Raw genomic sequence first — 72,089 nt, 5'->3', positions numbered from 1 at the left:
CCAAAATGATTGGTTTTGAGCACTATAACATCCCTATGGTGCATATACAACCCTAATGCTTTGGATTTATGTTTTATCATGTTATAAATGCAATTTAATTTTATCCAAAGCATGTACCCTAGCTAGCATGCAATTGAAGATATACAATATAAAAACTAGTTAGATGAATACCTCTTTGTTGTAACTTGTAATCCTTGGCCTTTCAAGAGCATAGTTCCTCAAGTGTGATACCTCTAATGTTTCACAAAACACCAAAATGAAGAGGAGGATTATTAGAGAGAAGTTAGGAGGCACCAAAATAAGTTAGGGGTTCTTCTTAGAACACTTGGAGCCAATTTTAGGAAGCTAGGGATTCAAATTATAGTATGGAATCCTTAGGGTTTCATACATAAAACCCTAAAACCTTTGGTATTCCACTGATCCATATGATAGGCCCTTTGGACTAACTCTTCATGGACATTCAAATAGATTTAGCCCATCCATAATCAACATGGATCATTAGCCCAAACTATAAATATTACTAATTTACCCAATCAGTCCCTGTAAATTTAATGAGTCTCTTCTGATCACTAAATTAATTCCAAATTAATTCTTGACCAATGCTAATTAAATAATATGATTTCTCAATCAACATATTATTGTAATAATATATTAATAAATAAAAAATAACCACTTTATCAAATGTCCATCCTATCAAATTGCTCTGGTGAACGCAACCCAACAGGATACTATTGGGTCAAGTACATACCAATTATAGTTATGGGCTTAGATACTTAATCCAATAGTCTCCCACTTGGATAAGTCTAACAACTATAATTACCAATGTACCTTGAAAATCCGATCAGCAATCGTAGCTCTCAAAATTCAATGTCGAACTCTAAACATAGCAGAACCACGTCCTTTAGATAAGGGATCATATATTTCTCTATTTTACAAGATATTGTATGGCCTGAGACATGGATTATAATAATTATCTCTACCCATATGTTGTTTCTTGATTTCCAACTTATGATGACTGACAATTAGACTACAATTGAACACACCAAGTTAGCCCAGTCTTAGCCAAGCGCTTAGGGTGTCATCACTAAATCATTGAGGGGCCCATATATATCACTTTTTTTCACTTTGAGTAAAAGGAATGTATAAAATTCGACTCATATGCTGGCTAAATTTACTCATGAAATCACACACAACAATACGTTTTATAACACCAAGTTCTTGGTGTGTTTACATATCATCAATGTGCAACCAACTTGTAAACTACAACTCATATGTCTTTGTTTAAAGAATATAAGATATTATCGTCTCACAATCACTCGTGATAAAATCCATGAAGTGATTCAGATGAGCGTGGGTTTAATCCATTACTCAAATCTTATTATATGAGTATTCATGAACACTGCAACAAACTTCTACTATGTCTAAACACTTAGACAATCTACATTCGGATTCATGATAGTCTTACCTCATTACTTACTTCCAAACTATGATTGACTGTGGATGTTTGAATATCTTATTATCCGGGAAGTAAAACATGCAAAGAGAAACACAAGAATAATCCAATCCAATATGGTCTCAACCATATTGATTACACATTATTAATTGTATAATGTTTCGAGTAATCAACTTAATACTTGAATTAAAAAGACTAGTTATCCCATGCTCCAAGAATGCACACTATGTTTGCCTATGGTCCTTACCTTGTGAAATAGATCAATTGAACATATTTCCAATGACGCACATTTCACAATTCCCTAATCCTTATTATAAGTGTAAGAATACAAAATTCTTGTTACTGTAAGAATGTTGTCAGATCCAAACTCACATGCAATTATCCTTTTGTAATGTCAAGGCACCAAAGTCATAGACACTTTGTCAATGATATTACAAAACATTCCTCTAGGGACTTGTTACAGAACAATTCCATAGATATGAAGTCTTACATTCAAAGTACATTCCTTTGAACGTCCTTCTTGCATAAAAGTTCTAACCTACACATAGGTTCTTAACATCCAGCTCCCATTATGGAAACATTTCCATATTTACAATACGATAACTCATTCTTAATAGAATCCTATATATTCATAAAAATATCAATATGATCCATTCATTTACTATAATTCCAACTGCCCACAAGTGACCAATCCTTAGAGAATCTTAGATTGTCCTTGACAGTTATTTAACTACTTTAGTCATATGCATTTCTAGTAGTTTTTCCCTCTTAATGTGCTAGGCATTAAGAAAATTCAGATCATGTGACTATTATAGCATATTCAAACGATCCTATACCCGAAGCATATATGATACGATTCATAATGTCCTACATAAAGACATAATCCCATGACTAGTCTCTTGCTATAATATTTCCATATGTAAAATTTCCAATGTTGAAACATTTAAACCTATTATTCATATACGCTCATGACTAAATCTTTTAAAATTTAAATCTAAGCTTTTAGATTCGAAATGAAGTATAATTGTGTCTCCCTTAAATCTTCTATAGCGAAACAACTTTTCAAACTTTGCAACTTTGTTTCCTATAAATAGCATTGCCAACTCGTAACACCTATCAGAATGATTATGCTCCCATTAGCATAATAATTATGTCCTTACTATCATAACACTTATGGCCTCACTAGCTTTGACATGTACCCAGAAATCAGTTGGACTTCTAGAAATTTATACTTATCGACTTTCTAACCAAAGTTCAAATTTCTGATACAAGATGCTTCGATAAGAGTTTATCTAGGCTTCTTAAACTCATACACTTTACCTTAGATAGCTCATATGTATGTCTAAACTGTTTCAGAACTTACAGGAGTAAGTCCTAAATGTTCAGAGTATTTGCCATTTCTCATAATTCGAACTATGAAGAAGGATGACGTAATCATAATCGAATTTGAGAACATAATTAACACAACTTCTAACTCTTCAAAATCTTCTTAGTTAAAGTGTTCCCTCACACTCATTTTCATGAAGTGGAAAGAAACCTTATGTTACTTAGATTTTATGGTGTATGTTGTAACATTCACGTTCAATTATCGTGTTTTGATAGCTTAAAAGTGAATACTAATATATAATAAATTATTTTGAGTGTTACGATCTAACAAGATAGTTTTTACGAGAATTGAAGTAAAACTATGTTTAGAATCATTCAGAAAGTGATGGGAAGTCTTATGAGACTCCAATCAAAAAATCAAATATTGAAATTAACAAAAATGTAAAATTTAAGTTGGAAATAAGTAAAAACAAAGTTATTGAAAGTTGTAAATTATCTCGTTAGAAATATATAGGCAAAAACCTCACTAAAATCCGAGTTATAACGAAGAAGTTATGACTTATTGAAGTTTCGTGACAGAATCGACACAACGCCGTATGACGTAAAAAGTGAGTTCTCGATAAAATACTTTTTAGGATTTATGATCTAAATGAAAGTTGTAGTATTTGTTAAACCGGGAACTTTCATAAAAAGAACATCAAAATTTGACTTCGTATGAGGAAGTTATGTTTTTTCTAAAATTCGGCATAGTAATGTACAACTCAAAATTCGAATTATAGATCGAGCAATTTTTAGCTGATACAACGTAAATGAGAATCGAAGATCTCGTCAAGAGTAGTTCAACGGTGAAAAGACAGACGAAAATAGACGTCGAATGATGAAGTTATGATATTTAACGCAATTTTCCTATCACAGCCGGTTAAAAATATAATATTAAAAATAAAGTCAAAATTACTGACGGAGTCTAAACGAAAGTTGTAGAGTATAAATTCACCTACGCGTGGATATAAAAACGTAAAAAACGAAGCTCATATGAAAAATATATACATTTTTGAAGTTTTAGTCACAAACTTTGAGGTTGGAAGAATGCCCAATGTACCAAGTGGTACGCTTAGCATACAAATTAATTGTAACAACCCGAAATTTCCGTACCATCTCTTGTAACTCTTTCGTTGTACAACTCACGCAACCAATCGTCGTTTCCAAATTTGATTTCCGATCTTCTGTTTAATTAAGTCATTAACTTATACGTACCTAAAATGACTTAATGGGTGTCTTAATACATTTAGAAATCATTTTAACGACCCATATTAGCGATCGGAATACTTCTAAAATTTACCGTATCGGGCTACAGCAACTCAATCGGGGACGACCAAAAGCCTCGCCTAACGCCGGTATCGGGTAGAATTACACCGTGTCCAAAACTTAGACACTATATAATGTGTTTTAAGCCTCCATTTGAAGCCTTTGGCCATTTTCTCATAAACACTCCAACCTCTCTCCTTATCCATAATCAAAGGTCCAAAAACAAAGATTTAAGGCTCCAAATCAAAGAGGTAACATCCCTAACTTGTTATCTAACCTCTTTATCCTTCAATTTGATGTTTAAATTAGGTTTTGGGACCAAGAACATGAGTTTATGGCCAAGGATCAAGCTTGGGCCATAAACTACTCAAAATGGGGTTTTAAGCCAAATTTAACCTTCCAAATCATAGTTGGGACTTAGATATGACTTTGAGGCTTGCAAATCTGGACTTGGAACACATTAAACATGAATTTTGGAGGATAAACAAGAGTTTACGGCCAAGGCATGTGCTTGGGCCGTAAACTCCTCTAAAATGGGGATTTAGTGCCTTAAAACATGTCCAAATGCCTTGAAACTCAACCAATAGCCTTGTGGTAAATCCTAGAATCATCTAAAAATGGTATGGAGACCTTAAACACATCAAATACCTTACATATTGGATTTTACAACCTAAGCACATAGCCTTTGGCCGTAAACTCATAAAGACATGCCAAAAATGCCCTTAAACCACCCCAAAAGGCTTGGATAAATTCCTAGAATCACATGTGATTGTTTTAAGCATCAAAAACTAATTTTTCTTAACCATATTGGAGTTTACGACTAGAGGGTATGCATCTGGGCCATAAACTCATATAAAGGTGTTAATTGAAGCCAAAAATTGATACCAAGCCTTAGAAAATTTGTTAGAATCACATGTAATTGTCCTTTGTAGCTCAAATTAATCATTCTTGACCATGGGTGAGTTTACAGCTGTAAACTCCAAGTGTGTGGCCGTAAACTCCCTTGTAAGTGGTATAAATTCATTTAGTCCATTCCAAGGCATTTTAGAAATCCATTCCAACAATCCCCAAGTCCAATCAAGCCATTAAACACTCAAAATCACACCAACATGAGTTTACGGCCGTAAACTCATGTATGTGTGCGTTTTATGGCTGTAAACTCACTTAAATGTTTACTCATGGGGAGTAAACTCAAGTCCCAAGTCCCTAGTACCAATACACATCCATAGATGTCACCCGGATCACTCCAAACGCGTGTTTTTGAGGTGTTTTACCTTGTCGGAGTGTAATGTTCCATATAATTAGTGAATGTATCCCTAATTGAATATATATGGACATTATTTCATTTTACATAGGGACATCGCAAGTAATCAAACCCCGAACCAACGTTTAGTGTCCGAAATCGTCGCATTCCCAAGTCTGGTGAGTTCATACCCCTACCCTTTTTCACTGTTTTCAGGGGGGGGGGGGGGGGACACAAGCAAAGTATAAGGGAATTCTTATACTCAAAACATGTTTTCAAATGTGTGTTTCATATTCCATATGCTTTTAATACTGATTACTACAATTGATAACCATTTGAACATGCAGATCATGTAACATATATTTGTGAAATGGGTCTTTAAACTATTATGTTTTACATATATTTCACAAATGGCTTTCCACATTTTATCAGTTAAAAGCATTACATTAGACATATGAATATAATACCTATACACTGTTTTGTCCTCGGTAACACTCCACATATATACGCGAGTGGAGGACTATTATATTATTACTAGTAAATTTGTTAATCCTATATGATTGGAGACACGTCCTCGGCGAACACTCCACAGAGATACGCGAGTGAAGGACTGCACCCGTAACCAGATTCTCTGGGATTTAGAGAGCGTGACTTAAGTGTATAGATCTATACGGGGCTGGCTAACCCACGCCTGGATGCTAGCTACAGCCGAACCGAAATGGTTCAAGGGTGACCAAAGTCATAAGTATGTGGACTACTTATTGCCACAGGTTTAGTCCATCGTATGGTTATGGAACTCGCAATTAGGATGATAGAGATTTACTTATAGTAATAATGAACCACTTTATACATCTTTTACATCTTTCACATACAGTAACTAACATTCCAGAAAGTATGGGACTTTCCTGGGGAAAACATGGAATCTAACCACGTTTATATCCTTTACATCTTTTACATCGTTCACATTGAAAACCAACAAGCAGGAAAGCATGGGGCTTTCCTGGGTAACTCTTACATAACTAGAAAGAGTAACAAACTGGATAACATTATATCTTTCACAATTGGTAAAACAATCAGGAAAGTATGGGACTTTCCTGGGAATACATTGGTACATAAACAAAACAATATATCAATCCAGATAACCTAACTATACATCTTTGTAAGAGAAAACATGTTCTTCACTGTACATCATTACATTACATGTTGACAAACGATAACCAATCTTTATAAAGAAAATATGGGATTTTCTTGGTGTGCGTAACGTTTCAGAAACAGAAAGGAAACTTGAACATTTTCACAAACAAAAACCGCTTATGAACTCACCAGCGTTATGCTGATTTTTAAACCGCTTGTGTTCTCAGGTTAGTGTTAGAACAGGTACTAGAAGATCCCTTTTTGGTCAGAAGATGGAGTACACGAAGACCCGTTTCATTTTGTTCATATATATACTATGTATCACAACTGTACAAACTTTACTTTTGAAACAACTGTAAAACTTTTCTTATGTAATGTATTGGTTGTTTTACTTTACTTACTATGTGCATTGGATTTGATACCCAACATGGAGTCAACCCGGAAATGTTTCCGCCTTCGGTTTTCGGGGTGTGACAGAGTGGTATCAGAGCCCTTGTTTATAGTGAATGAAGTATACCAAACCTTACATGGTATAAAACTATAAACACTAAAGGGCCTAAGTGCTCTGAATTAAAAGTATCATCAAACTACAAGTATTTTCAAAAGTATACAAGTATATCGAACCATCATCATCTGTAACCACAAGTAGAACAGAACATAAGTAATTGGGTGTTGTGTACTATGGTTAAACCTGGGCAGTTATGTAGTCGTGTCTAGGGTCAATATAGCCTGGCCAACTATATTCATTCGAGACATGGCCAACATGTGCTTGGGAGTGACTATGGTATGTGGCATGCCTAAAACTTACCCTAATATCCCAAACATCGAACCATTGTCGTAATCAATTCATGAAGTAGTATGGGAGTATTTCTCGAGCCAATCCTCTATAGAAATCCTTATACGAGTGGCTTTCTGTGATTATTTTTAGCGATAAATTATCTGTTTCGATAACTCTTTCCTGCTTTATCTCTTATTCAGATCATATAACTGCCATATCTATCGATTCAATGTAGAGGACTTACCATCCTCTCTTTCTTGATCTTATTAGATCAAGATGCCTCCCCGAAAGAGACACAGATCAAAGAACAACAACAATCCTTCTTCGCCGCCACCTCCTCCCCAATTTGACCTAGCATCACTCCAGACGGTCCTGACTGTTGCAATGGTGGCAGCTATGTCACAAATGAACCCTGGTGGTTCAGGAGGTGGTCCCCAATCCCAGAACCCCGAAGTTAGTCAGGGAAACCAAAAAGGGGGTTCCTATAAGGATTTCATGAACGCGAAACCAACATCCTTCAATGGCGCTGGAGGTGTCATTTTTTTATCCTGATGGTTCGAGAAAATCGAATCCATTTTCGAAATCTGTGCTTGCGTGGAATCTGATAAGGTCAAGTTCGTGGCTTGTACCTTTGTTGATAAATCCTTGACTTGGTGGAATAGCTGAGTCAAATCTCTGACCTTACCCGTAGCCAATGCCATGGGCTGGGAAGCCATGAAAGAACTCCTCATTGCTAAGTACTGCCCCCGTGGTGAAATGCAGAAACTAGAGCACGAGCTCTGGAACCTGAAGATGAAAGGTTTCGACATTGCTGCATACACTTCCCGATTCGATGATCTCGTACTTCTCTACCCGGGATTAGTCACTCCTAAAAACAAAAAGATCGAAAGATTCATTTGGGGGTTATCCCAACCAACAAAGAGTCATGTTTTGGCGGCCAGTCCGGATACCTATGATAGTGCCAAGACTTTAGCTCAAACTCTGATTGATCACAACGATGACGTTAAGGAAATCACTACCGCTTCTAAGCCGACTCAAAGGAGTGGCGAAAAGAGAAAATTCTGGAAGAAGAAGAAGGGTCAATCATCTCAAGGATCTTCCAAGAAACAGCAGACTGTAGCAGTCCATGCTGCTACTACCCCTGTTGTTGCTGCTGCTTCTGTTGTGGGATCCACAGCTCCAACTCCTACCAGTAGATATGCTGGTAATCTTCCTCTGTGTGACAAGTGCAAATACCATCATAATCCTGGTCCCTGCCGAGAACTATCCTGTACCAACTGTGGTAAGAAAGGGCACACAGTTCGATTCTGCAAAACTCCTACCCAATCAGCCAACCAATCATCTGGAATAGGTGTTAGTCAAGCCTGCTACAACTGTGGAGAAGTTGGGCACTTTAAAAGGAACTGTCCCAAGAAGTCAACTGCTGATAACAACGGAAGGGTCTAACCATGGGACGGGAGGAAGAAGTCGTCGATCCCACTGTTGTTTCGGGTACGTTCCTTCTCGACAACTCATATGCTAGTATTCTTTTCGATTCGGGTGCTGAAAGGAGTTTTGTTAGTCATGCATTCAAACATAATCTAAAACGTAATCCCCAACCACTAATTGAAACGTTTACCGTCGAGATGGCTAATGGTGAGATAGAAAGCGCTAGCGACGTATTCATAGGTTGTCCGCTTACCCTGAATGATCACTCATTTCCTATAATCTTATGCCCGTTTCCATTAAGAGCTTTGATGTTATCATTGGCATGGATTGGTTGAGTTCCAATCATGCTGATATCCTTTGTTACGAAAAATCAATCCGTCTCAACCTTCCCTCGGACCAAACTCTCGTAATCTATGGAGATAAACCCAGTTCCAATCTTCATATCATTTACTGCATCAAAGCTCGAAAGCTCCTACGAAACGAGTGCATTGCATTCTTAGCCCACGTGATCATCGAGTAACAAGAAGTTAGAGACCTCGCGAGCATCCCCGAAGTCTATAGCTTTCCAGATGTATTTCCCGAAGAGCTTCCAGGAATTCCTCCCGAGCGTCAGGTCGAGTTCCATATTGACCTAATTCCTGGAGCTACCCCCGTAGCAAAGTCTCCATATCCATTAGCTCCAACAGAAATGCAGGAGTTATCCAGTCAACTCAATGAGTTGTTTAGTAAAGGATTCATTAGACCGAGTTCCTCACCCTGGGGAGCTTCGGTACTGTTTGTCAAGAAGAAATATGGATCCTTTCGGATGTGTATTGACTACCGTGAGCTGAACAAGTTGACCGTTAGGAACCGATATCCACTTTCGCGAATAGATGGCCTCTTCGATCAACTCCAGGGAGCCAGCTACTTCTCAAAGATAGACGTACGATCAGGGTACCATGAGTTACGAGTTCAGGAGAATGATGTTTCCAAAACAGCTTTTAGGACTCGGTATGGGCACTACGAGTTCGTAGTGATGCCCTTCGGTCTAACCAATGCACCAGCTGTGTTCATGGACCTGATGAACCGGATGTGCCGTCCCTTCTTAGACAAGTTCGTCATCGTGTTCATTGACGACATCCTCATCTACTCCCGAAGCGAAGAAGACCACAAGCAACAGTTGAGGTTAGTGTTGGAGACCCTTAGATCCGAAAAGCTATACGCGAAATTTTCCAAGTGTGAATTCGGGATACGGAAGGTAACCTTCCTGGGTCATGTGGTAAGTGAGGAGGGTATTCACGTAGATCCTTCCAAGATTAAAGCGATAGAGAATTGGTCGGCACCGAAGACACCCACAGAAATTCGTCAATTCTTGGGTCTCGCCGGCTACTATTGGAGATTCATTCAAAATTTTTCCAAAATCGCCAAACCTTTAACCACTCTAACACAGAAAGGTGTACCCTTTTGTTGGAGTGATAAACAAGAAACTGCATTCCAAACGTTGAAGAGAGCCTTATGCAGTACGCTTGTTCTGTCTCTGCCCGAAGGGACAGAGGACTTCGTTGTCTACTGCGATGCGTCTAATCAAGGTTTAGGTTGTGTGCTTATGCAAAGAGGAAAGGTGATTGCCTATGCCTCAAGACAGATGAAAGCACACAAGGTCAACTATACCACACATGATTTGGAACTAGGAGCCGTAGTCTTTGCATTGAAGATTTTGAGATATTATCTCTACGGAACCAAGTGCACGATCTTCACTGATCACAAGAGCCTGCATCATATCTTTGATCAAAAAGACTTGAACATCAGGCAACGGCGATGCGTAGAATTACTCAGTGATTATGAGTACGAAATCCGTTACCACCCCGGCAAGGCCAATGTGGTAGCAGATGCCCTTAGCCGAAAGGATAGTGCAAGCTACAAAGTGAAGAACCAGACGATGATTATCCATTCCAACTTACCCATACAAATCCGAGAAGCCCAGTTAGAAACACTCAAACCTGAGAACGTGTTGCTCGAAACCTTAAGAGGAATGGAAAAGAAACTTGAGATCAGAAGTGACGGAGTCTATTGTTTCATGGATCGAATCTGGATTCCAAAATCCGGAGGATTCAGGGAGATTGTCATGGAGGAGGAAAATAAAACCAAATGCTCTGTTCATCCAGTTTCGGACAAGATGTACCTGGATCTCAAGAAGCAATACTGGTGGGCAAACATGAAAGCTGAGATAGCTACATTTGTGGGCAAGTGTCTGACTTGCGCCAAAGTCAAAGTTGAACGTCAGAAACCCTCGGGTTTGCTCCAACAGCCCGAGATCCCCGAATGGAAATGGGAGATGATTACCATGGACTTCATCACCAAACTGCCCAAGTGTTCTAGTGGGTACGATATCATTTGGGTAATTGTCGATCGTTTAACAAAATCCGCTCACTTCATTCCGATCAAAGAATCATACAAGATGGAAAGACTCGCGCGAATCTACATCCAGGAGGTAGTACGTCTACACGGTGTACCTGTATCGATTATCTCTGATCGAGATAGCAGGTTTACCTCCAGATTCTGGCAGTCCCTTCAGAAAGCCCTTGGAACCAAGCTAGATATGAGCACAGCGTATCATCCTCAGACCGATGGACAGAGTGAGAGAACAATCCAAACCGTAGAGGACATGCTTAGGGCATGTGTCATTGACTTTGGAAAGTCGTGGGACACACATCTATCCTTGATCGAATTCTCATACAACAACAGTTACCACACCAACATTAGGGCTGCTCCGTTTGAAGCCCTATACGGTCGTAAGTGCAGATCCCCTCTGTGCTGGGCCGAGGTGGGGGATACACAGTGCTCTCACTGGTCCTGAAATCATCCGCGAAACCACCAAAACGATCATTCAAATCCGTAACCGACAGAAAGACTCACGAGATCGCCAAAAGAGTTACGCTGATAACCGTCGGAAAACACTAGAATTCCAGGTTGGAGACCGTGTCCTGTTAAAAGTCTCGCCCTGGAACGGCACTGTACGCTTTGGTAAGCGTGGGAAACTTAATCCAAGGTACATTGGACCCTTCGAGATCCTCTCCAGGATCGGTCCAGTTGCCTATAAACTTCACTTACCTCAAGAACTCAGTAACATTCATCCTGTCTTCCATGTCTCAAATCTCAAAAAGTGCCTATCCGATGAAACCCTAGTGATTCCCATAGACGAGATCGAGATCAATGAAAACCTCAACTTTATGGAGGAACCGATCGAAATCATGGATCGAGAAGTCAAACGTACAAAGCAAAGTCGCATCCCGTTAGTGAAGGTTCGCTGGAATGCCAAGCAGGGACCGAAATTCACTTGGGAACAGGAAGATTCAATGAAACAGAAGTATCCACAACTCTTTCCAGATCCATGATTTGTATCTTGTCTTGTGTTTTAAACTTTGAATTTCGGGATGAAATTTCCTTTAATGGGGGGATAATGTAACAACCCGAAATTTCCATACCATCTCTTGTAACTCTTTCGTAGTACAATTCACGCAACCAATCGTCGTTTCCAAATTCGAGTTCCGATCTTGTGTTTAATTAAGTCATTAACTTATACGTATCTAAAATGACTTAATGGGTGTCTTAATACATTTAGAAATCATTTTAACGACCCATTTTAGCGATCAGAATATTTCTAAAATTTACCGTATCGGGTTACGGCAACTCAATCGGGTACGACCAAAAGCCTCGCCTAACGCCGGTATCGGGTAGAATTACACCGTGTCCAAAACTTAGATACTATATAAAATGTTTTAAGCCTCCATTTGAAGCCTTTGGCCATTTTCTCATAAACACTTCCAACCTCTCTCCTCATCCATAATCAAAGGTCCAAAAACAAAGATTTAAGGCTCGAAATCAAAGAGGTAACATCCCTAACTTGTTATCTAACTTGTTTAGCCTTCAAATTGATGTTTAAATTAAGTTTTGGGACCAAGAACATGAGTTTACGGCCAAGGATCAAGCTTGGGCCGTAAACTCCTCAAAATGGGGTTTTTAAGCCAAATTTACCCTTCCAAATCATAATTGGGACTTAGATATGACTTTGAGGCTTGCAAATCTGGACTTGGAACACATTAAACATTAATTTTGGGGGACAAACAATAGTTTACGGCCAAGGCATGTGCTTGGGCCGTAAAATCCTCTAAAATGGGGATTTAGTGCCTTAAAACGTGTCCAAATGCCTTGAAACTCAACCAATAGCCTTGTGGTAAATCCTAGAATCATCTAAAAATGGTATGGAGACCTTAAACACATCAAATACCTTACATATTGGAGTTTATGGCCAAAGCACATAGCCTTTGGCCGTAAACTCATAAAGACATGCCAAAAATGCCCTTAAACCACCCCAAAAGGCTTGGATAAATTCCTAGAATCACATGTGATTGTTTTAAGCATCAAAAACTAATTTTTCTTAACCATATTGGAGTTTACGGCTAGAGGGTATGCATCTGGTCCGTAAACTCATATAAAGGTGTTAATTGAAGCCAAAAATTGATACCAAGCCTTAGAAAATTTGTTAGAATCACATGTAATTGTCCTTTGTAGCTCAAATTAATCATTCTTGACCATGGGTGAGTTTACAGCTGTAAACTCCAAGTGTGTGGCCGTAAACTCCCTTGTAAGTGGTATAAATTCATTTAGTCCATTCCAAGGCATTTTAGAAATCCATTCCAACAATCCCCAAGTCCAATCAAGCCATTAAACACTCAAAATCACACCAACATGAGTTTACGGCCGTAAACTCATGTATGTGTGCGTTTTATGGCTGTAAACTCACTTAAATGTTTACTCATGGGGAGTAAACTCAAGTCCCAAGTCCCTAGTACCAATACACATCCATAGATGTCACCCGGATCACTCCAAACGCGTGTTTTTGAGGTGTTTTACCTCGTCGGAGTGTAATGTTCCATATAAGTAGTGAATGTATCCCTAATTGAATATATATGGACATTATTTCATTTTACATAGGGACATCACAAGTAATCAAACCCCAAACCAACGTTTAGTGTCCGAAATCGTCGCATTCCCAAGTCTGGTGAGTTCATACCCCTACCCTTTTTCACTGTTTTCAGGGGGGGGGGGGGACACAAGCAAAGTACAAGGGAATTCTTGTACTCAAAACATGTTTTCAAATGTGTGTTTCATATTCCATATGCTTTTAATACTGATTACTACAATTGATAACCATTTGAACATGCAGATCACGTAACATATATTTGTGAAATGGGTCTTTAAACTATTATGTTTTACATATATTTCACAAATGGCTTTCCACATTTTATCAGTTAAAAGCATTACATTAGACATATGAATATAATACCTGTACACTGTTTTGTCCTCGGTAACACTCCCCATATATACGCGAGTGGAGGACTATTATATTATTACTAGTAAATTTGTTAATCCTATATGATTGGAGACACGTCCTCGGCGAACACTCCACAGAGATACGCGAGTGAAGGACTGCACCCGTAACCAGAATCTCTGGGATTTAGAGAGCGTGACTTGAGTGTATAGATCTATACGGGGCTGACTAACCCACGCCTGGATGCTAGCTACAGCCGAACCGAAATGGTTCAAGGGTCACGAAAGTCAAAAGTATGTGGACTACTTATTGCCACAGGTTTAGTCCATCGTATGGTTATGGAACTCGCAATTAGGATGAAAGAGATTTACTTATAGTAATAATGAACCACTTTATACATCTTTTACATCTTTTACATCTTTCACATACAGTAACCAACATTCCGGAAAGTATGGGACTTTCCTGGGGAAAACATGGAATCTAACCACGTTTACATCTTTTACATCTTTTACATCGTTTACATTGAAAACCAACAAGCAGGAAAGCATGGGGCTTTCCTGGGTAACTCTTAAATAACTAGAAAGAGTAGCAAACTGGATAACATTACATCTTTCACAATTGGTAAAACAATCAGGAAAGTATGGGACTTTCCTGGAAATACATTGGTACATAACCAAAACAGTATATCAATCCAGATAACCTAACTATACATCTTTGTAAGAGAAAACATGTTCTTCACTGTACATCATTACATTATATGTTGACAAACGATAAACAATCTTTATTAAGAAAATATGGGATTTTCGTGGTGTGCGTAACGTTTCAGAAACAAAAAGGAAACTTGAACATTTTGACAAACAAAAACCGCTTATGAACTCACCAACGTTATGCTGATTTTTAAACCGCTTGTGTTCTCAGGTCAGCGTTAGAACAGGTACTAGAAGATCCCTTTTTGGTCAGAAGATGGAGTACATGAAGACCCGTTTCATTTTTTTCATATATATACTATGTATCACAACTGTACAAACTTTACTTTTGAAACAACTGTAAAACTTTTCTTATGTAATGTATTGGTTGTTTTACTTTACTTACTATGTGCATTGGATTTGATACCCAAAGTGTAGTCAACCCCGGAAATGTTTCCGCCTTTGATTTCCGGGGTGTGATATTAATACACCCAACGTATGAGATATGTACGCCCAACATACCTTTGTGTACATGGTCTGAGATTGGCCACGTCGCCTACTCCCACCGATTGGTATTTAGACTTAAATTATTGGAAGTTCAATATATGAACAAAATCATTGTAAGAATATGGATACAAACCATAGGAAAAACTTAATTGAAGTATTGGGTATTAATAAATCCTAATATTCTAAAATACTATATTACTCCGAAATTTTAGAGCAATGGTCGAACAGTTGAGTAGCGATACACCAAATGTGGGCGGAGAACCTCATCCTAATGAAGTAAATACTCTAGTATCCCCTTGTGAGGAACGACTTTTGGATAAACTTACTGGTGTTATTCAGTAGACTCTCGAAGAACACAAGAAGAATAATGATAAAGGCAAAGAGAAATTCACCTGAGAATCTTCAAAAGTGGAGGCGAAACGTCCCTCATTCAAAACTTTCAAGAGTAATGGTTCTACAGAGTTTTAAGTTGTTCTTAATCCCATTATTGTTCTTACATGGATCTAAAACACAGAAAAAGTATTTCGCATCTCTCATGTGGTTAATGAAGACAAGGCCTATTATGCTTCTGCAATGCTCATCAGAGAAGCCTTGGTCTGGTGGGAAGCAACATTCGAAGCTCTCAACAAGTATGACCAAGACAACTTATCTTGGGAAATGTTCAAAAATCTCTTGCTATTAAAGTACTTTCCTCTTGACATGAGGAGATGATTAGAGAAAGAATTCCATGAGATAAAACAAGGAAGAATGACTGTGAATGATTATCAGACCCAATTCAATCAAAAAGCACGGTTTGCTGCAAAGTATATCCCAACTAAAGACGCTAAAATTTAATTATTCATGGAAGGACTACAGTATGAAATCTGCGATTTCATGGTTCATCGGGATGTTCTATCATTTGATAAAGCTGTTGAGTATGCCCGCAAGCATGAGCATCACATAGAAATACGTGGTGCCACTCTTTCTGTTCCGAAGCATCCACATATTGATCGAATTGTTCCCGTTTCCTCTATCCCACCAACTCAATCCATTCGATCTGAATTTAGCAAACAACTGCAATCTCATAATACCTCTCGTGGCTGCGGTAGGTCACAATCTTTTTCTCTTCAGTCACCCTCATGTCGAAATTGTAGAAAGAAGGTGCTAACGGAGCTTCCACGGTCTCAGTCAATGAAGGTGCTTGCTTTATTGGTTGGCAGCTCATCTGGGTGAATACATATTAGAAAACAGATCAGTCATCTATAATGGATGTGGAGAAATAGGCCACATGAAGTCTGTTTTCCAGATGAAGAATGTTACATGCTTTGCTTCTGGTGTTATTAGCCACAACAAGCATTTCTTCCCTACTCTTAGTAGTCAAATGGCTGGGATTCAAGCTTCCGTCCAACAACCAAAGAGTACACCAACTAAGAAGGAGGAGGTTCCAAAAGCTAAAGGTCGTGCATTCCAAATTACCACGAAGGAGGCACGTGAAGACTCGAATGTTCTGACCGGTAAATTTCTATTCAACTCTAGACCTACTCAGATCTTATTTGATTATGGTGCCTCAGATTCTTTTGTGTCTCATGAATTTGCGCATTCCTTCAAATTGCTTGCTATGCACTTGCGCAACCATTTCATGTAGATACTATAGGAAGTATATCATTGATTGCTGATAAAGTCTATAGGGGTTGTGTCATAGAAATTGAAGGTTATAATTTTCTTGCTAACCTGATTCCTATCTCCTAGTCCAACTTTGATATTATTCTCGGCATGGATTGGTTTATTAAAGAACTGTGCAGAACTCTTGTGCTATGAGAAGATAGTACGCATTCCTATTGAAGAGGAGAATCCTATTGTAATGCCCCATTCTTAAAGTATTTAATTATGAGTCCCTGAGATTTAAGAGAAAGGGTAATTTTGGTCTTTTTGCAGGAAATGGGTTTTATCCAAGAAGGTTTGGACTGGTGTGTGTGTTGATAGAAGCATAGGGCTTCTCGCCACCCTCGTGTGAATGTAAAGTTTATTGAGAGCGGGTTTAGAGTTGAGCAGTTACGGCGTTTCGAAGGTGATATCAATTATAGCTCCTTAGGGGTAATTAGAGAAAAAGGTCCCATGCATGCATGCTTGAGTTGGTTGGGTACGCCCAGCGTAAGCTGGACGTACGCCCAACATAAGCTGGACGTACGCCTAACGTAGTGAGGGAAGAAACGCGGGGGGCAAGGTTGAGTATGCCCAGCATAATAGAGGTACACCCAGCGTACTCTCAGAATCCCCAAACCCTAATTTTAAGGGCAACCACTATATAAGGAACATAATGGTTCCCTCCTAAGCCTCCATAGACACTCTTTTACCCCCAGAAACCCTAGATATCCGTATTTCCTCCATTGTTGGGTGTGTTTGGTCTTGGAAAGCTTATTTTGGCAAAAGAGAAGCTAGAAGAAGAAAGGAGAAGTTGTCAAAGAAGGAGAGGGACGATTGGAGCTTATAGATCTGGAAAGACATCATCCTTTGGAGTCTATTTGAGGTATAAAGATCCTTGCTTGACATACATATTGTGTAGATCTATGTATTGTGAAGCTTTGGCATCATTCTTGTCCCAAAAGTCCTCATCTTGTTGCATGTTTCGAGTTGGTCAAGATTAATTGTCATTTTAGACCTTAGGAGAGGCCTTGAGTGAGAAAAATGAGGTCCCAAGGGCTGTGGTTGTTCCATGTGTGAGATAAGTAGGTCTTAATGGATTAAGACCATAGATTAAGAGCTTTATGGATGTCCCAAGTGATAAAGTTTGAGACTTTATGAATTCTAATCATATTTGGCCTAAGGATCTGAAGTTTGGGTTTAAGTGCTTAAACCATGAAGTCGTTATGTGATGTTGTTGAGCAGTGAGGTTACGCCCCACGTAACCTGTGAGTACGCCCAACGTAACGAGCCAGTGCCCCGATTCCCTTTGTGAATCAATGATGTACGCCCAGCGTACCAGAGAGGGTACGCCCAGCGTACTCCCCCTGTTGGATTTTCATTTTGGGCCTTAAATTTTTGGCTGTTATTGGGCTGTTGGATTTATGGGCCATGACTGGACATTATGGATAGATTACTTTGGGCCCAATTATTATTAGAGACTTTGGATCTAGGCCCATTTGGTGAGGAGGGCCCAATTTAGTAAATTGGTTTGTAGAAGATTTGGACTTTGTGGCCCAATAAGTGGATGTATGTTTGGCCTACTGATTATTTTGTTATGATGTCTAGTTCGGGATTTTCAATGAGTCGGTAATTCAAGAATCTGCTTCTTCAGTTCAGAGTTTCGGCAATCGCGGGGTGAGTTATCCTCACTATATCAACGGGTTCTATGGCACCAAAGTCGGCCGTTTATCGGATTGTAATCCGGGTATTATTGTTATGTTGTTGCCTTGTTATGTTTGCATCCGGGTATTAGGATGGTATATGCTAGTGACCTGTTAGGTCGGTATTCTGTTTGGAGCATGTTATGATATGTGATCCGCTAGATTGGTTTGATTGAACGTGAATTGTTATATGATTGTATGTTTATGTGCACATGGTTGTTTGACTGGGGTTGGGTTGAGGTGGGACCTGCTTTGTGCTGTAGGCCAACATACCCAGGGTGGACCGGTTATTCTGAAGGCCCAGCAAGCGGTCCAGATAGGCTATAGGCCCCACGAGGGCGGACTAGACGCACCGAGGCTTGGAGAGTGGACCAAGCCGACTAAAGGCCCGATGCGGGCGGACCAGTCATACTGTAGACTCAGAGAGTGGACCAGGTGGGTTAAATGCCCGGTGCGGGCGGACCAACCACACTGCAGACTCAAGGGACATTACTAGACTCGGAGGGTAGACCAGGTGGACTGAAGGCCCGATACGGCGGACCAATCACACAGTAGATCCAATATGCATGGCTGTTCTGTGATTTGTTATGATATAACATGTTATATGTGTATGGTATATGTGGTTGGTATTTTGGGGGTATCTCACTAACGTTTTGGGCTTACAGTTGTGGTTTAAGGTTTTTCAGGTTCTTCAAGAGACTGTGGCAAGGAAAAGGTGTGATCGTACCGATCCTCGAGTTTATGTTTTATGATTATGGTTCTGGGAATACTTCGATAGTAAATGTATTGAAAACCTCTTGTAATAACATTATGAGAATGGGTTGTTTTTGAAAAGTTAAAAATTGTTGAAATTTTTTGGTCGTTACACCTATTTATGTCTACAGTGAACAAAGACTTAAGATCTTTAAAATAATATCTTTCCTTAAAGCTTGTAAATTTTTATCGAAGGGGTGTTCTACTTATCTAGCGTACACTGTTGATATCTCAAGAGAGGGGAAGAAAACTGTAAACAATATTCGCATTGTTAATAAATATCCTGATGTTTTCCCTGATGAATTGCCTGGATTACCTCCACATATGAATGTAGAATTTTGACTTGATCTTGTACCTATTGCTGCTCCAATTGCAAAGACTCCTTATCGTTTTGCGCCATTTGAGATGAAGGAAATGATGATCCAACTGCAGGAATTACTTGACAAAGGTTTTATTCAACCGAGTACCTCTCCCTCGGGTGCTCTGGTATTCTTTGTCAAGAAGAAAGATGGATCGTTGCGAATGTGTATTGATTATCGCAAGCTAAATAAGGTAACTATCCAGAAAAAGTATCCACTACCTCGCATAGATGACTTGTTTGATCAACTTCAGTGTGTTAGCTATTTCTCGAAGATTGATTTGAGGTCTGTCAATCATCAGTTGAAAGTACACGAGCGGGATGTACCGAAGACTGCTTTTCGTACTCGTTATAGGCATTATGGATTCCTAGTCATGCCATTCAGACTGACAAATGCTCCTGTTGTATTCATGAATATGACGAATCGCGTATGCCACCCAATGCCCGATAAATCTATCATCGTATTCATTAAGGATATTCTAATTTATCCAAGTTTGAAGTTGATCATGCCATTCATATTCGTGAAATATTAGAACTTCTTCGAAAGGAGAAACTATAGGCTAAATTCTACAAATGTGAATTTTGGCTTCGCCAAATTCAATTTCTCGCCCATGTGATTTTTGGTGACGGTATATTAGTAGACCCTACCAAAATTGAAGCCATTCAGAATTGGGAAGCGCCCCGTAATGCTTCTAAAATTCATAGTTACTTGGGTCTCACGGGATATTGTCGGAGATTCATTAAAGATTTTTCACGTACAGTTTTACCTCTCATGAGCCTTACACGAAACGAAGTAAAGTTTGAACGGGGTGAAGCCCAAGAAAAATCTTTCTCAACTCTAAAAGATCTTTTGACTCATGCTCCAATCTTATCACTCCTAGAAGGTGAAAATGATTTTTCCGTGTATAAAGATTCTTCAAGTTTGGGAATCTGTTGTGTTTTCAAGCAGCGTGGTAGAGTAACAACTTATGCTTCAAGACAACTAAAGAGTATGAAAAGAACTATACCACCCATGACCTCAAACTCGCTGCAATAGTGTTTGCTCTAAAACTTTGGAGGAATTATCTTTTTGGTACAAAATGACAATTGTTTACTAATCACAAAAGTTTCAAGTATATATTCAGTCACCAAACTTTGAATATAAGACAACAGCGAGCCATGGAGCTGATCAAATACAATGACTTTGACATTCTGTATCATCCTGGAAAGGCCAATGTAGTTGCCGATGCACTTAGCAGGAAGATGTATCATAATAGTGTGTGTTATGTTATTACTCACACTACAGTAAAATTAACTATTCTTGATGAACTAAAGAAATGGAAAGCATAGGCCTTAAAGCTTGAAAATGTGAAGAAGGAAGGGATGGTATAATATGTTCATATTTTACTTGATGATCCACGTGGACTGAAAGTATTTAAAAATCAGCTACGGATTCCAAAGATTGGTGGATTAAGACAGAATATTTTGGATGAAGCCCATATGTGTAAGTTGTCAATACATACTAGTACAAGTAAAAGGTACTTTGATGTACGAACTGATTATTGGTGGCCTGGATTAAAGAGAGACATTGGAAGATACATGCATAAATGCTTAGTACGCCTACAAGTCAAAATACCAGAAAGTATTAATGTCCCTATGTGGAAATAGGAAGAGCTGTCCATGGATTTTATTACCAATTTGCCGAAGACTGTGAGACTGAATGATAGCATTTGGGTAATTGTTGACTGACTGAATAAGAGTGCACATTTTCTTGCCATGCGTAAAACAGCTCCAACGGAGAAATACGCACAAGCATACTTGGATAAAATTTTTGTGAGACATGGTGTGCCACTAATGATTATTTCCGATCATGACACTCACTTCACTTCTCATTTTTTTCCTAGTATGCAATGTCAATTTTGATCTCGGATTGCTCTCAACACAACTTATCATCCCCAGATAGATGGTTAGATGGAGAGAACAATCCAAATAGTGAAATATATGCTTCGTGCATGTGTCCCGGAATTCGGTGGTAACTGGGAAAAGTACTTACATCTTCTCGAATTTTCATACAAAAACAGGTACCACACTTGAATAAAAATGCCACCATATGAAGCATTATATGGTCGTAGTGTCGTACTCCATTATGTTGGTGTGATGTAGGACCGAAAATCCTTGGAGGTCCTGAAATGATTCAAGACACCAGTGATAAGATTCAAATAGTACAACAAAGAATGAAAGTGTGACTGTAACAACCCGAAACCCAGGCATTCTTCTTTTGGCCTTGCATCTTGGTTAAGTTGTTAATTTGGGGTTTTCATGGTAGGCGAGTACGTTGGGCGTACAAGGTGTACGCTGCGCGTACTCGCGCGCCTCATTTGGACGCGTTCCCCCTCAGGTACGCTGGGCGTACCCAAGGGTACGCATGGCGTAACTTGCCCAGATCTAAAAACCCTAATCTCTTTGGAGGGCCACAAAAGGAATGTGTGGCTGGACTTTTCAGCCACCACCCCTCAGAGTGAAACCCTAAATAGTGTGTACCTTCGTTCTTAAGCCTTTGTGTGTGTATTCTAAGCTTGGTGGTCCTATTCCAAGGTTGCAAAGGAGAAGAAGAGCTCATTGGAAAGGCTGGAAGTGGTGGTCAAGTGTAGATCTGAGCTTTGCAAGGGTTAAAGCTTCATTATCAAGTAAAAAGTTCGGATCTTGTCACTTTGTTCATGTTGCATGCTTAAAGCATCATTTTCTAGGGTTTATGTCCCAAAGGTGGAGACTTTTGTGCAAATGGCCTCCATAAGCTTAGATACTTCATATTTCTGATCTATTGGAGTTGTAGACTCATAAAAATGGCATCTTGGACGTGGGTATTGCACCATGCATGAGATCTAGGTCCTTGAGTTGGAATAGAATGTTGTTATGTGATGTTGGAGCCTTTACAACCATGCCAGGGCTTAAAGGTCTCGACTTTATGAGTTTAGACACACTAAAAGAGTCGGATCTTGAAGTTGGAGTAATGGCTTAACCGATTAAGACCAGAAATGAAGTGTTTGATTATGATGGTTACGTTGGGCGTAAATTCCAGTTCGTGCAGCGTACTGGGTGGAGACCCGATCCAGGGGATTAGCGATGTACGCTCTGCGTACATCTAGCAGTACACCCCGCGTACTCTCAGGGTTGACTTTTGTTGACTTTTAGGGATTTGGTCAACATGAGGACTTTAGGTCAAGGAAGGGTAAAATGGTCTTTTACCTTCTGAGGAATGATGATAAGGGGTAAGGTTTTAGTGGTGGAAGTCTTTGTGTATTAAATGATATTTTTATGTTTAGGCGAGGTAGAGTCGTCATTGGGATTTGGTGATAGCAAGGACGCGAGATCTTAGACTTTCCACGAGGTGAGTCTTCTCACTATACTGTACCCGGAAGGGTTTGACTGTGTGACCGGAAGGTCGGAGATGATACGAAAAATATGTCTTATGTGTGATAAGTTAATCATTATATGTGCCATGTATGATATGCTTGATATGGGCCGGAAGGCATTATGTTATGGGCCGGAAGGCGTATATGTTATGAGTCGGAAGGTGTTGTGATGTGGACCGTAAGATTGACGTGGGTAGGACCGGAAGGTTTACCTAGTCGGGACGGAAGTCCCCTGAGACACATGGACCGGAAGGTCAGGGTCTGGAAAGGCTTATGTGCGTAAGTTGTATTTTGGGAAACTCACTAAGCATTTATGCTTACCGTTGTTGCGTTATGTGTTTCAGGTACTAGCGAGGACCGTGGGAAGGCACCGGCGTGATCGTACACATTATCGGGGGAAAACTATTTTATGATCTTTGGGATGTATTCTGTTGGGACAATATTGTTTACGTTTGAATTTGAAATATTAATCGATGTTTTTGATGTTTACAAAAATGAAAAATTGGTTTTAAAATTTACGTCGTTACATGTTGGTATCAAAGCCTTGGTTTGAGGGATTCGGATACACCTTCGGGCGTAACTGAACTTAAACTGGGGATTTGAGAAAAAACAAATCTTTTTATTAATAAAATTTGATAAGAGGTTTCGAAAAAACCAAGTAGAAGAAATGTGTACAGTCAGCCAGCGCCCGAACAGTATCATCCCCAAATTACTCTTACAGTATGTGTTATGAGATATGATATGATATGATACGCATGCTAGTAGACTAGGTATTCATATTAGGACTAGGGTGGCTTGATTTGTGATGCATTAGTCTAGGGAAAGCGGCTTCTATGAGGTGCTTTGAGAGCGAGTGGGTAGCTAGTGCATGGCGATAATAGAGTACTCAGGATCCGGGGTTTGGGGAGGAGGACTTGGGGTGAATGCTGATGCGGTGTGGTTGGTAGTATTGGGCCCGTACTACTGAAGACATTGGGTCAGTGGGCACCCCAAGTAAGAATCCCTAGGTAGCGAAGACTGAGTAGGGTTGTATTATCGAGTGCGGTTATGCTCGATAGAGTCTATGATATTTCTATGTTGTATTTCAGAGGCATCATGGTTGGACCACGCCACAGACCTGGTACGAGCAGTGTGAGTGATGAGGAGCTTCGTTAGATGATTCACGAGGAGGTGGCTACAGCGATCCGGGCTGAGATTCCAGAGATGTTTGGGTCTTTCAAGACCACACTGATGGAGACTTTTGATGAGCGGTACGCCGCGGTGACTGAGGCCTCAGCCGCTGCAGCTACCGCAGCTGTAGCCGCTGCTAGACCACAGGCAGGTGACTCGTTGTTGTTCCGGGAGTTCAGCAACACGAAGCCACCCAAGTTTGATGGGACGCAGGATCCGATCGCTGCGATGAGATGGATTGCTAATATCGAGGGATGCTTCTACACTTGTTCATATCCGGAGCATCTGAGGGTACGGTTCGCTTTGAACCAGCTCCGCCTAGGAGCAAAGGATTGGTGGAAGTTCGTGACGACGAACTTCACTCTGGCGGAGGTTTCAGCTGTGACTTGGGAGAGGTTTACTGCTATGTTCAGAGACGAGTATGTTCCCCCGGTGGAGAGGGAACGGTTGGTTCAAGAGTTCTTGACCCTCAAGCAGGGTAATGATTCTGTTACGGTGATCACTCGGAAGTTTCATGAGAGGGCGATGTTTTGCCCTGAGCTGGTGTCCATGGAGCAGGCTCGGATGAGTCGATATTTGGGTGTGCTGAGGAGGGATATCCGGGAGTTTGTATCGAACTCATCATACCAGAATTTTGCTGAGCTTCAAGCGAATTCCAGGAAGCATGAGATCGAGTTGGAGACCCAGGCTAGGGAGGAGTCTGAGTCTCAACGGGTGGATCGGCGACCGACTTAGTCTCAGCCGGCAGCCCAGCGGATCGAGACCGCCGATTCGAGGTCGGGAGGTCAGAAGGGCCACACTTGCGGAAAGTGTGGCAAGGGTCATAGGGGGGCATGTCGATCGAGTGCTTGCTACAAGTGTGGCATGGAGGGGCACATTGCAAGGGATTGCCCCAAGGGATTCACGGTTTACTTTCAATGCAACCAGATCGGCCATCGGAACGCCAAGTGCCCCAAGCTTCGCCAGGGGTCTGCGCCTACTGCTAGGGTTACCGAGACTCGGCCGGTGAAAGCCGTGGCTCCGAAGGCTCGTGGGAGAGCTTTTCAGTTGACTGCGGAGGAGATCCGCACGGCACCTGATGTCGTAGCTGGTATGTATTCTTTCGTGTATTTACTTTGATGATAAGATATTGTGCTTATATTATGATATGCGTAGGTACTTTCTTGTGAATTATGTATCTGCTTTGGTATTATTTGACTCAGGTGTGAGTCGGTCTTTTGTATCGTTGGCTTTTAGCCAGCACATCGGTATTGATCGGGAGGTGATGAGTCGACCCCTACGAGTTTCTATAGCGGATGAGAAAGTGGTATATGCCACTGATGTGATTCGACGATGTGTGCTTGAGATTTTTGGAGTCAAGTTCCCTATAGACTTGGTTCCTATAGCGATGGGGGATGTATGCGTCATCGTGGGCATGGACTGCTTGAGTAATTTTGGGGCAATCATTGACTGCGAGAGACAGCTGGTGACTATTCAAGACCCTAGTGGGGGAGTGCTTACGGTGTATGGCAAGGGGACCCGGTGTGGGTCGGCGTTTTGTTCGGCTGCCAGGGCGAGGCAGAGTTTGCAGCAGGGCTGTAATGGATTCATAGCCTACGTGATGGATACTCGAGTGGCCGCGGGGAGGCTCAATTCGTTTGGCGACGTACCTGTAGTATGCGAGTTTTCGGATGTGTTCCCCGAAGATTTACCACGTGTGCCTCCAGAAAAGCAAGTGGAGTTCCGTATCGATTTGGTTCCGGGAGCGGCGCCCATCGCCAAGGCGCCTTATCGTCTCGCTCCACCAGAAATACAGGAGTTATCCTCGCAGCTTCAGGAACTGCTGGGGAAGGGGTTTATACGACTGAGTAGCTCACCTTGGGGAGCACCGATTTTGTTCGTCAAGAAAAAGGATGGTTCACACCGGATGTGCATCGATTACCGGGAGTTGAACAAGTTGACGGTTAAGAATCGGAATCTGTTACCTAGAATCGACGATCTGTTCGATCAGTTGCATGGGGCATCTTGGTTCTCCAAGATAGACTTGAGGTCGGTTTATCATTAGATGAGAGTTCGGGATGAAGATATTCAGAAGCCTGCATTCAGAACTCGTTATGGACATTATGAGTTTGTGGTGATGCCTTTTGGGCTCACTAATGCCCCAGCTGCGTTCATGGATCTTATGAACCAGGTGTGCAGGCCGATGCTGGATCGGTCGGTGATCGTATTCATTGATGATATTTTGATATATTCGAGGTTCACGGAGCAGCATGAGTAACATTTGAGGGAAATTCTTGGGGTATTGAGATCGGAGAGAATGTATGCCAAATTCTCCAAGTGTGATTTCTGGTTACGAGAGGTCCAGTTCCTTGGGCACCGTGTTAATCAGAAAGGCATATTGGTCGACCCGGCCAAGATTGAGGCGGTGTTAAAATGGGAGGTGCCGAGATCACCCACTGAGATCAGGAGTTTTCTGGGATTGGCCGGCTATTATCGAAGGTTTATCAAGGATTTCTCCAAGATCGCCGTGCCACTTACTAGGATGACCCGGAAGGGTGTTAGATTTTCGTGGGGACTGGAGCAGCAGTCCTCAATCGATACCCTTCGTCAGAAATTGTGCGAGGCCCCAGTGCTTGCACTTTCGGAAGGGATGGAGGATTTTGTGGTGCACTATGATGCATCTATATCGGGTTTAGGGGCGGTGCTTATGTAGAGGGGACATGTGATAGCGTATGCTTCGAGGCAGTTGAAGCCTCATGAGTCGAGATATCCCACCCACGACCTGGAATTGGGGGCTATGGTGTTTGCCCTCAAGATCTGGTGGCATTATCTTTATGGGGTTCGGTGTACCATCTACACGGACCACAAGAGTCTGAAGTACTTGATGGATCAGCCAAATTTGAATATGTAATAGAGGAGATGGTTGGACGTGGTGAAGGATTACGATTATGAGATCCTGTACTACCCGGGCAAGGCTAATGTGGTGGCCGATGCGTTGAGCCGGAGGGCAGAAAGCGCCCCGATCCGAGATATTTGTATGATGTTGACGATGATGACCCCAATTTTGGATACCATTCGAGGAGCTCAGGCTGAGGCTGCGAAACCAGAAAACTAGAAGAGGGAGCGGGTTGTAGGTCAGGTATCAGGATTCGTTACGGATGGTCAAGGCTTATGACTTTTCAGGGTCGGATTTGGGTACCGTTTGTGGGTGGTACGCATACTATTTTGATGGAGGAAGCGCATCGATCGAAATTCTCGATTCATCCCGGGGCTACAAAAATGTATTTGGATCTAAGGAAGGAGTATTGGTGGCCCTGTATGAAGAGGGATGTTGCATGGTTTGTTGAGAGATGCCTGACTTGTTGATAGGTTAAGGCCGACCACCAGCGTCCGCACGGTAAATTGTAGCCGCTAGAGATTCCCGAATGGAAGTGGGAACAGATTACCGTGGATTTTATCACCAAATTGCCGCGGACTGCGAGGGGAGTCGACGCGATTTGGGTGATCGTGGATAGATTGAGGAAGAGCGCTCATTTTCTAGCCATCAGCGAGAGATCTTCTGCGGAGAAGTTGGCAGAATTATACGTGAGGGAGGTGGTATCGCGACATGGGGTTCCGATGTCGATTGTTTCAGATCGGGATGTGCGTTTTACTTCCAGGTTTTGGAAGAAGTTTCATGACGAGATGGGTACGAAACTGCATTTCAGTACTACATACCACCCGCAGACAGACGGACAGAGCGAGCGAACGATTCAGACGCTTGAGGATATGCTCCGAGCATGTGTTTTGGATTTTGGAGGGAACTGGGACACCTATCTACCTTTAGCAGAGTTTTCTTACAACAACAGCCATCATTCGAGCATTAGTATGCCACCCTTTGAGCTGTTGTATGGTCGGAGGTGTTGCACCCCCATCTGCTGGGGAGAGGTGGGACAGCAGGTGATGGGTAGCACGGAGATTGTACTCCAGACGACCGAGTAGATTCAGCAGGTCAGGCAGAGGTTGTTGACCACGCGGAGTCGCCAGAAGAGTTATGCGGATAGGCGGCGGTCCGAGATCGAGTTTCAGGTTGGTGACCTTGTGCTCCTAAAGGTCTCTCCTTGGAAAGGAGTGATACGATTCAGAAAGAGGGGCAAGTTGGGACCCTGGTATATTGGACCCTTCAGGGTAATTGCTAGGGTAGCCCGGGTAACCTACCGGTTGGATCTACCTGCTGAGTTGTGCCAGATCCATGATACCTTTCATGTCTTGCAGTTGAGGAAATGTATTGCTGATGAGTCGGCAGTGGTGCCATTAGATGATATTCAGGTGGATGCAGGCCTGAACTATGTGGAGAGACTAGTAGCGATCAGGGATTGGAAGGTTAAGGTTCCCAGGAACAAGGAAGTACCCCTGGTACAAGTGCAGTGGCAAGATCGGAAGGGGTCCGAGCTGACATGGGAGTCTCAGTCTAAGATGCGGGATCACTATCCAGAGTTGTTTTCGGTATGAGACTTCGGGGGCGAAGTCTGGTTCTAGTGGGGGAGAATTGTAACAGCCCGAAATCCAGGTATTCTTCTTTTGGCCTTGCATCTTGGTTAAGTTGTTAATTTTGGGCTTTCATGGTAGGCGAGTACGTTGGGCGTACAAGGTGTACACTGCGCGTACTCGCGTGCCTCATTTGGACGCGTTCCCCCTCAGGTACGTTGGGCGTACCCAAGGTTACGCATGGCGTAACTTGCCCACATCTAAAAACCCTAATCTCTTTGGAGGGCTATAAAAAGAATGTGTGGCTGGACTTCTCAGCCACCACCCCTCAGAGTGAAACCCTAAATAGTGTGTGCCTTCGTTATTAAGCCTTTGTGTGTGTATTCTAAGCTTAGTGGTGCCATTCCAAGGTTGCAAAGGAGAAGAAGAGCTTATTGGAAAGGCTAGAAGTGGTGCTCAAGTATAGATCTGAGCATTGCAAGGGTTAATGTGACAACCCCAAATATATTGCCGTTACAAACCCTATTTTCACTAACGGAATGCGTCACTATATGTTATTTCTCGGTATTGTCTGGGTCGTCAATAAACAAATATCTAGTTAATTACATGTTCCGGTATTATCATAAGTAATTATAACTTGTAAATGTTAACCCCATTTAACTAAATAGAGTTATATTACTTTTCGACCATTTCACCCGGGTAAAAAGTTTTAACCCCGTTAAACTTTAGCATCGGGTAGCTGTGTATCGGGTGCAATACCCAAGACATATAAAAACGATTGAACACTACAATTGAACTCTTTTACCACATTTCACCTCTCTCTCTCACTACTTTCTCTCTCTAGACCCGAAATCGATCCCAAATCCGCGAATTTCCGACTTCCAAACGTAAGGACTCATTCCCTATCTTAATCTAAACATACTTTACTGCATTTAGAGTCCAAAATCATAGAAAACAAGGAACAAAATGGAGTTTATGGCCTAAGAAGCCCCTTAGGCCGTAAACCCCCAAAATCATGCCAAAGACCTTGTTTTTCCTTCCTTTAAGCTTATGGACTAATTGAGGTATAAACCTAGGAGACTTTGGACACTAAAACACAAAGAATTGGAGCTTAAAAAGGAGTTTACGGCCCAAGCTTGTGCTTAGGCCGTAAACACCTCAAACACCCCAAAAACCCTTGTTTAAAGTCCCAAAAACTCATCTAGGGTGTTTGGTAAATTAGACTTCACAACAAGGAAGGCTTAAATGCATCAAACAACATCATTTGATGGCAAAAAGAGGAGTTTACGGCCAAGGCTAAGCTTGGGCCGTAAACACCCATGTTTTTGTGTCAAACAAGTCCCAAAACCCCTCAAATGCATGTAAGGAATTTAGCTAAGGCCTTTGGAGGGGTGTTGTACCATTAAACTTCCCATTTTGAGGGATTTAATGGAGTTTACAGCCCAAGAACAAGTCTTGGCTGTAAACTCCCCAAAATGTCACAAAACAAGAGTTTAATCCCTCCATATTGGTCCAAGACACATGCCATTAAAGTAAGGAAGTGAAATAAGGCCTTAAACAAGCAATTTGGAAGACCACATGAGCTTACGGCCAAGCCTAGGGGGCTTACGGCCGTAAACTCCCAAGGAGTGGCCTTTAGGCCGTAAACTCCAAGGGAGTGAGCTCATGGATCCTTCCGTAAGTCCTCTTTAGCCTTAAACCACTCCCGGGAACCCCTCCTAGGCCCTAAAACCCCGAATTGATGCTAGAATGCCTCAATACTTAAACGGAAAGCATAAAATGATTAATTTATTGTAAAACACGTATTTCCATATGACATTAGGGTCCTAAAGGTGTACAAGTCATTATTTGGAACAAAACGCTCAGCCGACACTCTTACCTGATTTACCCGATTCACCCGATTTACGCGATTTCAGGTGAGTTCATACCCCTTTAATGAACCTTTCAAATGTTTTATATGTTTTAGGGGGGAGATACAAGTTGAATATATATGTTTATGAAAAGTTATACAAGATAATTTTTCAGATTACAGAATTAATCACATGTGATTCACAACCTGTAGTTCAAATCACGTGTGATTTATCACTATGCTTTATAAATAAATCAATTGTTTTCAAAACTATCTTGGATAAACAAACAAGTTTTAAATGTTTCTTTCGTACAACACTTTTGTTTAATAAAACTCCTGATAAGAATGTAAGCATACTAATATATTTATATAAGTAAGACTTCAAGGACTTAGGACCGATAGCTCGCCTTATTTCCTGTTTCTTGTTTGATTGTGGGCTTAGGGTAGTGGTTATCTGTCCGACTGTCATTGATTTCTTAGTTATATATCTCGTATATTAGTACGGGTTATGAGTACTTCTTATTTCATTAGATGCCTAAATCACTAACCTAACTAGAACCATACACACTAATTTAACTATAATAGGTATAGTTAGGGACTCTATCCCTTGTTTTAACTACTACTCTACACTACTATAATTCTCTCTATTATGAAGCAATACACTAATAAGAAAATACAATACAAGTTATACAAAAGACTACTACACTATAATACAAGAGAATGTACTAATTATGAGATAATTCATTAATCCACTACGGGATACTTTATACGCTACACACTACGCCCGGAGTTTTCCGATAGGAAGACGACACTTTATGTATAGATCTATACGGGGCAGACGCTGTTACATCCCGAATGATAACTTCAGTCCGAGCCGCTCAGGTCTAGGGATGCCTTTACTCTACTACACTAAGCATGACAGGGAAGGTCATGGTGGTCCGCTATTACTCACACTATTGGTAACATACAAGAAAGACACTATAACCGCACTAAAATACTAAAAGAAAGATGAAGTAATATCCCGAAGTAAATAAGTATCTAATACTAAAGGATGCTGCAACACTATTATGTACTCCAAGAATAACTCACTATATTGCCTTACTTAATGGTGAGTCACTATTACACTTCTACGATAAATGGCTTTCAAAGATAGAATCAATATACTTCTTAAAGATTTTTATTTACTATACAGTTCTGGAAAATATAGGATTTTCCAGGTTTTACCACTGCTTATGACTTCAAACTCCAGTTTTCATGCTAATGATTCTAATGCTTTTTATACAAGTACTCACACTAAACTCTTATGAACTCACCAGCTTTATGCTGATATTCTTTTCAAAATAACTTCTATCTTCAGGTCAAAGATAGACAGGTACAGCTACAAAATTTTTGGAGAAGATGGAGTATGCAAGACCCATCTCTTGTTTTTGTTTACTTTTGGTATTTGTCAAACATTACAAAACACACTTGTAATTACACTTACTATGTAAATGAAATGGTTGCATGTTTCTTGTTTTTACTATTATACAAATGTGATGATACTGTACACTACGTCATCCACCCCGAAACGTATTCCGCCGTTATCGGTTTTGGGGTGTCACAGATTGGTATCAGAGCATTGTTCATAGTGAATCAAGTATATCAACCTATAAAAGATATACGAACTATAAACACTTCGGGACTAAAACACTCTGACCAAGAATATATACTATAAGTATCTGAAGGATTTAACTAAGTATATATATGTCTATACACACATCCCTATAAAACACAGAAGTCAGTATCATCCTAGAACAAAACAAAAGTATTAAGATTGTTGGATAGCACGATTGGGCTTAGAGACATATAGTCACATTTAGGGGGATGTAGCCTGATCAACTACATTTTCCTGGGAGTGACTAGCATGTGCCTAAGCTTGGTTGTGGTGTTACAACAAGTCTAAAACTTACCAACACTACCACAATAACGTTAACATTAGAATACTATAGGAGTATTCTTTACCTCTAAAAACATACATCTGTGAGAACTAAAAAGGGTCGTTACTGATAGAGCAATAGTTGCTAAATGGATACTTTCCGGTTACATGTGACTAGGGCGTTATAGACTTAGAATCTGTGATCTTTGCTTTAATTCCTGTTCCTTGTTTGGTTGTGGATTTAGAGTTAGGGTCACTTATTCGACGGACTATCCTGCCCCAGTCACATGTAATTAGTATGCATTATGCAAGTATTGGCCCAACTCGTGACGACCATCTTATAAGTAATTTAGGTTAGTGCGCCTATTAATATTCTTTTCCCCTTTTCTCGCATAGATACCATGGCTGGCTTCCACCCTCCTGGCGACCCGTACTACCCAAACCAGGGTAATGGGGGATGGCTCAGTGAAGAGTCGGACGATGATCACCCAATCCCTTTGGATGACCACCGAGGAGAAGGCTTTCCGGATAACTCCGACTCCGAGCCAGAAGTTAATAACCTACCTCCCGGAGTTCCGAACCCTAACCCCCATCCGACATTTCAGGGCCCCACTCCTATGTGGGCCACATCCTTGCGCGGATGGAGCGAAGAACAGGGTCAGCCCATGCCATACAATGGAGACCGAAGCTTCTACAACATAAACGAAGGAGGATCAGCAGATCGGGTCCTGCCCATCATAATCCGAAGGATTGCCAGGAATGTCGAGCAGGGTCAAGCTGCTATAGGTTGAGTTGTATAAGTGGATGCCAACTCAAATCTCAACACAGTTCGCATCCGCCAACTCGAAGAAGCTGTGGACAGGACAAGGAGGACCAATGAGGCTCTGCAGCACCAGCTGGCTTCATCCCGAGCCGAAGTTGGAGAACTCTGTGCACGCCAAAGGATTCATGATCAACACCTTCAAGAGGTTATGCGTCAGCTAGCAGATCTAAGGATTCGCCCAACAAGTAACCGTCGCAAGTAGAAGACGTCTAGTTACCTCAATCTTTTGTTTAATGGATTAACCTTTTCACTCTATGTTCCGTAGATCTATTATCTGTAAACATTCCTAGCTTGAAAGTACTCTAGTTAAACCTCTAACTGCCAACATTTTCCCTCTGGTATGATGTAAGACCTATTGCTAGGTCAAATTTTCATAAACTTGTGTTGCATCATTAATACCAATATATTGGCAGTTGATTTCTCTATTGCTATAACTCTCATCTTGATCTTGGATTATGTTGATTTAATCCACGAAACACTCTATTTATATTCGCAATAGGCTCTTACTATTGCTATCATTTCTATAATTCTTCCAGTAAAGGATGCCTCCACGAAAGCGTCCCACCAGAGGAAGGCCCGCAACTCAAACCCCTACTCCACCACCTCCTCCCCCGCAGATCGATCCGGTGCTATTCCAAACAGCGGTGACCGCGGCCGTGACAGCAGCCATGGCCCAAATGAATTCTGGGGATGCGACTGGTTGTCACACCCCGAAAACCAAAGGCCGAAACGTCTCTGGGATGGACTACCACGTTGTGTATCAAATCCAATGTATATAGTAATCACAGTAAACAAACATCACATTACATATATATGAAAGTTTACATTTGTTTCAAAAGTAAGGTTATACAAGATATACATATGCATCATATTAACAAAAGTTGAGACGAGTCTTCCACGCACTCCGTCTTCACCAAAAGAGATCACCGGGTACCTGTCTAACTTGGACCTGAGAATACAAGCGGTTTGAAAATCAGCATAAAGCTGGTGAGTTCATAAGCGGTTTTGGTTTATGAAAATGTATCGGTTTCCTTTAGTTTCCGAAAAAGTTGTTATCCAAGAAAATCCCATGTTTTCCTAATTATAAGATCGGTTGTATATCACAAAGTATAGTTTAACACATAAAACTATATAATGAAAATCTTGGGATTACTATCCCGAAAGACATATAAGATAGTTTGACACATCTGAAAGTGCAGGTTTAAGATCGTGGGACTATCATCCCGAACTAAACATGAGATAAGTTGATGTATATATGTAAATGTAGATTGAAACCATGGGATCACTATCCCGAATAAGATACAGATTTGGAAAACCATGGGATCACTATCCCGTATAAGATATAGATACAAAACCTTGGGATCATTATCCCGTATAAGATATAGATTTAGAAAACCATGGGATCACTATCCCATATAAGATAAAGTTAAAGACCATGGGGAAAGACATCCCGTACAAGTTATAAGCATAAAACCATGGGATCACTATCCTGAAACAGATCTAGAAACAATATCATGGGATCACAATCCCGAAAGAGATATAAAATATAGATGCAAAACCATGGGATCACTATCCCGAACGAGATATAGTTTCTGAACCCAAACTGTGAATAAGCTGGTATTAATACATATTGTGAGTCGAGTAACCATACTAATACGACAACGTGACCTCCTTGATGTTTGTCAGACGTTGAACGATATCCAGAAATTTGTCACCCTAGGCGTGCCCACCTAACTGTAGCTAGCAGTTAAGGTGTGGGATTGTCAGTCCCGAATAGATCTATTCACAAATTCCGCGCTCTCCCTCCAGGAGACTCTGGTTACACTTCCGGGGAGGATTTACTGATCATCCATAAAGGGTAGTGACTATCTCACAAACCAGTACTAAACTATTCACAGGGTTCTCATAGGATATCGACATACAGTAAGTTATGAAACATAGTACAGTAACTATTGATACATACATGAAATTATCTGACAATACATTCAAATGATACGGAGATAAACTGAAACAGACATAGTTTATCTAATAACTTGATATAGATATCAGTATACGATAGAAAGAACAGAAAAGACCCCCAAATTATTCCCATAATAATTTGATTAGTTTGATTGTTTCCTTAACTAAAATCCATTTAGTTGAAATCGAATAGTCATTCCTTATGCTCAGTATAATACATAAGGAGTAAAAGAGTTTATAAGTTTGTCAGATATTTTTTGAAACATATCAATGTTGTGATTGGAAAACAGTTATAGTTTGCTTGTATTCCCCCCCTGAAAACATTGAAAACAGTGAAAAAGCCGTAGGGGTATGAACTCACCGGACGAGATACGAGACGGTTTGGATGCTAAGAGTTGATCCGGAACTTGTAAACACACGAGGTTCCTAATTATGATGTAAAGATACACATTTGTATCTAAATAGGACTTAGTTTATTCATATGATAGGGACACTTGCTTCAAGTCGCGATAACACTCCGATACAAGTGTTTGGAGTGACCTGGGTGGCGTTTGGGGACATGAGTGACACAAGGGACTTGGGAAATGAGTTGGGACATCAAAGGAACACTCCCCTTATGGGAGTTTACGGCCTAAATACCCATCCCCATGAGTTTACGGCCGTAAACTCATGATGGGTGGTTTATGGTGCAAATTTGACTTCCAACACTTAAGGGATAATTTCTAGACTTGGTTTAAGGACTTGGAATGATTACTAAACATCAAATAGATCCCTTTTATGGTAGTTTACGGCCTAGCTTAGCTCCATGGCCGTAAAACCTTATTTTTCCAAGAGAATGATGTTAAATGGTGCTAGAACAAATCACATGTGATTGGTAGAATTAATCCAAGGCCTAACATGAGTTTGCAAGGGACTTTTGGGGTGTTTGTGGAGTTTACGGCCCATGAAACCCCCTTCATGGCCATAAACTCTAATACATGGTGCTCCAAGGTGTTTCAAGGTCTAGAACTTGCATGAAAGGACTTCTGAAATTCATCTAAGGGCCTTAGGGGTGTTTAGTTTGCATTCTAACACCAAAGATTTTGGAGTTTACGGCCCAAGAACAAGCCTTGGCCGTAAACTCTTAGAAATCCCATGAATGATGTGTTTAAGGTCCTTAAAGTATTTTTGGTTGGTCCCTTGATTTATTCCAAGGCTTTTGGTGGTGTTGGATGGCTTTCTAACACCTTAGAATTGGATTTATGCCAAGTTTTGGGGAGTTTACGGCCCAAGAACTCTCCTTGTCCGTAAACTCATCTAAATCCCCCAAAATTCATGTTTCAAGTGTCCAAATGCTAGAATCAAGGTCCTATAATTCATATCTAGGCCATAGAAGTGATTTGGAAGGGTTTAAGGGCATGAAAACCCTAATTATATGAGTTTACGGCCCAAGAATGATCCTTGGCCATAAACTCCTTCAAACATCACAATTTCATGGAAGGGTTTAAGGGCATGAAAACCCTAATTATTTTTGGTGTTTACAGCCTAAGCACCTTCTTAGGCCGTAAACTCATATATATTGTCCAATTTCATGATTAAGTGTCTAGTTTGGAAGCTAAACATGCTATAGATTAAGGCTAGGAAGGTACCTTAAGGATTTGAAGCCTTAAAAATTGAGTTTTGGACCCTTAATCTTTGGATTTTGGAGAGAGGTTAGAGAGAGAGTAGAGAGAGAAGGAAAAGCTTCAAATGAAAGCTGAAACATGTTTATATAGTTCCTAAAATTTGCACACGATGGAATTCTACCCGATACTGACGTTAAACGCGGCTTTTGGTCGCACCCGATTTAGTTTCCGTCACTCAACGGGAACATTTTTAAAACTTATGAAATAATGATTTTTGGGCTAATAACATAAGTTCCTGAGTGATTTAGACACTCATTAGAAATAAATAAACATATAATTTTATATAATTAACTCCAAAGAGAAGACGGAACGAATCCGATAACGGCGACTTTCCGGGTAGAACGGGTTTTGGCGACGAACAAATTTCGGGTTGTTACATTATCCCTCCGTTAGAGGGAATTTCGTCCCGAAATTCAAAGAATAAGATATGGATCATAAGTTTGGAATGAGACTCGAATGGATTTGCTACCTTGGATCATCACTCTCTCAAGTGGAATCGGGTCTCTGCTGGGTGTTTTTGTGAATTCTCACTATCGGGACGTGTCCTTGTTTTGTACCTTGACTCTCTCTCAATCTATGTTATCAATCGGTTTTCTCATGGAATTTCCAACCCTGGACGACTTCAGTTTCTTCAAGGAATTACTAGGGTTTCGTTGTGTAGGAGTTTCTAAGGATTCGAGACATGATGTACTGGATAGATGTTAACAAGCTCTACGAGCATCTGAACCCTGAAGATTGTAGAATCAATATCTACAAGATTTCGAAAAGTATGGCGTGGAACTAAACTTTAGACGTTCAAATGAAATTCCCAGAAACTCTTCGGGACAGACCTTTAGTAGAAAGAGCTACTAACTTCTCGTTTGCAAATGATCACAGAAACGAGGAACGTGGTAATTCGTATCAGGAAAACTCTTGGGTTTTAAAGCATGACACAATACGAAAGTTGATGCCGTAGATCATGAGAGTTAGGTCGAGGAAAAGATATAGACAGGCGACCCTCTCGAAACCAAGATAACAACATGAATGAGACTCCGTCATTCCATGTTAAACGTAGCATCAAAGTATTTTCGCGAAGGATTTCCCATTTAACCGAATAGAACAGACTAGTCCTCTGGATCGAGGATTCAATCTATAGGCGCGAAGTTAGCGTTCTCAATCTCATTGGTTAGTCATCTCGATGATGCACATCTCGATCACATACGAGGAATTGAGCTTAGAAAACGTTCGAATTGATAGATAACAGGTTTCCCTCCAAACACGGGAATTGAAAAGAGTTGCAGGTATAAGAGTTATCAAAGAGAAGTATACCTGCGGCGACAGAAGGATCAGTGGTGGTAGTTGCCTTAGGGCAATTCCTTTTGAAGTGCCCTGCTTCACCACAATTGTAGCAGGTTGGACTGATTCCTACTCCCGATGATTGGTTCGTTGACTTGACCGGTTTTCTGCAGGTTCGAGATAGATGGCCCTTCTTGCCACAGTTGTCGCAGCTCCTTTCGCGACATGGACCAGGGATGCGGTGATGGTAGTTGCACTTACCACACCAAGGAAGACTGCCAGTGTATCCACTGGTGGGAGTTTGGGCTGTAGATCCAACAGCTGAGACAGCAATAGGGTTAGTAGCAGCATGGACTGCTATCGTTTGCTGTTTCTTAGAAGACCCTCTCGTACTCTGGGCCTTTCGTTTGTTCCGAGATTTCTTTTTACTTTTACCTCCACTTGTGTAACAGCTCAAATTTTCAAATAAATTTTTCATTTAAAATAAAACATCATTATTCGACAACAGAGTTTATTCTAAGTTTATTGCAAAAGTATAAATGATAAATCTCCAAGATCTTCAACAATGGCAGTGTGTACGTGTCACGCCGGCGCCTTCCCACGGTCATCACTAGTACCTGAAAAACATAAACACAACTGGTAAGCATAAATGCTTAGTGAGTTCCCCAGTATACGACTTACCCTCATACGCCTTCCGGCCCGGACCTTTCGGTCCACATAACATTGCCTTCCGGCCCGTAACATAATCGCCTTCCGGCCCATAACATATCGCCTTCCGGCCCGTATTAAATTGCCTTCCGGCCCATAATAGTATAAAACATAACACATGTAACATAACGCACATAACACATAAGTCATACACCATACTGTTCTTTCTATCACATAAAGTCTCGCCTTCCGGCCCGTATAAGCATACATCACATTTAAGCATACATCACATATAAAGCATCTAACTCTCTAGACATAGCATAAATATAATACATACGACCTTCCGGTCTCGCAGTCAAACCCTTCCGGGTGAAGTATAGTGAGAAGACTCACCTCGTAGTATGCAAGCTATAAACCCTTCGAGCTACTCGCACTCGATCCGCTAATCCGCAGGTTCCCTATAATACCACATACCTTTATTAATGATCTTATCAAACAAGACAACTGACCCTACTAAGTTACATACAGGTCAACGGTCAATCTTGACCGGACTCGTCGAGTGCAAAGGGCAACTCGGCGAGTATAGACACCCCGACTCCACTCGCCGAGTCTAAAGAACGACTCGACGAGTTCTAGTAGATCTTCAAGCTACTCGCCGAGTCTGAAGAAGAACTCGGTGAGTCCTAGTGAATCTTCAAGCTACTCGCCGAGTCTGAAGAACAACTCGGCGAGTCCTAGTGAATCTTCAAGCTACCCGCCGAGTCTGATCATTGGACTCGACGAGTCCTCGCCATGCAGTCAATCCGCTGCCTCCTGTATTTCGCATGATTTCGAAGTATATAGATATGGGGCTTCCTGGACTTTCACATATACTATTACAGGGGTTTTTAAACACTTGTAACAACACTATAATCTAACAATTCCTTAAATGGGTTTCCTAAACCCTAAATTCGCATACAACGTAAAAGCTACAGATTATGATCCGAAGATTACCTGGAAACGTGTTCCCTGTGTCCCCAACCTCCAGTACTCGACTCCTTGGACTTCCTTTGATCACCACCTTGCCTCTCCTTGTCTAACAATCTCTTCAAGCTTCCTCTAGCCCTCACTCTTGCTCCAGATGCCCACAAACTCCCAAGGTATCTTCAATCGGCCAAAAGACGCGACATGACGGCCATAAGATCATTATATACGATTCAGAATCGAAACGTCTAGGGTTCAGCTGAACAGCGTCGACTCGCCGAGTCCCTATTGGACTCGTCGAGTCCAGTCGCGTATCTACGACCAAGACCATGGCCCTACTCGGCGAGTCATGCACCAACTCGCCGAGTCCCCTCCTAAATGTGCCCCAAAAATAATTTAAAGAAATACCTGAAATTCCGGGCTGTTACAACTCTCCCCCACTAGAACTAGACTTCGCCCTCGAAGTCTCATTCTGCGAATAACTCTGGATGTTGCTCCCGCATTTCTCTTTCCGGCTCCCAAGTCATCTCCGATCCCTTCCGATGTTGCCACTGAACCAACACCAGAGGTATCTCCTTGTTCCGTAGAACCTTGATCTTCCGATCCCTGATAGCTACTGGTCTCTCGGCGTAATTCAGACTCGCATCCACCTGAATATCTTCTAACGGAACCACTGCTACCTCATCGGCTATACACTTCCTCAGCTATGATACGTGGAAGGTATTGTGAATCTGACTCAGCTCCACTGGCAACTCCAACCGATAAGCTACCCGACCTACCCTTGCAATTACCCGGAATGGGCCTATGAACCGGGGCCCCAATTTGCCCCTCTTCCTGAACCGGATCACCCCTTTCCAAGGAGAAACCTTTAGGAGAACGAAGTCGCCGACCTGGAATTCGAGCTCGGACCGGCGTCTGTCCGCATAACTCTTCTGTCGGCTCTGGGCGGTCAATAACCTCTGCCTCACTCGTTGAATCTGTTCGGTCGTTTGAAGTACGATCTCTATACTGCCCATCACTCTCTGTCCCACTTCTCCCCAGCAAATGGGAGTCCGACACCTCCTACCATACAACAACTCAAAAGGTGGCATACCAATGCTCGAATGATGGCTGTTGTTGTAGGAAAACTCAGCCAGCGGCAGATGCGCATCCCAGCTACCCCCGAAGTCTAACACACACGCTCTAAGCATGTCTTCCAATGTCTGGATCGTCCGCTCGCTCTGACCGTCGGTCTGGGGATGGTATGCGGTACTAAAATGCAGTTTAGTACCCAACTCCTCATGGAATTTCTTCCAGAACCTGGAAGTGAAACGTACATCGCGGTCCGAAACAGTCGAGGTCGGCACTCCATGCCGAGATACTATCTCTCTCACGTATAACTCTGCCAACTTCTCTGCTGATGAACTTTCGCTAATGGCAAGGAAGTGTGCACTCTTTGTTAGCCTATCCACAATCACCCAAATTGCATCGACTCCCCTGGCAGTTTTCGGCAATTTGGTGATGAAATCCATCGTGATCTGATCCCACTTCCACTCAGGAATCTCCAAGGGTTTCAACTTACCGTGCGGTCTCTGGTGCTCGGCCTTAACCCTACGGCAGGTCAAACACCTCTCAACGAACCAGGCAACGTCTCTCTTCATGCAAGGCCACCAGTACTCCTTTTTCAAATCCAAATACATTTTCGTAGCACCGGGATGGATCGAGAATTTCGATCTGTGTGCCTCCTCCATCAAAGTAACACGCGTACCGCCCATGAATGGTACCCAGATCCGACCCTGAAATGTCAGAAGTCCCCGCCCATCCGTAACGAACTCTGAAATCAACCCGACGACCCGCTCCTGTTTCTGCATCCCAAACTTCACGACCTCGGCCTGTGCCCCACGAATAGCATCTAATACCGGAGTCATCACCGTCAATCTCAAACACACGTCCCGCAATGGAGTACTCTCCGCCCTACGACTCAATGCATCAGCTACCACATTATCCTTGCCTGGGTGGTATAGGATCTCACAATCATAATCCTTAACCACGTCTAACCATCTCCTCTGACGCATGTTTAGGTTGGGTTGATCCATCAAATACTTCAAACTCTTATGGTCCGTGTATATGGTACAACGAACCCCGTACAGGTAGTGACGCCAAATTTTGAGGGCGAACACTACTGCCCCCAACTCTAAGTCATGCGTGGGATATCTCGCTTCGTGAGGCTTCAGCTGCCTCGATGCATAGGCTATCACATGGCCCCTCTGCATCAACACTGCACCCAGTCCTGAAATCGATGCGTCGCAATATACGACAAAGTCCTCCATCCCCTCCGGGAGAGCTAATACTGGTGCTTCGCACAGTCTCTGACGAAGTGTCTCGAAGGAAGTCTGCTGCTCGGATCCCCATGAAAATGTAACACCCTTTCGGGTCAATTTGGTAAGCGGCACCGCGATCTTGGAGAAGTCCCTAATGAACCTTCGATAGTACCCCGCCAACCCAAGGAAACTCCTGATCTCCGAAGGTGACTTCGGTGCCTCCCAACTCATCACCGCTTCCACCTTGGCCGGATCGACCAATATCCCTGCCTGATTTACAACGTGCCCCAGAAATTGAACCTCCCGTAACCAGAAGTCACATTTGGAGAATTTTGCATATAGCTTCTCCGACCTCAGTACCTCAAGGACCTCCCTCAAATGTCCCTCATGCTGCTCCCTAGACCGCGAATACACCAGAATGTCGTCGATGAATACAATCACATACCGATCCAGCATCGGCCTGCATACCCTGTTCATGAGATCCATGAACACTGCTGGGGCATTGGTGAGCCCAAAAGGCATCACCACGAACTCGTAATGCCCATACCGCGTCCTAAAGGCTGTCTTCTGGACGTCCTTATCCCACACTCTTACCTGATGGTACCCTGATCTCAAATCAATCTTGGAAAACCAAGATGCCCCTTGCAACTGATCGAATAGATCATCGATCCTCGGTAACGGATAGTGGTTCTTGACTGTCACCTTGTTCAGCTCCCGGTAATCGATACACATCCGGTGTGAACCATCCTTCTTCTTGACGAACAGAATCGGTGCTCCCCACGGCGAGCTACTCGGCCGAATAAATCCCTTCCCCAATAACTCTTGAAGTTGCGAGGAGAATTCTTGCATCTCTGGAGGTGCAAGACGATAAGGCACCTTCGCAATAGGCGCAGCCCCTGGAACTAGATCGATACCAAACTCCACTTGCCTCGCAGGAGGTATTCCTGGCAAATCCTCGGGAAAAACATCTGGAAACTCGCGCACCACTGGAACCTCCTTCAATGTCTTCGGTCTCTCAGAACTCTCCCACTTATCCATCACATACGCCACAAAACCGTTACATCCCCGCTGTAGGCATTGCCTCGCCCTAGCGGCCGAACAAAAAGCCGATCTCGAACGGGTACCCTCGCCGTATACCGTAAGAACTCCCCCACTAGGGTCTCGTATAGTCACCAGCTGACGCTCGCAGTCGATGACAGCGCTGAATCGGCTCAACCAGTCCATGCCTACGATGACACAGACATCCCCCATCGCAATAGGAATTAGGTCAATCAGAAACGCGACCCCGAAGATCTCTAGTACACATCCCCGAAGAACCTCCGTAGCACAAATCACCCTCTCAGCCGCAATAGAAACGCTCAAAGGCCGACTTAACGGCTCACGACTAATGCCGATGTGCTGACTAAAAGCTAACGATACAAACGATCTACTCGCACCCGAATCAAATAACACTAGAGCAGGCATAGAGTTCACAAGAAAAGTACCTACACATACATTAACATAAGCATAGCATTTCGAACTTTAAGTAAATACGTGAATGATAACATACCTGCCACAACATCGGGCGCAGCGCGGACCTCCTCCGCAGTCAGCTGAAAGGCTCTCCCGCGAGCCCTCGGGGCCTCGACCTTCGCCGGTCGGGTCTCAGTAATCCGGGTAGTAGGTGTAGCTCCCTGACGAAGTTGCGGACGCTCGGCCTTCCGATGGCCTGTCTGGTTGCAGTGAAAGCAAACCATAAACCCCTTAGGGCAATCCCTGGCAATATGTCCCTCCTTGCCACACTTGTAGCAACCACCAGCTCGACACACCCCCTCGTGACTCTTTCCGCACTTCGCGCAAGTGCGACCCTTCGGACCTCCCATCCTCGAATCAGCGAACTTAGTCCGCTTGGCTGCCGGCTGAGACTGGGCCGGCCGTCGATCCACCTGCCGAGACTCAGCCTCCTCCCTCGCTTGAGTCTCCAACTCGATCTCGCGCTTCCTGGCGTTCGCCTGAAGCTCAGTGAAAGTACGATAGGTGGAGTTTGACACAAACTCCCGGATCTCCCTCTTCAAAACACCCAAATACCGGCTCATCCGCGACTGTTCCGTAGATACCAGCTCAGGGCAGAACATTGCCCTCTCATGAAACTTCCGTGTAATCACTGCCACAGAATCAGTACCCTGCTTAAGGGTCAAGAACTCCTGAATCAATCGCTCCCTCTCCACCGGGGGAACGTACTCATCCCTGAACATCTCCGTAAACCTCTCCCATGTCACCGCCGTAATCTCTGCCTGAGTGAAGTTCGCCGTCACGAACTTCCACCAATCCTTCGCTCCCAGACGGAGCTGGTTCAAGGCGAACCGTACCCTCAAGTGCTCCGGGCATGAGCAAGTATAGAAGCACCCCTCGATGTCGGCGATCCACCTCATAGCTGCAATCGGATCCTGCGTCCCATCAAATTCAGGGGGTTTCGTGTTGCTGAATTCCCTGAATAGTAATGAATCAACCCCTTGCGGCCTAGCAGCAGCCACAGCTGTGGTAGCGGCAGCAACTGCAGCTTCAGTAAGTGCGGCGTACCGCTCCTCAAACTCCTCCATCAATGTGGTCTTAATAGACCCAAACATCTCTGGGATCTCAGCCCGGACCGCCGCAGCTACCTCTTCCTGACTAATCTGACGAATCTCCTCGTCACTCGCACCGCTCGAACTCGCCCCATTGCGTGTGATGACCATGATGTCTCTGAAATACAACATAAAATCATCAGAGACCCCACCAAGTATAATGGTACTCGATACGCACCCTACTCAGTCTCCGATTTCCAGGGATTCTTACTTGGGTCTTCCACTGATCCGGTGTCTTTGGTAGTACGGGCCCAATACTACCGACCACACCGTATCAGTATTCGTCCCAAGTCTTCCTCCCCAAATCCCGAATAATGAGTACTCTACCTCTAGTATGCACTATCAACTTGTATGCTGCCAAACATCCCATATAAGCAATCTCCCTAGACTAAGGCATCACAAAACAGGCAATTCTAGTCCTATCATGTATACCTAGTCTTCTAGCATGCATAACAATTCATAATTCAGTGCATAACATAACATCGTAAGGTATTCTGGGGATCTTTACCGTTCAGACGCTGGCTGCTCGTACACACTGTTCCATCCTTGTTTTACCGCCTTACCATTTATAAAATGTTGTGTCCTTATTATTTAAAAAGGTTTTTCCTCAAATCCCCGGTCTGAGTTCAGTTGCACCCAAAAGTACACCCGAATCCCTCAAACCAAGGCTCTGATACCAATTGAGAAGACTCACCTCGTAGTATGCAAGCTATAAACCCTTCGAGCTACTCGCACTCGATCTGCTAATCCGCAGGTTCCCTATAATACCACATACCTTTATTAATGATCTTATCAAACAAGACAACTTACCCTACTAAGTTACATACAGGTCAACGGTCAATCTTGACCGGACTCGTCGAGTGCAAAGGGCAACTCGGCGAGTATAGACACCCCGACTCCACTCGCCGAGTCTAAAGAACGACTCGACGAGTTCTAGTAGATCTTCAAGCTACTCGCCGAGTCTGAAGAACAACTCGGCGAGTCCTAGTGAATCTTCAAGCTACTCGCCGAGTCTGAAGAACAACTCGGCGAGTCCTAGTGAATCCTCAAGCTACCCGCCGAGTCTAATCATTGGACTCGGCGAGTCCTCGCCATGCAGTCAATCCGCTGCCTCCTGTATTTCGCATGATTTCGAAGTATATAGATATGGGGCTTCCTGGACTTTCACATATACTATTACAGGAGTTTTTAAACACTTGTAACAACACTATAATCTAACAATTCCTTAAATGGGTTTCCTAAACCCTAAATTCGCATACAACGTAAAAGCTACAGATTATGATCCGAAGATTACCTGGAAACGTATTCCCTGTGTCCCCAACCTCCAGTACTCGACTCCTTGGACTTCCTTTGATCACCACCTTGCCTCTCCTTGTCTAACAATCTCTTCAAGCTTCCTCTAGCCCTCACTCTTGCTCCAGATGCCCACAAACTCCCAAGGTATCTTCAATCGGCCAAAAGACGCGACATGACGGCCATAAGATCATTATATACGATTCAGAATCGAAACGGCTAGGGTTCAGCTGAACAGCGTCGACTCGCCGAGTCCCTATTGGACTCGTCGAGTCCAGTCGCGTATCTGCGACCAAGACCATGGCCCTACTCGGCGAGTCATGCACCAACTCGCCGAGTCCCCTCCTAAATGTGCCCCAAAAATAATTTAAAGAAATACCTGAAATTTCGGGCTGTTACAACTTGTGTCCGACTCAGGAGTGGTAGTTTCCTCATCATAGTTGTCTTCATGATCGATCAAGATTTTCGCAAGGCATTTAGCGCTGTCGTACGTGTCTGGCTTCGCAGCCAAGAGATTCCCATTAGTTGGCTGGGTTAATCCCCAGATGAATCTCTCGATCTTTTTACTCTCCGGGGTAACCATTCCCGGACAGAGTAAGGCCAGGTCATCGAATCTGGAAGTATAAGCTGCTATGTTGGAACCCTTCATCTTAAGGTTCCAGAGTTCGTGTTCTAGTTTCTGAATTTCGCCCCGAGGGCAGTACTCTGCAAGCAGAAGCTCCTTCATAGCTTCCCAACCCATGGCATTCGCTACAGGTAAGGTTAAGGATTTGACTCGGCCGTTCCACCAAGTCAGGGCTTTATCAAGGAAGGTGCAGGCGGCAAACTTGACTTTGTCAGACTCCGAACAGGTACATATTTCGAAGATTGACTCGATTTTCTCGAACCATCGAGTCAGGGAAATGACACCTCCAGTGCCATCAAAGGTTGTGGGTTTCGCGTTCATGAAGTCATTGTAGGAACCCCCTCTTCGGTGTTCCTGGTTGCCTTCTGGGTTTTGTGGTTGGGGACCACCTCCGGAGCCACCGGGATTCATTTGAGACATAGCTGCCACCATTGCAGCAGTCAGAACAGTTTGAAGTGATGCGATATCAAATTGAGGAGAAGATGGTGGCGGAGGAGGATTATCGTTGTTCTTCGAGCTAGGTCTCTTTCTTGGAGGCATCTTGATCTAAAAGATCAGGAAAGAGAGGATTATAAGTCCTCTGAATTGAATCAAGAGATATGGAACAAGGGATATCTCATCAAGACAGATATAGCATCATACTAAGCGATAAAGTAGGAATGAGTTATCAAGACAGAACATTTTATCGCTAGCGGAATGATCAAGTAACATCGCGTATACGAGGATTTTCTATGAAGGATTTGCTCGAGAAATACTCCCATAGTATTTCATGGTTCGCTGCAGCAACGATTTGTTGTTTGAGATATTAGGTAAGTTTTAGGCATGCTGCGTACCACAGTCACTCCCAAGCACATGTTGGCCATGTCTCGAATGACTATAGTTGGTCAGGCTATATTGACCCTAGACACGACTACATAACTGCCCAGGTTTAACCGCAGTGTACAACACCCATTTACTTATGTTTTGTTCTACTTGAAGTTACGGATTTCGACGATTCGGTATACTTGTATACTTTTGAAAATACTTATAGTTTTGAAGATACTTTTAATTCAGAGCACTGAGACCCTTTAGTGTTTATAGTTTTATACCATGTAAGGTTTGGTATACTCTGTTCACTATAAACAAGGGTTCTGATACCAATCTGTCACACCCCGAAAACCAAAGGCGGAAACGTCTCCGGGATGGACTACCACGTTGTGTATCAAATCCAATGTACATAGTAATCACAGTAAACAAACATCACATTACATATATATGAAAGTTTACATTTGTTTCAAAAGTAAAGTTATACAAGATATGCATATGCATCATATTAACAAAAGTTGAGACGAGTCTTCCACGCACTCCGTCTTCACCAAAAGAGATCATCGGGTACCTGTCTAACTTGGACCTGAGAATACAAGCGGTTTGAAAATCAGCATAAAGCTGGTGAGTTCATAAGCGGTTTTGGTTTATGAAAATGTATCGGTTTCCTTTAGTTTCCGAAAAAGTTGTTATCCAAGAAAATCCCATATTTTCCTAATTATAAGATCGGTTGTATATCACAAAGTATAGTTTAACACATAAAACTATATAATGAAAATCTTGGGATTACTATCCCGAAAGACATATAAGATAGTTTGACACATCTGAAAGTGCAGGTTTAAGATCGTGGGTCTATCATCCCGAACTAAACACGAGATAAGTTGATGTATATATGTAAATGTAGATTGAAACCATGGGATCACTATCCCGAATAAGATACAGATTTGGAAAACCATGGGATCACTATCCCGTATAAGATATAGATACAAAACCTTGGGATCATTATCTCGTATAAGATATAGATTTAGAAAACCATGGGATCACTATCCCGTATAAGATATAGTTAAAGACCATGGGGAAAGACATCCCGTACAAGTTATAAGCATAAAACCATGGGATCACTATCCCGAAAGAGATCTAGAAACAATATCATGGGATCACAATCCCGAAAGAGATATAAAATATAGATGCAAAACCATGGGATCACTATCCCAAACGAGATATAGTTTCTGAACCCAAACTGTGAATAAGCTGGTATTAATACATATTGTGAGTCGGGTAACCATACTAATACGACAACGTGACCTCCTTGACGTTTGTCAGACGTCGAACGATATCCAGAAATTTGTCACCCTAGGCGTGCCCGCCTAACTGTAGCTAGCAGTTAAGGTGTGGGATTGTTAGTCCCGAATAGATCTATTCACAAATTCCGCGCTCTCCCTCCAGGAGACTCTGGTTACACTTCCGGGGAGGATTTACTGATCATCCATAAAGGGTAGTGACTATCTCACAAACCAGTACTAAACTATTCACAGGGTTCTCATAGGATATCGACATACAATAAGTTATGAAACATAGTACAGTAACTATTGATACATACATGAAATTATCTGACAATACATTCAAATGATACGGAGATAAACTGAAACATACATAGTTTATCTAATAACTTGATATAGATATCAGTATACGATAGAAAGAACAGAAAAGACCCCCAAATTATTCCCATAATAATTTGATTAGTTTGATTGTTTCCTTAACTAAAATCCATTTAGTTGAAATCGAATAGTCATTCCTTATGCTCAGTATAATACATAAGGAGTAAAAGAGTTTATAAGTTTGTCAGATATTGTTTGAAACATATCAATGTTGTGATTGGAAAACAGTTATAGTTTGCTTGTATTCCCCCCCTGAAAACATTGAAAACAGTGAAAAAGCCGTAGGGGTATGAACTCACCGGACGAGATACGAGACGGTTTGGATGCTAAGAGTTGATCCGGAACTTGAAAACACACGAGGTTCCTAATTATGATGTAAAGATACACATTTGTATCTAATTAGGACTTAGTTTATTCATATGATAGGGACACTTGCTTCAAGTCGCGATAACACTCCGATACAAGTGTTTGGAGTGACCCGGGTGGCGTTTAGGGACATGAGTGACACAAGGGACTTGGGAAATGAGTTGGGACATCAAAGGAACACTCCCCTTATGGGAGTTTACGGGCTAAACACCCATCCCCATGAGTTTACGGCCGTAAACTCATGATGGGTGGTTTATGGAGCAAATTTTACTTCCAGCACTTAAGGGATAATTTCTAGACTTGGTCTAAGGACTTGGAATGATTACTAAACATCAAATAGATCCCTTTTATGGGATTTTACGGCCTAGCTTAGCTCCATGGCCGTAAACCCCTATTTTTCCAAGAAAATGATGTTAAATGGCCGTAAACTCTAATACATGGTGCTCCAAGGTGTTTCAATGTCTAGAACTTGCATGAAAGGATTTCTAAAATTCATCTAAGGGCCTTAGGGGTGTTTAGTTTGCATTCTAACAACAAAGATTTTGGAGTTTACAGCCCAAGAACAAGCCTTGGCCGTAAACTCTTAGAAATCCCATGAATGATGTGTTTAAGGTCCTTAAAGTATTTTGGGTTGGTCCCTTGATTTATTCCAAGGCTTTTGGTGGTGTTGGATGGCTTTCTAACACCTTAGAATTGGATTTATGCCAAGTTTTGGGGAGTTTACGGCCCAAGAACTCTCCTTGGCCATAAACTCATCTAAATCCCCCAAAATTCATGTTTCAAGTGTCCAAATGCTAGAATCAAGGTCCTATAATTCATATCTAGGCCATAGAAGTGATTTGGAAGGGTTTAAGGGCATGAAAACCCTAATTATATGAGTTTACGGCCCAAGAATGATCCTTGGCCGTAAACTCCTTCAAACATCACAAAAATTATGTTTTACGTGTTTAGAGTCCATATCTTGAAGTCCCATAGCCATATCTAAAGTCCAAACTAGTCAAGGAGGGGTTTAAGGGCTCAAAACCCATCATTTTTGGTGTTTACGGCCTAAGCACCTTCTTAGGCCGTAAACTCATATATATTGTCCAATTTCATGATTAAGTGTCTAGTTTGGAAGCTAAACATGCTATAGATTAAGGCTAGGAAGGTACCTTAAGGATTTGAAGCCTTAAAAATCGAGTTTTGGACCCTTAATCTTTGGATTTTGGAGAGAGGTTAGAGAGAGAGTAGAGAGAGAAGGAAAAGCTTCAAATGAAAGCTGAAACATGTTTATATAGTTCCTAAAATTTGCACACAGTGGAATTCTACCCGATACCGATGTTAAACGAGGCTTTTGGTCGCACCCGATTTAGTTTCCGTCACTCAACGGGAACATTTTTAAAACTTATGAAATAATGATTTTTGGGCTAATAACATAAGTTCCTGAGTGATTTAGACACTCATTAGAAATAAATAAACATATAAGTTTATATAATTAACTCCAAAGAGAAGATGGAACGAATCCGATAACGGCGACTTTCCGGTTAGAACGGGTTTTGGCGATGAACAAATTTCGGGTTGTTACAGTGGTGGTAACTCCAGGTTCGGTGAAGTCCATCATAGGGTGAAGGGATGCACTTATAAGGATGTCATGAACTGTAAACCTACCTTCTTCGACGGTACCGGAGGAATTCTGGCATTATCCCAATGGTTCGAAAGAACCGAAGCGGTGTTCGAGATGTGCTCTTGTCCCGAGGAGAGCAAAATCAAGTTCGCTACTGCTACCCTCACCAACAGGGCCTTGACATGGTGGAACGGCCATGTTATTTCACTTTCCTTGGTCACAGCCAATGTTGTGGGCTGGGACACTCTGAAGGACCTCATGAGAGGAGAGTACTGCCCTAGGGGCGAAGTTCAGAAACTTGAGGAAGAACTCTGGAACCTCAAGATGAAGGGGACTGATATAACGGCTTATACGGCCAGGTTCTACGACTTGGCAGCTATGAGCCCCAATATGATCCCCTCGGAAAGCAAGAAGATTGAACGGTACATCTGGGGTTTAGTGCCTCCGTATCGAGGGAATGTTCTAGCTTCACGCCCTAGAACTTTTGACAGCGCCAAGGAATTGGCCCAGAGACTGATCAACCACGAAATCTCCTCCACTCTAGCAACAGTAACCACAACAACCACTGCACCACCCGCTTCATCTGACAGAAAGAGGAAGCGATGGGATAAGAAGAAGGGCAAGAAAACTCAAACTTCCTCAAAGGACCAACAAATTGTGGCGGTCCATGCTACCACCACCCCGACTACTCCAGCTGCTCCAGCCCCGCCGAAAGCTTACAGTGGGAACTTGCCCAAGTGTCCCAAGTGCCCTTTCCACCACAAGGGCCCCTGCCGTGAACTGCAGTGTTCCAACTGCGGTCGAAAGGGCCATACTGTCTGATTTTGTAAGGCCCCTCCCAAACCTATCACGCAGGTTCCTGGTACGGGAGTGGCCCCAACTTGTTATGGTTGTGGAGAGGCGGGTCATTTTAAGAGAAACTGTCCAAAGACCACAAATGCTGGAGGAACTGGAAGGCTACTCGCTATCGGTCACAATGAAGCGGTAGCAGATCCCACGGTAGTCACGGGTACGTTTCTTCTCAACAACTCCTATGCCTGTGTCTTATTTGATAGTGGTGCAGAAAGAAGCTTCGTGAATCATAACTTTAAATACTTACTCAAACAAACCCCTCAACCACTAAAAGAAACATTCGTCGTAGAAATGGCTAATGGGAAAACGAAAAGCTCTAGCGAAATCTACATAGGTTGCACTCTCATGTTAGACGATCACTCATTTCCAATCGATCTTATGCCAGTCTCAATCAAAAATTTCGATGTCATTGTTGGTATGGATTGGTTGAGTCTCGATCACGCCGATATCCTATGTTCCGACAAAGCCATTCGTCTGATCCTTCCGAATCACGAAACCCTCTTGATATATGGAGATAAGCCGAGTACGAGCCTTCGTATCATCTCCAGTGTTCAAGCTCAGAAATACTTACGCAAGGAATATCGCGCCTTTCTGGCCCACGTCGTCGACACTAACCAGAAATCGAAAGATCCAAAAGACATTCCCGTAGTATGCGATTTCCCTGATATCTTTCCGGAGGATCTTCCCGGCCTACCTCCCAAACGTCAGATTGAGTTCAGAATCAACCTAATTCCAGGAGCTACCCCCGTAGCTAAGTCGCCTTACCGTCTAGCGCCCGCCGAAATGCAAGAACTATCTGGTCAACTCAACGAACTGCTCAGCAAGGGCTTTATAAGACCGAGTTTCTCACCTTGGGGAGCTCCGGTCCTGTTCGTGAAGAAGAAAGACGGATCGTTCCGGATGTGCATCGATTATAGAGAACTCAATAAACTCACGGTTAAAAATCGCTACCCTCTCCCTCGTATCGACGATCTGTTTGATCAACTACAAGGAGTAAGTTACTTCTCCAAGATTGACCTTAGATCTGGGTATCATCAGTTACAGGTACTTGAAGAAGATGTTCCGAAGACAGCTTTCCGAACCCGCTACGGACATTTTGAGTTCGTAGTGATGCCCTTTGGACTGACTAACGCCCCCTCAGTATTCATGGACTTGATGAATAGAGTGTGCCGTCCATACCTGGATCAGTTCGTCATCATCTTCATTGATGATATCCTCGTTTACTCTCGGAACGAGGAAGAACACAGAGATTACTTACGACGAGTCTTGGAAACGCTGCCATCTGAAAAGTTATATGCGAAGTTCTCTAAGTGCGAGTTCTGGATCCGAAGAGTTGAATTCTTAGGTCACATGGTTAGTGAAGAAGGAATTCATGTGGATCCCTCCAAGATTAAAGCTATTGAGAACTGGTCAGCGCCGAAGACGCCTACAGAGATTCGTCAATTTCTAGGCCTCGCTGGCTACTACCGTAGATTCATTCAAAACTTTTTTCGGATTGCGAAGCCTCTCACTATGCTAACACAAAAAGGGGTACCGTTCGACTGGGAAGAAAGAAAAGAGAAGGCATTTCAAACCCTGAAGCGAGCCCTATGCACCGCACCAGTATTATCCCTTCCCGAAGGGACAGAAGATTTTGTTGTATACTGTGATGCATCCAATCAGGGGCTCGGTTGTGTCTTGATGCAACGGGGTAAGGTTATCGCATATGCCTCGAGACATCTAAAGACCCATGAGGCGAACTACACTACTCACGACCTCGAGTTAGGAGCGGTTGTCTTTGCACTAAAAATCTGGAGACACTACTTATATGGGACGAAGAGTGTGGTGTACACTGATCATAAAATCCTTCAACACATAATGAACCAAAAAGAACTCAACATGAGGCAGCGTCGATGGGTCGAGCTACTTAACGATTACGACTGTGAAATTAGATACCACCCGGGAAAAGCCAATGTAGTAGCAGATGCACTGAGCAGGAAGGAGTATACTGGTCAAAGGACCAAATCGTTGACGATGACTATCCATTCGCATCTCTCCACACAGATCAAAGAGGCTCAGCTGGAAGCCTTAAAGCCCGAGAACATGTTGGGAGAATCTCTGCGCGGAATGGATAAAAATCTGGAGGTTAAGGGTGATGGAGCCTACTACTTCATGGACCGAATCTGGACTCCACGCCATGGAGGTTTTAGAGATTTAGTTATGAGGGAAGCGCATAACACTCGCTACTCCATCCACCCGGGTTCAGATAAGATGTATCTGGATCTCAAAAAGCTATACTGGTGGCCAAACATGAAAGCGGAGATCGCCACCTTTCTAAGTAAGTGCCTTACTTGTGCGAAGGTCAAGGTCGAATATCAAAAGCCTTCAGGACTCCTTCAACAACCTGAGACACCAGAATGGAAGTGGGAGCGGATCACAATGGACTTTATAACCAAACTTCCCAAGACAGCGGGTGGATTAGATACTATTTGGGTCATTGTTGACAGGTTGACTAAGTCCGCACACTTCCTACGCATTAAGGAAACGGACAAGATGGAGAAACTCACTAGAATATACCTTAAAGAAATAGTATGACTACATGGCATCCCAATATCTATTATCTCAGACAGAGATACTAGATTCACCTCTAGGTTCTGGCAATCGTTGCAAGAAGCACTAGGGACGAGGCTGGACATGAGTACAGCCTACCATCCGCAGACCGACGGATAGAGTGAGAGGACGATTCAAACATTAGAGGATATGCTGCGAGCTTGTGTAATTGACTTCGGTAGGTCATGGGACACACACTTACCTCTTGTGGAATTTTCTTATAATAATAGTTATCATACGAGCATCAAGGCAGCCCCATTCGAAGCTCTCTACGGCCGTAAGTGTAGATCCCCTCTGTGCTAGGCTGAGGTGGGTGACACTCAGCTAGCTAAAGGAAGAGTTCCTGATAGCTCTCTCACTAGTCTGGAGATCATTCGAGAAATGACCGAGAAGATTGTACAGATACGCGAACGACTAAAAGCCGCTAGGGATCGACAGAAAAGCTACGCCGACAAACGAAGAAAACCTTTGAAATTCCAGGTGGGAGATCGAGTCCTGTTAAAGGTCTCATCCTGGAAGGGCACGATACACTTTGGAAAGCGTGGAAAGTTGAACCCAAGGTACATAGGGCCTTTTGAGATTCTCGCCAGAATCGGTCCCGTAGCTTATAAACTCAACCTACCTCACGAACTAAACAACATACACCCTACCTTTCACGTCTCTAACTTGAAGAAATGCCTGTCAGACGAGACACTCGTAATTCCCCTTGACGAGATTGAGGTCAATGAGAGCCTCAACTTCGTGGAAGAGCCCGTGGAAATTATGGATCAAGAAGTAAAACGAACGAAGCAAAGCCGTATCCCAATTGTGAAAGTTCGGTGGAACGCCAAACGACGACCGGAATACACTTGGGAACGTGAAGACCAAATGAAACTCAAATACCCCCATCTCTTCGCGTAGTAGTATTGTAATTCTTATATGTATGAATTCTAAATTTCGGGACGAAATTCCCCTAATGGGGGGATAAGGTGACAACCCCAAATATATTGCCGTTACAAACCCCATTTTCACTAACGAAATGCGTCACTATATGTAATTTCTCGGTATTGTTTGGGTCGTCAATAAACAAATATCTAGTTAATTACATGTTCCAGTATTATCATAAGTAATTATAACTTGTAAGTGTTAACCCCGTTTAACTAAATAGAGTTATATTACTTTTCGACCATTTCACCCGGGTAAAAAGTTTTAACCCCGTTAAACTTTAGCATCGGGTAGCCGTGTATCGGGTGCAATACCCGAGACATATAAAAACGATTGAACACTACAATTGAACTCTTTTACCACATTTCACCTCTCTCTCTCACTACTTTCTCTCTCTAGACCCGAAATCGATCCCAAATCCGCGAATTTCCGACTTCCAAACGTAAGGACTCATTCCCTATCTTAATCTAAACATACTTTACTACATTTAGAGTCCAAAATCATAGAAAACAAGGAACAAAATGGAGTTTACGGCCTAAGAAGCCCCTTAGGCCGTAAACACCCAAAATCATGCCAAAGACCTTGTTTTTCCTTCCTTTAAGCTTATGGACTAATTGAGGTATAAACCTAGGAGACTTTGGACACTAAAACACAAAGAATTGGAGCTTAAAAAGGAGTTTACAGCCCAAGCTTGTGCTTAGGCCGTAAACACCTCAAACACCCCAAAAACCCTTGTTTAAAGTCCCAAAAACTCATCTAGGGTGTTTGGTAAATTAGACTTGACAACAAGGAAGGCTTAAATGCATCAAACAACATCATTTGATGGCAAAAAGAGGAGTTTACGGCCAAGGCTAAGCTTAGGCCATAAACACCCATGTTTTTGTGTCAAAAAACTCCCAAAACCCCTCAAATGCATGTAAGGAATTTAGCTAAGGCCTTTGGAGGGGTGTTGTACCATTAAACTTCCTGTTTTGAGGGATTTAATGGAGTTTACGGCCCAAGAACAAGTCTTGGCCGTAAACTCCCCAAAATGTCACAAAACAAGAGTTTAATCCCTCCATATTGGTCCAAGACACATGCCATTAAAGTAAGGAAGTGAAATAAGGCCTTAAACAAGCAATTTGGAAGACCACATGAGCTTACGGCCAAGCCTAGGGGGCTTATGGCCGTAAACTCCCAAGGAGTGGCCTTTAGGCCGTAAACTCCAAGGGAGTGAGCTCATGGATCCTTCCGTAAGTCCTCTTTAGCCTTAAACCACTCCCGGGAACCCCTCCTAGGCCCTAAAACCCCGAATTGATGCTAGAATGCCTCAATACTTAAACGGAAAGCATAAAATGATTAATTTATTGTAAAACACGTATTTCCATATGACATTAGGGTCCTAAAGGTGTACAAGTCATTATTTGGAACAAAACGCTCAGCCGACACTCTTACCTGATTTACCCGATTCACCCGATTTACGCGATTTCAGGTGAGTTCATACCCCTTTAATGAACCTTTCAAATGTTTTATATGTTTTAGGGGGGAGATACAAGTTGAATATATATGTTTATGAAAAGTTATACAAGATAATTTTTCAGATTACAGAATTAATCACATGTGATTCACAACCTGTAGTTCAAATCACGTGTGATTTATCACTATGCTTTATAAATAAATCAATTGTTTTCAAAACTATCTTGGATAAACAAACAAGTTTTAAATGTTTATTTTGTACAACACTTTTGTTTAATAAAACTCCTTATAAGAATGTAAGCATAATAATATATTATGAAGTAATACACTAATAAGAAAATACAATACAAGTTATACAAAAGACTACTACACTATAATACAAGAGAATGTACTAATTATGAGATAATTCATTAATCCACTACGGGATACTTTATACGCTACACACTATGCCCGGAGTTTTCCGATAGGAAGACGACACTTTATGTATAGATCTATACGGGGCAGACGCTATTACATCCCGACTGATAACTTCAGTCCGAGCCGCTCAGGTCTAGGGATGCCTTTACTCTACTACACTAAGCATGACAGGGAAGGTCATGGTGGTCCGCTATTACTCACACTATTGGTAACATACAAGAAAGACACTATAACCGCACTAAAATACTAAAAGAAAGATGAAGTAATATCCCGAAGTAAATAAGTATCTAATACTAAAGGATGCTGCAACACTATTATGTACTCCAAGAATAACTCTCTATATTGCCTTACTTAATGGTGAGTCACTATTACACTTCTACGATAAATGGCTTTCAAAGATAGAATCAATATACTTCTTAAAGATTTTTATTTACTATACAGTTATGGAAAATATAGGATTTTCTAGGTTTTACCACTGCTTATGACTTCAAACTCCAGTTTTCATACTAATGATTCTAATGCTTTTTATACAAGTACTCACACTAAACTCTTATGAACTCACCAGCTTTATGCTGATATTCTTTTCAAAATAACTTGTATCTTCAGGTCAAAGAGAGACAGGTACAGCTGCAGAATTTTTGGAGAAGATGGAGTATGCAAGACCCATCTCTTATTTTTGTTTACTTTTGGTATTTGTCAAACATTACAAAACATACTTGTAATTACACTTACTATGTAAATGAAATGGTTGCATGTTTCTTGTTTTTACTATTATACAAATGTGATGATACTGTACATTACGTCATCCACCCCGAAACGTATTCCGCCATTATCGGTTTTGGGGTGTGATAGTTAAAGCTTCATTATCAGGTAAAAAGTTCGGATCTTTTCACTTGGTTCATGTTTCATGCTTAAAGTATCATTTTCTAGGGTTTATGTCCCAAAGGTGGAGACTTTTGTGCAAATGGCCTCCATAAGCTTAGATACTTCATATTTCTGATCTATTGGAGTTGTAGACTCATAAAAATGGCATCTTTGACTTGGGTATTGCACCATGCATGAGATCTAAGTCCTTGAGTTGGAATAGAATGTTGTTATGTGATGTTGGAGCCTTACAGCCATGCCAAAGCTTAAAGATCTCGACTTTATGAGTTTAGACACAATAAAAGAGTCGGATCTAGAAGTTGGAGTAATGGCTTAACCGATTAAGACCAGAAATGAAGAGTGTTTGATTCTGATGGTTACGTTGGGCGTAACTTCCAGTACGCGAAGCGTACTGGGTGGAGACCCCGATCCAGGGCCCCCGCGTACATCTAGCAGTACGCCCCGCGTACTCTCAGGGTTGACTTTTGTTGACTTTTAGGGTTTTGGTCAACATGAGGACTTTAGGTCAAGGAAGGGTAAAATTATCTTTTACCCTCTGAGGAATGATGGTAAGGGGTAAAGTTTTAGTGGTGGAAGTCTTTGTGTATTAAATGATATTTTTATGTTTAGGTGAGGTAGAGTCGTCATTAGGATTCGGTGATAGCAAGGACACGAGATCTTAGACTTTCCACGAGGCGAGTCTTCTCACTATACTGTACCCGAAAGGGTTTGACTGTGATACTAGAAGGTTGGAGATGATACGAAAAATATGTCTTATGTGTGATAAGTTAATCGTTATTTGTGCCATGTATGATATGCTTGATATGGGCCGGAAGGCATTATGTTATGGGCCGGAAGGCGAATATGTTATGAGCCGGAAGGCGTTGTGATGTGGATCGTAAGGTTGACATGGGTAGGACCGGAAGGTTTACCTAGTCGGGACGGAAGTCCCCTGAGACACATGGACCAGAAGGTCAGGGCCTTGAAAGGTGTATGTGCGTAAGTTGTATTTTGGGGAACTCACTAAGCATTTATGCTTACAGTTGTTGTGTTATGTGTTTCAGGTACTAGCGAGGACCATGGGATGGCGCCGGCGTGATCGTACACATTATCGGGGGAAAAACTATTTTATGATCTTTGGGATGTATTCTATTGTGACAATATTGTTTATGTTCGAATTTGAAATATTAAACGATGTTTTTGATGTTTACAAAAATGAAAAATTGGTTTTAAAATTTACGTCGTTACAGTGACAACCCGAAGTTCGTTTCATTATTTGTAACCCATTTTCGTTAACAAAGTCGTTAAGTTCCAAAATTTTCCGTTAACTTTGTTTTAATTAAATTAATGCGACTTTTATTAATGTTATAATACATTTTAAAGACATTAAAATATTTTCTAATTCATTTAGAAAATATTTAATTTTATTTAAGTCGTAATTACAGCAAGTTTATCGGGTGCGACTAAAAGCACCGTCTAACGGTAGTATCAGGTAGAATTCCACCGTGTCCCCAACTTTCAGGATATATAAAGTTGAGAGAGCCTCATTTGAAGCTTTTTCCACTCTCTCTACTTTCTCTCTCTACTCTCTCTCTAAAATCCGATTTTGAGTCAAAAACACCCAAATCAAGCTTCAAAACATCAAGGTAATTATCCTAGCTTCTAGTTTAACATCTTTCGCCTTCAAATTCGGAATTTGTATGAGGAATGAGACCATAAACAAGTGTTTATGGTCTAGGAACCTCCTTAGGCCGTGAACACCTCATATGAGGGTTTTGAAGCCTTAAAACCCCTCCAAAACACTTCTAGGGATTAGATTCAACTTAGAAACTTGCATGCATGGACTAAGGACCCCAAAATCATGACATATGATGTATGGACATGAATTTACGGCCCAAGCATGTTCTTGGACTGTAAACCCTCATTCATGGACCATAAACTCATGTTATTGAGTCAAAATGCCTTTAAACACCTTCAAAATGCTTCCATGGGAGTGTAGAAACTCATAAACCTTCATGTGATGCACCAAAACATCCTCAAATGCATCAAACTTGAGTTTACGGCCCAAGAACATTCTTGGACCGTAAACCCACCTCCTTAGACTGTAAACACCCATCAAAGGGTGTTAAGGTGCCTTTAATCCCTTGAAAAGCTTGGTTTTGGACCTAGAATCACATGTGATTGAATTACAACCATCAAAGCCCTTAATTCATGGACAAACATGAGTTTATGGTTGTAAACTCATGAGTTTAAGGTAGTAAACTGCCCAAGAACATCTCCTTAGACCTTAAACTCATTTCCAAGACCATTTCAAGTCCCGATCACTTCCTAAGCCATAAAATCGACCCTAGAACCTTCCCGTGCGCATTGTAAGACTTTGTGGCATCCAAGAACACACCACCCATCAGTTTACGACCGTAAACTCATGGGGAAAGAGTCATTAGAACCGTAAACCCTCTTATGAGTTTACTCTTGAGGAGTAAACTCCATATCCGAGCCTTATACGTTCCTAGATGTCACCCGTATCACTCCTAACACTTGAATTTAAGTGTTTTCACGTCTTAGAGTGCATATTCATGTCTAATTAATGGTTCAAAGTCTAATTAGATGCAATTGTATATCATTTCATATTACATAGGAACCTCACACATTATCAAGCCCCGAACAGATACTTAGCATCCAATCCGACACGCTTCTCGACCGGTGAGTTCATACCCCTACCATTTTTCAAATGTTTTTCAAATGTTTTCAGGGGGGTGGCGGGGGGGGGGGGGAATACAAGCAAAAGTACAAGGAAATCTTGTACTTAAACTTATTATTTTCCATTCATATGTTTCACGTTATGTATACTTTTAATACTGAAAATCGTACTAACCATTGTTTCGAATTGCAGAGTGAATTGTCAAACTAAATGTAGATTCCCTTAATAGATGTCATAATCTAAGTTTCATATTATATTTTGAATAAGGAATCATACTAATCATAAAATAATATGAATACGAATACGAATATAACTAATAGGATAGAACGAATACGAATACGAATATAACTAAAAAGATATATGAATACCAATACGAATACGAATTCAAATAGGAATATAATAGATATACGAATACGAATACGAATACGAATAGGAATAGAATAGATATACGAATACGAATACGAATACGGATACGAATAGAACTAATAGGATAGAACGAATACGAATACGAAAACGAATACGAATACAAATATAACTAAAAAGATATACGAATACAAATACAAATATGAATATGAATAGGATTAGGAATAGGATTAGGAATATGAATACGAATACAAAATAACGCCTTTGGATGACGCCAAGACATCGAATATACCGCTTGTGTACCCCTTGAGTGTCACCAGAGCTTCGAAATTAATTTGACAGTACGCCTCTGGACATCGACTGTCGACAGAGCTTCGAATTTACGTCTAAGGTACCCTTTTCGAAATCACCAGAACTTCGAAAATACTATTAATGTACGCTTCTGAGTGAATCCAAATATTCGAAAATACCTCTAAGTATAGCAGATAATCAACAATTGAATGTAGGATAACTATGATAACAAAATACTTAATTAATACTATAAGTAAGGTAGTTACTAGTACATCGAAATCTAAACTACTAATTAAGTATCAAAAGGACAGTTAAACACTTAGGAAAATATAGGATTTTCTTGGAATAACGTAACAACTCGTAAACGAATTAAGTAATGAAATGATAACTAAACTGTTTTTACATAAGAAAATATGGGATTTTCTTGGTTAACAACTTTTTCAGAAATCAAAAAGGGATCTCATTCTTTTTCAAAACAAAACCGCTTACGAACTCACCAACATTATGCTGATTTTCAAACTTCTTGTATTCTCAGGTCAGCATTAGACAGGTACACCGCCACCTTTTGGAGAAGACGGAGCGTTAGAAGACTCGTCTTTGTTTTTGTTCATATGATATATGTATATAATACTTGTATAAATTTTCTTTCAACTGATGTAATCAATTCTATGTAATGTAATGTTTTATGTTTACTATGTTACTATGTACATTGGATTTGATACTCAACGTGGAGTTCGCCCCGAAAATGTTTCCGCCTTCGGTTTACGGGGTGTGACAGAAAGCGGCCAGGATCGACATAAGTCCTAAGCAGAAAAGAGGAGATGACCCATAGAATTCTAGGTGAGTGATTTTGTAATGCTGAAGGTATCCCCATGGAAAGGCATTATGCGATTTGGGAAGAAAGGAAAAATTAGTCCTAGATTTTTTGGACCTTTCAGAATTATCTAGAGAATTGGTAAGCAATGGAATTGCCGGAAGATTTGGCAGGCATTCATGATGTGTTTCATGTAAGTTATTTGCGTAGATTTTTAAGCATATATGATGAAATGGTCCTGTTATCCGAACTGAACTGGATAATAAATTAAGATATGTAGTAGAGCCTAAAGAGATCGTAAATGAAAGAACGACTAAATTACGTAATAAAGAAGTGAAGTTGATGCTTGTCAAATGGAAACACCAATGAGGCCCAAATTATACTTAGGAAAATAAGAATGAGATAAGAGTGAAATATCCCTATTTGTTTAAATTGTTGTAATTTCGAGGACGAAATCCTCAAATGGAGGAGATATTTGTTGATGGGTTTTGAGCATTCTAACACTTCTTAAGTGTACATGCAACCCTAATGACCTTGGATCTATGTTTGTCTAATAATCGTGCAAACTTGAATTCCAAGATTATATTCCTATCTAGCATACATGGGGAACAATTTTTAGCTTGAATGAGAGACAGAATAACATACCTTGTTGTTGCTTATGATCCTTGAAATCTTGTGAGCCTAGCACCACAAGTGTGATGCCTGAAATGCTTCACACAACACCAAATGCTTTTGGAATGACTTTATAGAGAATACACACTTCTAAACTCCGCCTAGCCCTCTTGTTTCTTATGTGTAGCCGATTTTGGTGGAGAATATGCTCCTTATATAGTTTTGGCTCATCTAGGGTTACACCATGTAAACCCTAATGTGTCACGACTCTTCATTTCCATGACCCATGGGTTTGTAAGTCCCATGGAGCATCATATGGGTGGAACCCAACTTGATAATCCATGGAGCCTCTTAGCCCACTATACAAGTTATGGATGATTTACATAATCAACCATATATTTAATTAGTTATCTTTTGATCACTTAATTAATTCTAAATTAATTCTTGATCAAACTAATTAAATAATATTATTTATATATTAAAACTTATAATATATTAATAAACCACAAGTGTTATTTCTCTCATTTAATCTATCCAATTGCTTGGTGCCATGCAACCCAAATGGACCATGTCGGGTCGGGTCAAGTACATACCAGAAATAGTAATGGACTTAGACACCTTATCCAACAGTCTCTCACTTGGATAAGTCTAATAACTATAACTGTAATACTTCTGGAACTGAATAGAAATCGTAGCTCTTTCAAGGTCTCTCAGAACTGAGAAGATGATGATACGCCATTTAAGATAAGTGATCATATAATCCTTTGTTCGAGAGATCAGCCGCACAAATACGTGGAACAATGTCTTACTTATTGTCCAACAATTTGTATCCCGATATCCGATTTGTTTGACAAAAAACTTAATTGAACACATCAACTTAGTTCTGACCTGTCCCGGTACATAGGTCAAAACAAAATCATCGAGGGGCCCAGATATCAGCTTCTAATCCAAGAAGGAAAATATAAACTTCGACTCATATGTTTGTTCTACCACTCACTGAATTATACACAAGAGCACGTTTTATAATATCGAGTTACCAATGCGTTTTTGTACAATCAATGCATAACCAACTCATAAGTAACAAATCATATCTCTAGGTTTGAAGACTTACATGATATTACCGTCTCAAGATCACTCGAGAGAAATTCCATGAAGTGATTCCAGTGAGCATGGGTTGAGTCCAATGATCAGACCTTATGAGCACTCATGATTGTTGTAGCCATGTACAACACCTTAAACCTCTGCGACCAATCATGATAGTTTTGATTCATACCTACTTCTAACATATGACCGACTGTGGAGGTTCGAATAATATGATATTGATGCGTGTATGGGCTTGATTTAGTGAGTAGGGTAGTGTTTAGGTAAATTAAGAGAGAATAGCAACCACAAATGATATGTGAATGGAAAGAAATAGATAGATTAGTATAGTAACAACTCAAGACCTATTAAGTTGTATACCGATGAAAACAATCCAAGACCTATTGGATTGAGTTCGTATCAAGTCAAGAACACGTCCCAACAAGATAATTTGAGAATTATAACAATAATTCAAGGTGAAAATAATGGTTCTTTGATTAAAATTCGTGTATTACTTTTTCCATGCATAATTTGGCTTTATATGAAGCCTTTATTACAAATTTGGTGGTTACAAGCCAACCAACCAATTATTCATTAAAACTAGTAAATAGAAATTAAGGTAACTCTTGAAAGAACACAAAAAAAAAAAACGTCCATGAGACTTGTGAATGAAAAAAAACGGCTATGCTTGCTTAAGGAGCCATAAGAAGCATTAAGGAGTCATTATAAGCATTAAAGTGTAACCCTAATCCACCAAAGAGTGTCAAAAACGGCTAGGAGGCTTTATGAAGCAAATAGTAACGTTTTTAGCACTTATGAAGCCTTAAAAATGTTGTCCTAGTCTTCATGCAACCTTAATTGAATTTGTGGGTTACCATGCACAACCCAACCATTGAGCCCAAACCACCTTCTAGCCCACTAGTAATCACTAATCCATCACATTTTGGGCTTTCATGATCCATGCATGGATCATCCCTTCCCCCTTTGAAAGGAATTGACCTCAATTCATCAAGTCCATCATCATCAAGATAAGGTGAAAGATCTCCCACATTAAAGGTAGCATGCACTACATGGTCTCCTCCCAAATCTACCTTATAAGCATTATCATTGACACGTGACACCACTCTGTAAGGACCTTCAGCTCTTGGCATCAACTTGTTTTTCCTTTTGTTAGGAAAACGTTCTTTCCTCATATACACCCACACCAAGTCACCATCTTGAAAGACACGTGGTTTCCTATGCTTGTTTGACTTCTGTTTGTACATCTCATTCACAGCTTCAATCTTCTCACGAACTTGTTGGTGTAGTTTCATCATGGCCTTCAACTTGTCATTAGCATCCTTGTGAACCAATTCATCCTTTGGTAATGGAATCAAATCCAAAGGCATGTAAGGATTCACACCATACACCACCTCAAAAGGAGAGCGACCTGTAGCATAAGTAGGAGAACGATTATAGTCAAATTCAGCATGTGCAAGTTTGATGTCCCAATCTTTTTGAGTTTTGCTAACCAACCCTCTCAACAAAGCACCCAAAGTTCTATTAGTAACCTCCGTTTGCCCATCCGTTTGTGGATGATGGGATGTACTAAAAAGTAACTTAGTACCCATTTTCCTCCATAAAGTGTTCCAAAAGTAACTTAGAAATTTGGAATCCCTATCAGAAACAATTGTTTTAGGAATACCATGCAAACGAACCACCTCTTTAAAATACAAATCAGCCACATTAGATGCATCATTGGTTTTATGACATGGCACAAAGTGAGCCATTTTTGAAAACCTATCCACCACCACCATAATGGAATCCTTCCCCCTTTGAGTTCTAGGCAAAGCCATAATGAAATCCATGGACACATCTTCCCAAGGACAAATAGGAACCGGCAAAGGAGTGTAAACACCATGCTTGAAAGTTGTTTTCGCCATATGACATGTAACACACTTGCCCACTATGTTGGTTACATCCCCCAACATCTTCGGCCAAAAGAAATGTTCTTTAAGCACCTGCAAAGTTTTGGTAATGCCAAAATGACCAGCCAAACCACCGCCATGAGCTTCACGAATCAACAACTCCCGTATTGCATGTTTTGGGACACAAAGGCGATTGCCTTTGAATAGAAAGCCATCTTGAATTACAAATTCACCATTAGGACCACCTGCACATTTCAAAAACATATCTCCAAAGTCCATATCAGATTGATAATGGTCCTTTAGAGTTTCAAATCCCAAGAAACGAACATCCAAAGTCACCAACAATGAGTAACTCCTCGAGAGTGCATCAGCCACCACATTGCTTTTACGATCCTTGTATTTGCATGAGAAATGAAAGGATTGCAAGAACTCCACCCACTTTGCATGTCTTGTGCTCAACTTTTGTTGCCCATTGATGTACTTCAAGGATTCATGATCAGAATGCAAAATAAAATGATTTGCACGCAAATAATGACTCCAATGATCTAAAGCACGAACAATAGCATAAAACTCCTTATCATAAGTGCAATAATTCAAACGAGCACCACCCAACTTTTCAGAAAAATAAGCAATAGGACATTTGGATTGGATCAAAACAGCCCCAATACCAACTCCACTTGCATCACACTCCACTTCAAATGGTTGAGAAAAATCAGGAAGAGCCAAAATAGGAGCATCACACAACAATGCCTTGAGTTTCTCAAATGCCTTTTGAGCTTCTTCTCCCCATGCAAAGACTCCTTTCTTCAAACAACCTGTTATGGGACTTGCAATGGTGCTAAAATCACGAACAAATCTTCTATAGAAAGAAGCAAGACCATGAAATGATCTAACTTCAGAAATATTAGTAGGAATAGGCCATGACTTGATTGCTTCAGTCTTGGATGGGTCTACGGACACGCCATTTTTTGAAACCACAAAACCCAAAAATGCCACTTCTTCCACTAAAAACGAACATTTTTCTTGCTTTCCATAGAGTTTTTGAGCTCTAAGCGTCTTGAAAACCTGTTTTAAGTGCACCAAATGATCCTCCAAGTTCTTGCTATATACCAAGATATCATCAAGGTACACAACCACAAACCTGCCCAAAAAAGATTTTAGCACTTCATTCATTAGTCGCATGAAAGTCCTAGGTGCGTTAGTTAGACCGAAAGGCATTACGGTCCATTCATACAAGCCATGTTTAGTTTTAAAGGCTGTTTTCCATTCATCCCCTTCACGCATACGAATTTGATGGTAACCACTTCTCAAATCAATTTTTGAGAACACAATAGAACCATGCAACTCGTCCAACAAATCATCAACTCTAGGAATAGGGAATCGGTATTTTATGGTGATGTTATTAACGGCCCTACTATCAACACACATCCTCCAAGAACCATCTTTTTTTGGAACCAACAAAACTGGAACAGCACAAGGACTTAGGCTTTCACGAACATAACCCATTTTCATGAGTTCATCAATTTGTTTTTGCAACTCTTTTGTCACCTCCGGATTACATCTATAGGCAGCTTTATTGGGCAAAGGAGCACCCGGAATAAGGTCAATTTGGTGTTCGATACCACGGATTGGAGGCAAACCCGGTGGTAATTCGCTTGGAAACACATCTTGAAACTCCAAAAGCAAATCAGCAATAGTGTTTTCTCCATGCACCATCTTCTCCACCTTTGCATGCTCTTTGGCCACAAGCATGTAGATAACATCACCTTTGTCAAGAACTTGCTCCACCTCCCTTTCACTAGCAAACATAGAAAGATTAGGTTTTTTTACTTGTTTAGAATTCATGGACCTTATGGCCGTTGGGGACATGGGTTTTAACACAATTTTTTTATTATTGTGTTTCAACTCATATTCATTGCTCCTCCCTCTATGTAACACGTCCCTATCAAATTGCCAAGGACGCCCCAACAAAATATGACATGCATCCATAGGAATAACATCACACAACACTTCATCTTCATAAGACCCCATAGTTAGACCAACTCTAACCTGTTTTGTCACCTTTATTTTGCTTCCATCATCCAACCAATGAAGAACATATGGTTTTGGGTGGTTTGTTGTAGACAAGCCCAATTTGGTCACCATTTCATTAGAAGCAACATTAGTACAACTTCCACCATCAATAATCAAACTACACCACTTGTCACTAACCAAACATTTGGTGTGAAACAATTGGTCTCGTTGATCCATATCAGCCACGGTTTGAACCCCTTGAGTTTTAAGGGTTCTAAGCACCAAAACTGTATCATACACCGGTGCTTCATACTCTACCTCCTCCTCTGCTTCCTCTTCTTGTTGTGTATCATAAAAAATACCCGCCAACCTCTCTTCTTCCTCCAACTCTTCACGACATTCAATGGCCTCCCTTAAAGTCACCACCCTTTTGTTTGGATAAGCATTTTGGTAATGACCAAAACCTTGACACTTGAAACATCTAATTTTCGCCAAACTAGTTTCTTTGGTACCACTAGTAAGTTTAGGAGCAACGGGAACACTACTAGAACCAGAAGGAGTAGAAACAGAATTTTGTCTATTGCTAGACTCGGGCTTGGACCGCGACTTTGACTTGGGATTTTCGAGACTTGAACTTGAACTCCCACCATAACGTGCTTTGGCTTGCCCCTCCAACTTCAAACACAAACCACAAAGAGTTCCAAAATCAGCATAAGGATACAACTCCACAACATTGGCAATGTTGTAGTTCAACCCTTTTAGAAAACGAGTCATTTTTTGTTCTTCAATTTCTTCAATATCCCCCATTAAGGACAACTTCTCAAATTCATCAATGTATTCTCCAACACTCATTTTTCCTTGCCACAAATCAGTAATCTTCTTGTAAGTGGCAATTCTATGAGTAGAAGGAACATATCTCTTTCTTAGCTTTCGTTTTAGAGAAAGCCAAGAACAAATTTTTTCTTTGCCTTCACGGGTTCTCTTGGCCTTAAGCCCTTCAAACCACAATGAAGCACCACCACTTAGCTTGAGAATGGCATACTTGCAGCTTTTTTCATCATCCACTTCTTTGAACTCGAACATTCTTTCAATCTTCCTTTCCCACTCCAAGTAGCGTTCAGGATCAGTTCCACCAACAAAGTCAGGCAATTCAGACACCTTGAATTCTTCCACAACCCTATGTTCACCACGGCGGGGTTGCCTTCGATTTCCACCTTCTTGGATGTTTCTTAATGCTTCTCGAAGATTTTGTAGGAACTCTGGATCATCAAAATCCATTCTGCGCTCTGATACCACTTATGATGCGTGTATGGGCTTGATTTAGTGAGTAGGGTAGTGTTTAGGTAAATTAAGAGAGAATAGCAACCACAAATGATATGTGAATGGAAAGAAATAGATAGATTAGTATAGTAACAACTCAAGACCTATTAAGTTGTATACCGATGAAAACAATCCAAGACCTATTGGATTGAGTTCGTATCAAGTCAAGAACACGTCCCAACAAGATAATTTGAGAATTATAACAATAATTCAAGGTGAAAATAATGGTTCTTTGATTAAAATTCGTGTATTACTTTTTCCATGCATAATTTGGCTTTATATGAAGCCTTTATTACAAATTTGGTGGTTACAAGCCAACCAACCAATTCTTCATTAAAACTAGTAAATAGAAATTAAGGTAACTCTTGAAAGAACACAAAAAAAAAAAAACGTCCATGAGACTTGTGAATGAAAGAAAAACGGCTATGCTTGCTTAAGGAGCCATAAGAAGGATTAAGGAGTCATTATAAGCATTAAAGTGTAACCCTAATCCACCAAAGAGTGTCAAAAACGGCTAGGAGGCTTTATGAAGCAAATAGTAATGTTTTTAGCACTTATGAAGCCTTAAAAATGTTGCCCTAGTCTTCATGCAACCTTAATTGAATTTGTGGGTTACCATGCACAACCCAACCATTGAGCCCAAACCACCTTCTAGCCCACTAGTAATCACTAATCCATCACATTTTGGGCTTTCATGATCCATGCATGGATCAGATATACTAAACATAATTATTCTGGAAGTCAAAACATGCAATAGAAATATAGTAAATGATCGACAAGAGATAGCAAAACTTTACTCATAAAGAAAACACCTTTTATTTATCATCTAATGTCAATTACACTTTACAAATTTCAAGGTTATCTAACTACTAAATCTAATATCATCCTTCAGCCTTATGCTCCGAGCATGCAGGAGATGCTTAACCTGAGTCAGTTCCTTCGTGAGGGGATCTGCTGCATTCTCATCCGATGATACCCTCTTTTCCACAAGGAGTCCTTCTTCTATTCGATGTCTGATGAAATGGCATTTTCTGTCGATGTGTCTGGATCTCCTGTTATCCCTTGGTTCCTTAACTAAGGCAACAACACTTTACAACTCCAAGGTCTCCAATGAAGTTCTTTAGCCATGTCTCCTCCTTTGCTGCCTCGCTCGCCGCTATATACTCTGATTTGCAAGTTGAATCAGCCATTTTATCTTGCTTGGACCTCTTCCAAGAAATTGCTCGTCCATTTAGGGTAAAGACCCAACTTGACTGAGAGCAGAAATTATCCCTATCAGTCTGAAAGCTAGCATCATTAAACCCTACAACTCTCAAGTCTTCACTCTCTGATTTGCAAGTTGAATCAACCATTGTATCTTGCTTGGAACTCTTCCAAGAAATTGCTCCTCCGTTTAGGGTAAAGACCCAGCCTGACTGAGAGCGGAAATTATCCTTTTCAGTCTGAAAGCTAGCATCATTATACACTACAACTCTCAAGTCTTCACTCCCACCGAGGGTAAGCACCCAGTCCTTAGTCCTCCGTAGGTACTTGAGGATATTCTTTACCGCAGTCCACTGTGCCTTGCCAGGATTCCCCTTATACCTGCTAACCATGCTCAAGGCAAAGGCTACATCAGGTCAAGTACACGTCCTAGCATACATGATCGATCCTACAATCGAAGCATAAGGTATTCGACTCATTTCTGCTATCTCAGCCTCAGTACTAGGGCTTTGTGTCTTACTCAATCTGGCGTTACTCTGAATGGGTAACTCCCCTTTCTTGGAGTCTTGCAAGTTGAATCTCTTCAGCACCTTATCCAAGTAGGTACTCTGACTAATTCCAATTAGTCTTTTACTCCGTTCTCTCAAGATCCTTATCCCTAGAATATTGGAAGCTTCTCCCAGGTCCTTTATAGAGAAACACTTCCTAAGCCAAGACTTAACTTCCTGTAGAGTTGGGATTTCATTTCCTATAAGTAGTATGTCATCCACATACAACACCAAAAAGCTAACTATACTCCCACTAGCATTGACATATATACAAGATTAATCTTCACTCCTAGAAAAGCCAGATTCCTTGACTTTCTCATCAAAGCAAAGATTCCATCTGCGAGGTGCTTGTTTTAACTCATAAATGGACTTCTCAAGCTTACACACTCTATTAGGGTACTTTGTATTGACAAAACCCTCTGGCTGACTCATGTAAACATCCCCAGCCAACTTTCCATTAACGAAAGTTGTTTTCACATCCATTTTCCATATTTCATAGTCATGAAATGCGGCTATGGCTAACATAACCCTAATAGACTTAATCTTGGCCACTGGAGAAAAGGTCTCATCATAATCAACTCCCGGAGTTTGTGAGAAACCCTTTGTAACCAGTCGTGCCTTATAAGTGTGTACATTACCATCCATGTCGGTCTTCTTCTTGAAGATCCATTTGCACCCTACAGTCTTACGACCTGGTACGTTCTCAACCAAGTTCCAAACTTGATTGTCATACATGGACTGTATCTCGCTATCCATCGCCTCTTTCCACTTGGCTGACTCAGGGCCTGCCATGGCTTCCACATAACTGTTAGGTTCATCCAGACCTATCAGTCTCTCATCACTGATAAGTATATCACCTTCCGCAATAATATGGAATCTATAGTAATTCTTAGGTGCATTCCTAACTTTTATGGAACGCCTTAGAGGTAAAGACTTGTAAATTGGCTCAACATGGGTTTCCTCCTCCAGTTGAGTGCTACGGTTTGAAGTTCCTTCACCGCTTGACTCTTGAATTTCTTCAAGGTCAACTTGCCTCCCACTGTTTCCTTGGCTTATGAACTCTCTCTTTCTCTCTCTCTCTCTCTCTCTCTCTCTCTCTCTCTCTCTTTCTCTCGAAAGAATACCCTCCTAGCCAGAAAGACCACATTTTCACTAGGTCTGTAGAAGAGGTAACC

The 72,089-nt window shown here is 41.4% G+C and overlaps 1 protein-coding gene across 1 annotated transcript; it reads right to left on the bottom strand.

The window, feature by feature from the left end:
- Positions 1 to 16,213: 16,213 nt before the first annotated feature.
- Positions 16,214 to 69,121, bottom strand: LOC145016644 (uncharacterized). The gene is made up of 4 exons (XM_078974893.1): positions 67,357 to 69,121; positions 65,709 to 67,278; positions 64,994 to 65,348; positions 16,214 to 16,375 (listed from the first exon to the last, which is right to left on the bottom strand). The coding sequence occupies exons 1-4, from the start codon at positions 69,119 to 69,121 to the stop codon at positions 16,214 to 16,216; spliced, it is 3,852 nt and encodes a 1,283-aa protein (XP_078831019.1).
- Positions 69,122 to 72,089: the final 2,968 nt, after the last annotated feature.

Source organism: Lactuca saligna, chromosome 9 (assembly GCF_052625555.1).
Source record: "Lactuca saligna cultivar CGN05327 chromosome 9, ASM5262555v1, whole genome shotgun sequence".
Lineage (NCBI taxonomy): Eukaryota > Viridiplantae > Streptophyta > Magnoliopsida > Asterales > Asteraceae > Lactuca > Lactuca saligna.
The sequence above is the reverse complement of the archived record's forward strand: the minus strand, read 5'-3'. Positions and strand labels throughout refer to the sequence as shown.

Excerpts from the sequence above, each read along its gene's own strand:
- LOC145016644 (XM_078974893.1), bottom strand. The coding sequence starts at position 69,121 with ATGGATTTTGATGATCCAGAGTTCCTACAAAATCTTCGAGAAGCATTA. Across the intron at positions 65,349-65,708 it reads GATTCCATTATGGTGGTGGT|CTCTCCTTTTGAGGTGGTGT; the intron begins GGATAGGTTTTC and ends TGCTACAGGTCG. Across the intron at positions 16,376-64,993 it reads TAGATTTGGGAGGAGACCAT|ATGAGCTGCCAACCAATAAA; the intron begins GTAGTGCATGCT and ends GTATTCACCCAG.